The following is a 72,089-nucleotide window of genomic DNA, read 5'->3' on the forward strand; positions in this document are numbered from 1 at the left end:
AATGAACACACGAATTCATCACAAAATTGAACAATTGAAAATTGAATAAGAGTCTTGCGCAGTTCTTTTGGCATACCAAAGAGTTTGCCACAAAACACGAAGTTGCTACCGGATCCCGATAAACTCAAAGGGTGATCATATGATTGCTAAGAATGTGACAAATTTAAGACCAGATACGAATTTTAATGTTTCCTTAATCGTATGTACACCTGAAGTTAATTTCAGTGTGACGCCAGCATAACAACGTTATTAAAACTATCATAGAATTTACGTTATGCTGACTTTAAATGATTTTGTTGAAATCCCTGTAACATCAATTTATTTGTCAGTAGCTGCCGTGGTTCAAAAATTGATTGTTCTCAGGGCAAGCTCTTGAGTATCGAAAACCTTGGGAGACATAAACACCATGTGTAGGTTATGATCGAATATTACTACATAAATTAAGAAAGTTGACGATGGAAAAGGTTAATTCATTTTGTTTGTCATACAGTTTAGTTGTAAGATGGCCCATATAGTCTATAGTCAGCAAATATCCAAATATGAAAAAGATGTTGCAGACTCTGTGGGGTCTCCCATGTCGAGTTTAATGGGATATACTGATTCGACATACGATTGAAAATAACCATCGTTATTTGATTTAAGTTCGTCAATATACATCTAAATGTCGAGTTGAAGGCAACAGAGGGTGTTTTTTCTAATAATGTAGAAGTTTGTAATGTAATCAGTTTGGCTCTAAAGGAAAATAATAAGTGCCTATTGGAATACAAGCAAACTTAAAGATGATGTGTCATCTATTGCAGCATATAAAACGAGATGTCCCTAAAGTCAAATAATAATGAAGTATTTTGTAATATCTTCTTCGTATTCGCCCTAGAAAATCTTTTCATGATTCAATTTGATAGCGATTAATCCTTTAATAACAAGGAATTATTGTCGAGCAACAATTAACAAGAGAAGATTGGACATGAAAAATGTTTATTACAAATGATCGCGATACAGGTGAATGTCTTATTTGAGGGTTCAAATGAAAAAAAAATATACATATATCTTGATTTATAGATCCCACTGATTCAGTTCAGATCAAACCATCAGTCTTCAATCATTCAGAAGTGAAAAAGAATTTGAAATATTACATTATCAATACGTGTTCGTCCAAGTTGACAAATACCGTCTCTGTTTATAGGGCTCATTAATTTAATTGTAATTTTTAGAGGAACCTCGATTTAATTCTGAAAGTGGTTATCCAACTTAAAATCAAAGTTCCATTTAGAGGAAAAAATCCTCAAAATCATAAATCAGTTTTAAATATTTTTAATATTCCCTGCAATCAAATTGAATTAGAATTACCATACCTATAATGGATTCCTAAACTACATAAAAATCCTTACAGAATAAAAAAAAATATAGAGGGTTCCAGTAAATGTTCTACGAAGCCCATTTTGAGAAGTGGTGAAAATCAGATATGGATACTTAAACCTCCAAGGAACTTTAAGAAAATTTGAAATAAAAAAAATTGCAAAAATCAATCACAACAAAACGTACGTCTTTTCATCACTTTATACAACTATCTTAATATACATAAAAATCTAATCTTTTTAACATCACGGACAGCTGCTTTTTTTAACGAAAAATAAGAATATATTTGGTATTGGTCATTAGCAAAATTATTTTGCAGGGAAAAAAACATCTTAACTGTTCACGGGTACATCGTAATTGATATTAAAAAGATACATGGGTTTCTGATTGGATTGACAATTTCTATGTAAATCAAGTCTTTAAACAATTTGTCGGAATGCACTTCGGTACTATTAAAAAACTGAAAAAACAACATATTTTTGTATTCATATGCAGAATTTATTCAAAAGCCTTCTACATGAAAAGAAGAAGTCTCTTGCTGTAGTCTTCGATTCAACATTTAGATACATTGACATATTTATCAATTAACAATATTCATTTTCATTCTTATCTTGATTCGATATATTTGAAAACAAAGAAACCATAGAGTCTGAAACATCTGAGTCATATTTGGATATTTTACTAGAAAAAGAATAATGGTAACCTACCAACAAAACTTTTGACAAACGTGATGACTTCAAGTTTTCTATCGTCAACTTCCCTTATTTATGTAGAAATATACCACCTGCATATGAAGTTAATGTCATCAAGTTGGTTAGATACGCAAGAGAATGCTCTCTACACGAACAATTTTAAAGTGAGGCAAGCTATTGACAAGTAAGTTCATGAGACAAGAATATCGAAAGTCTCGTTGAAAGTCAAAATTTTACAAATATTATGGTCGATACAATGACCTTGTCAGTAAATACAATCTATCATTAAGCCGAATATTGACTGAAGTTCTAAAGTTTTTCATACAGATTGTTAGGCCACTATTTTCACACTGAATTGTCAAAGGAAAGCTCCATTTGCCCGATCATTTCAAAGAGTACACTGCGGGTATGACAGGTCGACAGGGGATGCTTACTCCTCCTTGGGACATGATCCCAACTCTGATGTTTTTTAGAGATCCACATTTGTTCTACTCGAACTTTGTATTGTTTCAATGGACATTTGGCTTGATTACTGTTCGTTATCTTCATATTATCAAGTTGTAATGGCCTCTCAAAGCAAAACAAGGAAGATTACTTAAACAAATTTATACCGAATGAGTAAAGCTCAGGATCATACATGTATAATTTCTACCCTCCTACACAAAATAAGCATTTTATACTTTTATTTCTATCCTTCCATAAAAACCGATAGAATCTTAATATCAAATGATAATTTGCTACCTATGAGTATGATCTCTATTTGAGAAAGAATATTCTACGTGCAAATGGACGTGAACCATCAAAGATTACAGTCAGCTGCACTCAGTTTGTGTTTTATTCATTAAGATAAGTGTTAATTGAAAAGGATGATTGCTAGACGAACCGACAGGTAAACAAACTCCATAGAAGTCAAAGCAGTATAATGCGGGTTTGCTGACGTCATTAAAACTGGGTACGCAATTAATATGGTTTGGGTGACTTTCTTGTGCACATTTGCTTATGACGTCACAATGAAAAAGAAATTTCAGTACATCATTATCTAACTATAACTTTTGTTGGAATTGGTATTTTATTGTTATACATGTATTATTTAAGGCACAACTTATCACAAATAATGAAGGCTTTTTTACGATTTGAACAGTTGATACAATATTTAGATATAACTTTTGTTGGAAATGGTAGTTTAGTGTAATATTATTTATAGAACAAACTGAAGTTATCAAATATAATGAAGGCTTATTGCGATTCGAATCCAACACTGGAAGTATTAGAAAGCGTTTCATTATGTGTTATAAATCGCATCCCGGAGAGCTCGGAATTTTCGGCTTGTCGGAAAGTCCGCGAAATTGCGATTGATTAGGTATCACATGGTATCGCGAAACGATATGGGCACAAGTTTCAACTGACCTCTTTTCCTTTGAACGTATTTGAATTAACAGTTTGTTAAGAAAGAAATCATTTATTTATATAAACAATCGCAAATACACCTATTACATTAAAAGTTTAACCTTTATTTTTAAAAACGACATTTTAAATATATATTTAAGGTTTATCACAAATTAAAAACTGCTAAGGTACTATGAAACATAAACTAACACATTTTTTGGGCGACACTGACCTCCTGTAAGTAAACACAGGAACTTGGGATATGGATTTCCCCTTTCCACTTTTTCTCTTTAAATCTTGGGTCGAGTCACCTTTTTCCTATTTTTGTATTCTAATACCGACAATTTACCCTTAGACCGTAAAGATGTTCTTAGATGCGCCTGATTTAATCGAAATATTTACTAATCGGGGGCACATGAAAATTAAATAGAAATATGAAACGGAAGAAGAATGTGTAAAAAAAAAAAATATTGATGTCTGCATATTTCATGTTTTCTTATGCTTTAGATAAATAATCATGCGAAGTTTAAGTTTAAGAAGTGAGTTAAACGACGAAAAAATCTCTATTTTTTCGTATCAGTCGAAACGATATATTTAAAAACAGCTTATAGAGACAAAAGGGTTACATTATCGATAGCATATAGTACATGTTAGAATACAAAAATAGGAAAAAGGTGACTCGACCCAAGATTTAAAAAGAAAAAAAAAAGGAAAGGGGGAGGGGAGGAGCGGTCAATACCCTAAGCGCCTGTGTAAGTAACGGCTAACAATGCTGTTATCTACAGATTTTATTCGCTATTTTGCTTTCCATGTCCAACCAGTCGCATAAATGTTATATACATTGAAAGTCTTTTGAAACAAAAACACCCCCCCCCCCCAAAAAAAAAATCTGCCTGTTGATTACGTCAGATGAAATTAATTCTTAGATTCTCGTTCCATTTACCCCTCTAAAAATTTATCGTTCGTTTGTTGTTTTGTTTTGTTTTTTTTATTATTCTTATGCGTATCATCATATAAATCAAGTACAGATTTTTTTAGTTATCCCCTGTCTGTATGTAAAAATAAATAAAAACATTTTATTTTAAAATATATACTGAAAATACAATGTATTTAACCGGGACGATATTTGGCGGAAATTCATTCATTAAGAAGTTATCGTTGCTATGAGCGCATTGCTGAATGTTCTAAATAAAAATATTTCATATGTATACTTGAATAAGAGAATAACCGTTTTCCGCCAACACGCTGAAAAAATACACAGCCAAATGTAGGATACTTATCTACGAAAAAGAAAAGAAAACAAAACAAAACAAAAAGGAAAGAAACGGTAAGAAAACAAACATAAAGAAAATACATTGAAAGAAAGAAACTAAAGGACTGATTGTCATTTTACGTCCCTTGAGATAATTTTCACTAATATGAGACGTACAAAGAATATTAGAAGAAAAACATGTCTAATAATCATTTCATTGCTATTGAATTATTATGATACGATTCGTGGGTCATATGAAAGCAGATAGACGTGAATTAAAAATAATTTAATTTTGTTTGTATTCTAGCCTCTGATTGGTTAATATCCAAAAAGGAACACAAATTATTTCTGTATAACCTGGTTTGGTATGGGGACACACCCCCTTGACAACCAGCTGAATCATCTGTTTCCATACAATCCTCTCATTTCCAGTCCTCGGGATTCATGGAAAATTCCAGATTTAATAAATGTACCTTTAATTTCAAACGATTATTCGATCTTACCACATGTAACCAAACAACATGGCTGTTAGGCCTATGTATCAGTTTTTACCTCCCCTCGATTCCCATCACTTCCGTTACTTCCGTTACTACGGTTGTATTATTAAGCGGCAAATTTGAACTAATAAAAAGTAACGAAATTTTACACCCATAGTTATTTAATGATTTTAAAATTAAATTATAAGGAATGACTCTAATCCTTGGCCAAATTATTCGAGTATAACCAGGTTTGGGTCAGTTTACGCTGTTTTATAATCCGCTTCGCGGATTATAAAGCGTAAACTGACCCAAACCAGGTTATACTCGAATAATTTGGCCAAGAATTAGAGTCATTCCTAAAATATTTTAATTTTTTTTCTGCTCTGTATACCGGATCGATATTCACGACGTCAAGCGTGACGTTGCGATATTTTATGACGTAGTTCTTAAAAAATGTTAAATTTTGCGATATAAAAGCAATTATCTACATTTAAATTACGAGAAAACAAACCCGAAGACATATTGATTTTTTCACATAGATTTATTTCAAATCAATTCTATTTTAAGATACCAAAAGGGGAACAATTTCGTCTGCACCATTTAAAAGTTAATGATACTTTTTGAGAAAAAAAATCTTCCCTGAAAACGAGCCGAAATCGATGTTTTTCCTATATAATTCAATACAATAACGTCAAAAATGTTGCTACAACAATGGTATCTTTGGAATTTAATTACATAAAAACGATGCAGACGAATTTTATAAAATTTTCAGAGAATGTAAAACAAAGGTAGAGGAATCATATAACTAATTTTCATGGTATGTTTTCGGACACTTTTAAAAGGCCTGCAAACCCGCGACCTACTTTAATATTATTAAATATTAGCAAAACAAAGGAACTACTGTGTTTTTTTTAATTTATTTGATCCTATTTAGCTAAGCTTGAATATTCCTGAGCCAGCCGTGTATCTGAGCAGGAAAAACATAAGGCAAACCTTTTTTTTTTTTTTTTTTTTTTTTTTTTGGATTTCTATCCAAACATTTTGACGGGAATAGATGTTTGACACATTACCAAAGGAAAACACGGAAGATATAATTTGTAATCTGGACGTTTTTCATCTTTCTGCGACAGAATTTCGTTCATGAAAATAGTGTCATCATCCAGTCTTCAATATTTTATTTATCCGAACCCGGACTTCAAAGTAAAAAATCATAGACTTTTTTGATGGTAAATATGGTTTGATATTAACCAGAAAAATATCAATATTGACCTTGGCTTCCTCTTGGTCAATATTGATGTTTTTCTCATGAATATCAAACAATATTCACCAGCAAAGAGTCCATCATTGTATAATATTATACAATTATGGACTCTTTCGGTAGTAAATATTGTTTGTTATTCACCAGAAAAATAACAATATTGACCGAGGCAAATAATAAACCATTTTCACCACTGAAATAGTCAGTAATTGTTTTATTTATTATTACCCTAACAAAATACTATAGTTAGCTATAGCTTAATATAGTTAACTATAGTTTTTTTTTCTCAGGGTACCACTGAAAGAGTCCATAATTGTATTATTATATAGTCTGGATTTGAATAAATAAGGCATCGAATGCTGCGTGACGATACCATTTTCATTAACTAACCTCTAACTAGTAGATATTGTGTTCTGTCTATACATGTACATGTGATCATGACTTAGTCCCAAGTTTGCAAGTCAAAAATGAAAATTGACTGATTAAAATTAATTTTACTTACACTCTAAACTACATTGGTTTCAATCTTCAAATCTTAAATATAAATATTCTAATTTGACGTTATATGTTGGAATAATTAATAGTTCAAAGACAGCTATTGCAAACCATTCTAAAATTTAATATTAATTTTGAATTAAATTATTGATCGCTGCTAAATATTTACAATTGTAATATATTTTTTAAATAGAATTTAATATAATATTCCTTAAAATTACATTAATAAAGGACAAAACGCATTGTTTAACACGTTTTTCTCTTCTTATTAAATAAATATTCGAGATCTCAGCTTTAATGACTTTACAATTATTTGCTCATTATAATCATTTAGAATATTATAGAACAGAAATGTCAGTGTCTGAATTGATGTTCATACATGTACATACTTTTCATTATTAACAGAAGACAATGAAATCTTTACACTTTGTTTTTCTCTGTTGTACTTTGTGAGAGAACTTCCATCTGTAAATATAATAGGGATAGTCCTTAATAACCAGACAGGTGACGGGAGAGTAGTTGTAGAGCGTTCGCTTCGTGATCGGGGGGGGAGGGGGGGGCAGGATTGGATTCTCGTTTGCCGCAGCGCGTCAAAACCTGAGACGTAAACATAGATAGTGATAGTCAAGCCCCCAGCATTAGAAATGAAAGTCACGGGTCTTTCAGATGAGAATTTAAATAAAATCCGACGTCCTTGTCACGGAAGGAGTTGGCACGATAAAAAAACTCTCACTGTTCAATGACCCTGAGTGCCGAGCATACGTCTAAATTTGAAGCCCTTCACCGGTATATGATCCAACTTTATATGAGTGAAACATTATCGAATGGGACGTAAAACATACAATCAATTAATCTATTAACCAGTCTTTCTCTGTTTATCTTACCGTCATGGTAGCTCAGTCGGTAGAGCGCTCGCTCTCTGATCGGAAGATCGTGTGTTCGAATCACGGCCGCGACTGACCTTAGTCGATAAAAAATAGGTAACAACTGTTCCTTCGCCAAGTGCTCTGCACTTTAAAGTGAAAGTTGCGGGTCCTTCGGATGAGACCTTAAAAACCAAGGCCCCGTGTCACGGTAGGCGTTGGCACGATAAAGAACCCTAACCTCACTGCTAAATGGCCCTGAGTGCCGAGTAAAGGTCTGAATTTGAAGCCCTTCACTGGTCTCTATATGAGTGAAAAATTCTCGAACGGAACGTAAAACAACATACAATCAATCAATCTGTTTATCTTTTTCTTTGTTTTTTTTTCCAAAACGCATAGAATTTATAATGAAAGTTCTGGTTCTAGGTTAAAGACTTTGTGCTTATTTGCATGAGAAAAGAAAAGTGCTTTGAAAGGATAATTAACCTATAAATTTATTTCTTTAATGCACCAAACTAATGGAAAGGAAGAGAAGATGGTTCAGATGAAATGTGAAGAAAAAAATCATCATGATCAAAAATCTAATTATGCAAGTATTAATACAATTAATTATCTAGTAAAACACGAACCCTTGAAAAAAAACTAAATGCAGGATCAGGTGTTACGGGTCATCATCTGTCCACCGGTAATATCCGCCGTGATCCCTTCCTCTTGGTCAGGTGAACATAGACAAATCTCAGTATGGAAACAGACAAATTTGTGGTAAACGTAGGTAATCAATGGACCTGTCAAAAATGAGGTTGTTATGTAATTATTTGATTAAAATTATATAATATTTCCTTTAATTAAGAGCCTTAAAAAGATTTTACTCGGCTTTGCATATCTACAAAACGGTCAAATTTGCACGTCTTGCAAGCTTTAAGTTTGCATCAAGCATAAATGATGGAGGTGTATGTATAACTGATTTCAATTATTTATTTGAATACTCTAATGATTAAAATTTACCTGTGAATGAATGTTTCATTGAATTTAGACATCTTACTTGTAAAGTGTTTACAGAACATACATGTAGTACGAAGGTAAATCGACATAGAATTTGAATATATGATAAACTCCCGAAGTTAGCATTCATGAAAAGGCTTTCGACCCATCTTCTTAAACGGTGAAACATTCAACAAGTTGTTCCATCTCACTCTGAGTATCAATCAATACTTGAGCCCTTTTCTAAATTTTCCTTTTCTCTGTGAGGTCATGTTTTTGAATAATTAAAAAAAACATGTAAGTAACAGTAAGTAAAACAGAAAGGAAACATTGAATTCTGATTATATTATAGTATTTATTTGTTGGCGGATGGTCGGAGTCAATAACAGCTAGTGCAATGAAAACTCTAAGTATACAGTGGTATCCAACTTATAAAGTACAAGGTCTTACAAGGGGCTGATTTGGCTCCTTATTTGATATAAAAATCAAAACACAGTTAACATTATGATACTTTGCGATTACGAACTTAAAACTGTTGCTTGTTTTTTGTTTTGTTTGTTTGTTTGTTTATTTAACGTCCCTCTCAAGAATTTTTCACTCATGTGGAGACGCCACTACTTGCCGGTGGAGAGCTGCAAATTTTTGACCTATTCTCGGCACTGAGGGCCTATGATTGGCATATTCTAATTTGAAAAGGGCGAATTATTCTAAGGACAAGTTGCCTTAGAGGCGAACTCTCTAGCATTCTCGCGCATGCGTAGCCTGACGTAAGCTCATGGCATCCGGTTTAACCCCACTTCTGTATTTTCTGCGTGGACCTCAGGGTCCACGCAATTAAAAAATTGGTAATCATATCCTTATGTTATTAACATTTCCTTTATCAAAACCAAAAAAAAGTATGCTTACTCATCAAGGCAGCAATTTGTGTGTGAGCATCAGTGACAATTTCTGCTATGGATAATCCATTGTCCAGTAAAAACTGCACATTCTTATATTTCATGCAATATTATCAGATGCGTCTTGTGTTTTAAAATTTCAGATAGGCAAGCTAGTGCTCTACAAATGTACGTATCCCGAAGTGAAAAATATCTCAAACTTAACGAAATTCAATCAGAATTAAAGAAATTCAGTTAAATTTCCTCCTATGGCACACTCTTGTAGCCTCCAAGTACTAGTACGCTTTGAATCAAAATTAGTACTGTTTTAAAACAAGCAACGTCGCCCGCGTGGCGCAGTGGTTAGAACGTCTGCTCTAGAGTCGCGGAGTAAGGAGTTGATCCTTACGTCGCGGGTTCGAATCCCACTTTGGGACGTGGTGACCGGTCCTTCGGATGAGACCGTATAAACCGAGGTCCCGTGTCGCAGTAGGTGCTGGTGCGAAAAAGATCCCTCATTGGTCAATGGCCCTCAGTGCCGAGAATAGGTCAAAAATTTGCAGCTCTCCACGGCAAGTAGTGGTTTTGTTTGTTTGTTTGATTGTTAAATTCTCATCTGAAAGACCCGTGACTTTCACTTCTAATGCTGGGGGCTTGAATATCACTATCTATGTTTACATCTCAGGTTTTGACGCGCTGCGGCAAACGAGAATCGATTCCTGCCCCCCCCCCTCCCCCCGATCACGAAGCGAACGCTCTACAACTACTCTCCCGTCACCTGTCTGGTTATTAAGGACTATCCCTATTATATTTACAGATGGAAGTTCTCTCACAAAGTACAACAGAGAAAAACAAAGTGTAAAGATTTCATTGTCTTCTGTTAATAATGAAAGTATGTACATGTATGAACATCAATTCAGACACTGACATTTCTGTTCTATAATATTCTAAATGATTATAATGAGCAAATAATTGTAAAGTTATTAAAGCTGAGATCTCGAATATTTATTTAATAAGAAGAGAAAAACGTGTTAAACAATGCGTTTTGTCCTTTATTAATGTAATTTTAAGGAATATTATATTAAATTCTATTTAAAAAATATATTACAATTATTGTTAATATTTGATCAGCGATCAATAATTTAATTCAAAATTAATATTAAATTTTAGAATAGTTTGCGATAGCCGTCTTTGAACTATTAATTACGTATTCCAACATATAACGTCAAAGTAGGGTATTTATATTTAAGATTTGAGGATTGAAACCAATGTAGTTTAGAGTGTAAGTAAAATTAATTTTAATCAGTCAAACAAAATAACCATTATAATACATCACGATACAATATATCAGACTTGAACATTCAAGGAGGACACTTATTGATTACAATAAAAAATTTTAAGTAAACTTAAATTTATTTAATCAGTCAATTTTCATTTTTGACTTGCAAACTTGGGACTAAGTCATGATCACATGTACATGTATAGACAGAACACAATATAAATTATTATATACATGTACAGTAGTATATAAATATTCCCTAATATATAATCTATACAAACGCACACAATTCATAATACCAAACGCACACAATTCATAATATGATCTCTGGCATAATGTTGGTAAACCTATAGAATTGTAAAATTGAGGCAGAAGTATATTTCCAATATTTAACATAATAAAGGTCTAAATGTCAATTGACCGGAACTGCACGAGTCAGATCAGATACACCAGTACCATGACCACGCATATGAGCATGTTAATACTTAAAATTACATTATATAAACACTTGAATGCATCGAATACAAAGTAATATAAGCCTAAATATCAATATTGACCAGGACTGCGCGAGTCAGATCAGATGTATAAGTACCTTGAGTCCTTGACCACGTATGCGATCATGTTAATACTTAAAATTACATTGTAATGATTGTATAACCACTTGAATGCATCGAATACAAAGTGTACATCCTATTAAACAAACGAGAAAGTTGTATAACCTGAGACTGTTTCCAACAGTCACTTTCCGTTAAATTACACCCTGTACTTATCTACAGTTGATGACAAAATTCATCCCGGAAATGTCACAATAAAGAATAGAACCAATATTGTTCTGAAACAGACAAACATTTCCCGCACTACTGTATAGCAAATCACACCACTCATTGTGCGACTGCAGTAGCCATTAATCAACTTCTCTGGAATCGCTGCTGGTCAGTAAGAACTAGCAGCCACATAAAACAGAACGCTGACATCAGTAATAAATCACCACTTTTGAAGTCGATTCACCCCGTGCCGTGTCAAATTCCAAAGTAGGCTGTAGTGCCTTTACCAAAGACAACTATGGATTGTTAATTGTTTCTTAAACAAGCAATAAAACTGATCATGGTGGTCCTAAAATAATCGAAGCAGATATAATTCACAAAGAAACGCCGTCCAAACACTCAGAATCATACTTTTAAATAAAGCATCTATAAACAATAAACCTAAATGTATTTTTTTTTTTTTTTTTTTTTTTTTTTTTTTTTTTTTAAACGAGTGATAGGCATATTTTACGATAAATCTAAGAATAAAAAACGTGAATCATTGATGGAACAAAAACATGTGCATGATATATTATAAATGTAACAAGGGGACAGCGAATACAGAACGGAATTTAATTAAGTAATCAACAAATACCGCAACAAACAAATTGGCAAACATCCATTTTCCGAACGATTTCTTCACAGAAAAAAGGATAATTAAGGAACTAAAACGAAAACCCAAGCGGGTACAAATGGCAAGTACAATGACTGCCTGAAACTTGTACTTAGGCCTTGCCTAGAGTACTGTAAAATTAAACAGTTTTAGTAATCAACTAATACCGTAACAAACAAATTGGCAGACATTTCTCCAACGATTTTCTTTCACAGAAAAAGGATAAATCCGGAACGCATTAATTAAAATACATTCCTAGATAAATCAAATAAAATCGATAGAAAAATCGCCAGGGTAAAAGCTGAAACTAAAACGAAAAAACCCAAGCGGGTACAAATGGCAAGTACAAAAGACTGCCTGAAACTTGTACTTAGGCCTTGCCTAGAGTACCGTAAAATTAAACAGTTTTAGTAATCAACTAATACCGTAACAAACAAATTGGCAGACATTTCTCCAACGATTTTCCTTCACAGAAAAAAGGATAAATCCGGAACGTATCAATTAAAATACATTCCTAGATAAATCAAACAAAATCGATGAAAAAATCGCCAGGGTAAAAGCTGAAACTAAAACGAAAAAACCCAAGCGGGTACAAAATGGCAAGTACAAAAGACTGCCTGAAACTTGTACTTAGGCTTTGCCTAGAGTACTGTAAAAATTCACAATATTTTAGTAGTCAACTAATACCGTAACAAACAAATATTGGCAGACATTTCTCCAACGATTTTCTTTCACAGAAAAAGGATAAATCCGGAACGTATTAATTAAAATACATTCCTAGACAAATCAAATAAAATCGATGGAAAAATCGCCAGGGTAAAAGTTGAAACTAAAATGAAAAAACCCAAACGGGTTTAAACTGGCAAGCACATTGAATGCCTGAAACACATACCTAGGTCATGCCTATAGTACTGTAAAAGCCACAAATTTTTTAATACTGAATTTCACACATAAAGGTTGAAATTAAAATGAAAAAGGACAATGATTGGCAAGCCAATATCTGGTAAGCAGAGTTAATTTTTTTTTTTTTTTTTTTTATTTATTCTTCTTATTATTACTATTTTTAAAATATATAATTAATTTACAAAAACTGAAAAATTTAAGCATGTTACATATACCCTATCCAAATGATTTTGAATAAAGGAAAAAGTGACAATCCTGTTCCATTTTCTAGAAACTCTATTTTCTCGCTGAAATTAACGCTCCCCTTATACTCCTATATAAATGTACATTCCCTTGTTTGTTCAGATGAACTCCGTCGCATACAAATTTCCGACTACAATCTCCTTCACTGGGAGAAACTAAATTATTCCAGTGTTCCCAAAAAACACAATAACCTAGTGATGGCAATGCACCTCTCAATATTGCATTCACTCTGTCTGCTACATCATTGTACTCAAAATTAACCTTAAATCTTGGCAATAATTTGCAAACAATTATTTTCGCAACATTATAGCGGCGATGCATCACCGATACCACAGTTTCAATTTCTGCGGCCAACAATGTAGGATCTGTACTGGGAACGATGTCGTTCTCCCCGATCATTAAAACAACTACCTCGGGACCTAAAGCAAATACACTCTCCATATCCTTAGATATTATATCGCGAACCTTCCTTCCACCCACACCCCTGTACAAAACGGAATGCGTTTTTCCCAGACCAAGATTTGCAGAATATCTAATGTCATCACCATGTTTCAAGAATTCGTGAAAACGACGCACAATTGAATGACCAAGAATGACAACCGAAGTTTTGCACATTGAAGACATGATAAAATAATTTTACTCACCAAGTACTTGATAAAATAAATAACAAACTTGAAAAAACGTCCGTCCTCCAAGGCTGTAGGTGGGAGAAGAGGCAGAGTGACGCACCGCGTGGCCGAAATGTTAAATGTTTGATTTTGATTGGTCAATCTCTGCCTCTCCTAAGACATGAAACAAAATAACCATTATAATACATCACGATACAATATATCAGACTTGAACATTCAAGGAGGACACTTATTGATTACAATAAAAAAATTTAAGTAAACTTAAATTTATTTAATCAGTCAATTTTCATTTTTGACTTGCAAACTTGGGACTAAGTCATGATCACATGTACATGTATAGACAGAACACAATATAAATTATTATATACATGTACAGTAGTATATAAATATTCCCTAATATATAATCTATACAAACGCACACAATTCATAATACCACATATTTACTGGATTTGAAGCCATATTTACCAGAGGGTCAGTGCGCGAGCAGCGGCATGGTGACTTCACAATCAAAACAATGGTTGCAACGGCCGGAGCCAGCTGTGTATCTGAACAGGAAAAATGCTAGGCTAGTCTATCGCATTTCGATGTCTTACAGAAAAAGGAAAACACAGGACTCATAAGTTGTAATCTGGACGTTTTTAAAATTTTCTACTAGTTAGAGGTTAGTTAGTGAAAATGGAATCGTCACGCAGCATTCGATGCCTTATTTATTCAAATCCTGACTATATAATAATACAGTTATGGACTCTTTCAGTGGTACCCTAACAAATATTTACTATAGTTAACTGTAGTTAATATTATTATAGTTTACTATAGTTAACTATAGTTAAAACTTTGATTCTTTGATTTACTATCAAACTTTACTCAGGAACTTTTAATCTTTTAAATTCGATAAGAGTGATGACAAATTTGGAAATAATATGTGAATATACAAATAATAGTTCCATTTAATATAAAATATATGCATGTATGAATTGAAGAACAAAAAATATAACAATCAGTAATCCATAGTAAAAATGATTTGATTTACTATAGTTAAAAAATACTTTTATGCTATGGAAAACTATAGTTAACAATAGTAAACTATAGTTAACTATAGTACACTATAGTTAACTATAGTAAACTGTAGTTAACTATATTAATCTAAAGCTAACTATAGTATTTTGTTAGGGTAATAATAAATAATAAATAAAACAATTACGGACTATTTCAGTGGTGAATATGGTTTATTATTCGCCTCGGTCAATATTGATATTTTTCTGGTGAATAACAAACAATATTTACTACCGAAAGAGTCCATAAGTGTATAATATTATACAATGATGGACTCTTTGCTGGTGAATATTGTTTGATATTCATAAGAAAAACATCAATATTGACGAAGAGGAAGCCAAGGTCAATATTGATATTTTTCTGGTTAATATCAAACCATATTTACCATAAAAAAGTCCATGACTTTTTTACTTTGAAGTCCGGGTTCGGATAAATAAAATATTGAAGACTGGATGACGACACTATTTTCATGAACGAAATTCTATCGCAGAAAGATTAAAAATGTCCAGATTACAAATTATATCTTCCGTGTTTTCCTTTGGTAATGTGTAAGACATCTATTCCCGTCAAAATGTTTGGATAGAAATCCAAAAAAGGTTTGCCTTATGTTTTTCCTGCTCAGATACACGGCTGGCTCAGGAATATTCAAGCGTAGCTAAATAGGGTCAAATAAATAAAAAAAACACAGCTCCTTTGTTTTGCTAATATTTAATAATATTAAATCAGCATAATACTGCTTTGACTTCTATGGAGTTTGTTTACCTGTCGGTTCGTCTAGCAATCATCCTTTTCAATTAACACTTATCTTAATGAATAAAACACAAAATGAGTGCAGCTGACTGTAATCTTTGATGGTTCACGTCCATTTGCACGTAGAATATTCTTTCTCAAATAGAGATCATACTCATAGGTAGCGAGTTATCATTTGATATTGAGATTCCATCGGTTTGTATGGAAGGATAGAAATAAAAGTATAGAATGCTTATTTTGTAAGGGAGGGTAGAGATTATACATGGATGATCCTGAGCTTTACTCATTTGGTATAAATTTGTTTAAGTAATCTTCCTTGTTTTGCTTTGAGAGGCCATTACAACTTGATAATATGAAGATAACGAACAGTAATCAAGCTCAAAAGTCCATTGAAACAATACATAGTTCGAGTAGAGAAAATATGAATCTCTAAAAAAAAACATCAGAGGTGGGATCATGTGCCATGGAGAAGTTAGCATCCCCTATCGATCGGTCACACCCGCCGTGTACTCTTTGACATGATAGGGCAAATGGAAAATTTCTTTGACAATTTAGTGTGAAAATAGTGGCCTAACAATCTGTATGAAAAATTTCAGAACTTCAGTCAATATTCGGCTTAATGATAGATTGTATTTAATGACAAGGTCATTGAATCGACCATAATGTTTGTAAAATTTTGACTTTCAACGAGACTTTTCATATTCTTGTCTCATGAACTTACTTGTCAATAGCTTGCCTCACTTAAAAATTGTTCGTGTAAAGAGCATGCTCTTGCGTATCGAACCAACTAGGTGACATTAACTCCATATGAAGGTGATAATGGTATATTTCTACATAAATAAGGGAAGTTGAAGATAGAAAAGTTGAAATCATCACGTTTATCAAAGGTTTTGTTGGTAGGTTATTATTATTCTTTTCTAGTAAAATATCCAAATATGACTAAGATCGTTCAGACTCTATGGTTTCTTTGTTTTGAAATATATCGAATCAAGGTTAGAATGAAAATGAATATTATTAATTGATATACATGACAATGTATCTAAATGTTGAATCGAAGACCACAACAAGAGACTTTTTCTTTTCATGTAGAAGACTCTTGAATAAATTTTGCATAGGAATACAAAAATACGTTGCCTTTTATTTTTAGTTTTTTAATAGTACCCAAGTGCATTCCGACAAATTGTTGGACGACTTGATTTACATAGAAATTGTCAATCAGAAACCCATGCATCTTTTTAATATCAATTTCGGTGTACCCGTGAACAGTCAGGATGTTTTTTTTTCTACAAAATAATTTTGCAAATGACCAATGGCAAATATATTCTTATTTTTCATTCAAAAAAGCAGCTGTCGGTGATGTCAAAAAGATTAGATTTTATGTACAGTAGGAAATGATTGTATAAAGTGTTGAAAAGACGTACGATTTGTTGTTAATGATTTTGCAAATTTTTTCCTTTCAAATTTTCTTAAAGTTCCTTGGAGGTTTAAGCATCCATATCTGACTTACACCACTTCTCGAAATTATATTTGTACAGTACTTCGAAGTTTCTCCTTCACTGCCTTTAATATTTTAATGAGGATTTAAAAAATGGGTTTTGTCGAACATTTACTGGAGCCCTCTATATTTTTGTTATTCTGTTAGGATTTTTATGTAGTTTAGGAATCCAGTATAGGTATGGCAATTCAAATTCAATTTAATTTCGGGGAATATTAAGAATACTTAAATTTGATTTATGATTTTGAAGATTTTTTTCCTTAGAAAGGGATCTATGATTTTAAGTTGGATAACCACTTGCAGAATTAAATCGGGGTTCCTCTAAAGATAACAATTAAATTAATGAGCCCCACGAACAGAGACAGTATTTGTCAGCTTGGACGAACACATATTGATAATGTTGTCTTTTAAATTCTTTTTCATTTCTGAATGATTGAAGACAGGTGGTTTGCTCTGAACTGAATCATTGGGATCTAGAAACCAAGATATATATATATATATATATATATATATATATATATATATATATATATATATATATATATATATATATATATATATATATATATATATATATATATATATATATATATATATAAAGCACTAAAAACCAACAACACTGTATATCCTAAGTGTCGGATCTACTAAGTAGATACAAGGTCATGGATTGAAATTTATACAAAGCACTAAAAATGACCAACGACACGAACAATAATAATTGTCAAATTTTCGGGACGACCTGCCCCTTCCTCAGGACAAAGAAAAAGTTAAGAAGTCATAAAAACAAAGGAAATAGAGAAACAAAAACAACTAGCACTACTACTAAACTACCAAACACTAAATATTTACAGTGTTACATGTTTAATTTCAAGTTAATAAACAGTCGTGAACAAAGAAATCCGGAGCGCTATGAATTGCGTCCAGTCTATCGGGTGAACTCTGGTAAAGTGCGATTTACATAATTGAACGAATTAATTATCGCTAATTAATTACGACAAGCAGTAAATCATACATTATCTTATTCTCTCAAAATAGCGTAACTATACATGATAGAAAGAAAGATAATATGGAAGGGCAATTTTAAAAATAAGAATTTGGATATATTATAAATTTGGAAATCGGATAAAAGAAATACACAAAAATGTAAGCTGTAAATATCTGGGTAGGTTGTTCCCGAATTGCTAATGCGAATTAACAGTAAAGTTTACACTATATAGAGAGAATGAACTTGTTTGTTACAATCCGGGATTGGGTCTAGTTCACGTTCATCCTGGTGAAGTCATTTTGTTAATACCATCAGGAAGGAATGACTTCAGCCTGTGCATCCAGAACTTTTCCTTGCCTTTTCTCTAAGCATCTGTCCATCTTGGATTATGGTCAATAACCACTACTGTCATGTCCTCCCATTTGTGACCTTCAAGGTTGAAATGTTCCCCAACGGGTTCATTGAGTTTTTTTTGTCCTAATGGTAGAACGGTGATTATTGACTCTCCTGCGGAGATCACCTGTTTCGCCAACATACTGTTTGGAGCAAACTTTGCAACTGATGAGATAAATGCAGTTGTCTGTTTGACAGGACAAGTTCCCTAGAATTTTGTAGCTGCGGCCTGTAATGGGGCTGTTAAAGCTGTCTGTGTCAGAGCTGTGCTTACAGAGAAGACATCTTCTGTCAGAGAAAGTTTTAAAGCCTCCGTTAGGTAATGGATTGTCCAATCTGGTTCTTACTACACTGTACCATGTCCTTTAGATTCCTTGGGCGTCTGTATGCAGCCAATGGGGGCTCCTTAAAGACCTCTGCCATTCGTTTATTTGAATGGAGAATTGGCAAATTCTTTTGAAGGATACCGCTGAAGTTCTTAAGGACGGGATGGTATGTGGTTACCAGAGGGACCCTGCCGCTATTGTCTTTTTCCTTGTAGCGTAATAGGTTTTGCCTGTCATGTCCCGCCATCTCATCAATAGCAATTTGTACGGTGCGGGCATTGTAGCCTCTCTTGCATAAGTGGGACTTGAGGAGACCGCTTTGTTCCTGATATAAGGCAGGGTATGAACAGATGCGCCGAATTCTGGTGGCTAGACCCTTAGGCACACCCTTAAATGTGTGTGGGGGATGACAGCTAGTTGGCATAAGATACTAATGGGAATCTGTGGGTTTCGTGTGGAGACTGAACTCGATTTCAGGGTAGATTTTCAGTCAGGGTAGATGTAGTATCTAGGAATATGTTTTTCGAATTAGATACGTCTACTGTAAATTTGATACACAGGATGAAAAGCCAGGTTTCCCAAATTTGGAAACCCGATGGAAACATATGGGAATCGTGACATCAGTAGTTTCCATATAGTTTCCATTTTATGGAAACCACATAGTGGTTTCCACGTAGATTCCCGATATGGAAACAATCAACCTGTGGTTTCCCGTAAGTTTCCCAAAATGGGAAACCGTGGAAACATGCAGTAGTGGTTTCCACGTAGATTCCTAATATGGAAACAATCATTCTGTGGTTTCCCGTAAGTTTCCCAATATGGGAAACCGCGGAAACTTGCAGTAGTGGTTTCCACGTAGATTCCCGATATGGAAGCAATCAACCTGTAGTTTCCCACATGTTTCCCAGATATGGAAAACACGTATGCCGTGGTTTACACCTATTTTCCCAATAATAGACATTTTGGAAACGTGTATCAAAAGAATAATTTTAAAAACTGTTTGTGTAATTCTGTGTAATAAAATTGAACATTCTGTGACCGTAAACCCAAATTAAATGATTTTTTAACATTTTAGTCTAGGTAAAACTCATTAAGACACGTGGTTTAGAATTAATAGAGAAGATTTAATACAACATTTATTTTTGAAAAATCAGTGTAAACTGGTCAGATAAAATTCAATCATTACGCTGACCCTTGTAATCGCGGGCACCTGTTCTCACGTGCCACAGGTGGAGACACCTGTCGCGAAGACACCTGCGACTGTATATTTCTTGTATATTCTATTTTATTTGAGAGGATTTTCTACCTAAGGGAAACAATAGGCTGTGGTCAAGCATGTACATACACATAGTCTCCGCAAACTCAGTTTAAATCTAGGTGATAATTGTTGGCCATTGATTTGATTTTAAAAAAAAATTAAATTATCAATAAGATCACAAAATATTGATAAAATCAGCTACATTAATTTTAAGATGTTCAATGAGAGAAGAAAAAAAAAATTGTATTTCAATTTTTCATTACTGATTAAAAAAGAAAATTTCCTAACCGTTTAAAAATCATATATACTTTTCTATCGGTCTAGAATAAATCTAAATTCTCGTTATGTGTTAAATCATAATTCTTTTTCAAACAAATTTGTAAGTGCATAGATAATGAAATAAAATTTCTTAATCGGTAAATAACGAATCGTCCTTGTTTAACGTTTGACATCAATGTAAACTTTGAATATTGAAAACATAGAAAGAATTATTAATTATCAACTTTATTGTGTTGCCTTTAAGACATTGATAAGATAAAACAGCAGAATAATATTCGTATAAAAAATTAATGCGTGTTAACTAAATAACTTACATTTTTTATATCTGTACACAGACCCTGATGTAGTAAATGTCTTCATTTTTCGCATGAAATTACAATAATGTTGGTCTTAAATGCATACATGCACGTATATTTAATTTAGCCATTTTGTACACAAAGACCAATGCTGGCTCTAAATAAAGAAAACTCTATGATATTTATTTAAATGATTTTCTTTTCTTTAAGAATAACGTCTTCTGAAGAACTGCATGCTAAGGCAATTCATTGAAGAAGAAAAAAAAAACAATAATTTATTAATTGTTTTACATGTAGATGCTTACCGAAAATATTCCTTTTAAATCGTGCATTGTGTTAAGCAGAAGGTTACCCCTACAAATTTAAGCCCCCCTCCCTTCTTCAAAAAATGGAGAGAAAATAGTTTCTTTCGATATATAGGTATTATATACTGATGTGGTGATTGTCAATACTACTACATGTACATGTACAAACATTTCTTTATGTACGCCGTCCATTTCTTGATTTTTATACGCCGACATGTAACATTACTTATTTAAAAAAAAAAAAAAAAAAAAAAAAAAAAAAAAAAAAAAAAAACCTGCACTTAATACTGTCTACTCAAACTACAGGCCTGTATGAAAGTAATTTCAATTTGGGGCAAAACTTTACTAGAAAGTTCTTAACTAGCAAACCTTACCAGAAATTACAGGAAAAAAGTTATATATGAAAGATACAGGACGGTACTGGCTGAACGGCTAAATTAAGCCACATATATATACATGTTTATACAGCCCTGCACATCAACGAGTATACACCGGGCATTATTTTCCAACAAATCAGATGATCAATTATTGACAAATTGTTACCAGTCACAACTAAAATTCTGAATGCAATGGACATAATTGTAGGTTACCTACAATAATTCTGGGCTTATTTTTATCATGTGTTTTAGGTCTTTAGCAACAGTTTCAAAATGGGGGGGGGGGCTTCCAAAAAAATCTGACAAGCCAAAAAAAAATCATTTAATTTCACCCCCTGCCCCCCCCCCCTCCTCGCATTCTACGGGCGGTGTTTTTCAAATTAAAATACTGCACGTTTTCCCTACCTTTGCTTAGATATTGGTTCGTTTTTTATTCACCTTTTGTTTACTCTCCTTTTTTATAAATCAATTTTCAAATTAAATGTGAAAAATTCTGATACATTAAAACGGTGTGAGAAATTTTATAACTAAAGGCAAAGATGTTTCAAGTAAAATATAGGAAATTGGAAAAAGTCCAGCAATTTGTCCACTGATTCTTATTGATAACTGAGTGAGGCTCAAAATCGAAACCAAAAAAAAGGAAGGGGTTCAATAAAGTATCTAAAGCCGAACAAGAGAAAAAAAATCAAATTTTTATTATTCTTGAACCGTCCTTGCTGGTAATTAAATTATTTTGTCTTGATTTTCTTAAGTGTATACTAGTCTAACATACCCTAATTCCTTTTACTAAACAGCAATTTTTGACGCCGAACTTTTCCATCATCACTAAAAATAAAATACTGTTCTGTATACAGTGTACATGTCATGTAGTTTATTTGCATAAAGGTTTAACATCTTCCGTTGTGACATTATACATTAATCAGAATAATGAATAATTTAATGAAAAAGTAGTGTTGGAGGGGAGAGGGCAAGCGGACATTTTCTGTTTGGATGGGCACTACATTCCAAGCCCACACCCCACCCCCAAGTCATACAATTTGAGGGGTCACACCAGACACATAAACTTTCTCTGGTCACCCTCAGATAAACGCTTCGTTTTCTATAGTATACTAATTATCAGCAAATTTATTGAGGAGCACCCCCCTTTCTATGAACAGAGAAGAACTTAAGGAAAAGAACTCATAATCACCGTCACAGGGAAATTATATTATATATAAAAACTTATTAAAGTAAATAGGTTCTGTTTCCCATAATGCATCGCTCTGCAGAGGCTTTATTCATTGGTCAATTTTCACGAGGCGCCATTTTTGGAGTTGAGCAAGACGGAGAAGAACTCGGATGTAAGGTGCAAATGTGAAAAGTTAATGATGTTTTCGCCACCCAGTGTCTTTAAAACTGTGAAAAATGCAATGATCAACAACCAAGGATTAGTGTACGTATATTTTTATATACTTTTTTTTACGGTAAATAATAGTACTAATGGGCAGAACAAATCTTTCCCATCGAAGACCACATTCGTTTTGACGCCATTTTGAAATGTTTGATATCTAAGTTTTAAATATTTTAGTTTACACATTGCAAAAACGAAAAGAGAAACTTGAATTATACAGTATTTAGTGTTTTACGATCAAAGATGCATAGATAGTAGACTTTGTATAGCTAGACCCTATGGCACCACATTTGTCTTTTTCCATGCTGTACGTTTTGCATTTTAGATTAATTTTTTTTAGTGAAAATGAATGCTTACTATAATAGTTCTCTCTCTATGTATATAAATGAAAAATGTATGATTTTTTTTTCGTTGTTAAATCGGATAATAATGTTTGTACCGAATATGGTTTCCTTGTTAATACGGACAAAACATATATCCGGTTTGAATACATGTGTTCTCAGATCGTCAACTTCATGAACTTGTTAGACTTTTGGAACTTTTTATGATGTAACGACAAGGTATAAATGAATTATTTCTGCTACTAAATTACGATTAAGTCATTAATATTTAAACAAAAGGTGTCCACAATCTCAAATTATCAGATTATTCACGAAGGACATCATCAATGGAAATTTAAAAGACAGCTGAAAGAGAGAGTTCTGACTATTGTAATCCGACACAGATAAAACGCCTTTATGTGGCAGATATAATTACAAATTGTGAAGAATCATAAGAACAATTTAAATAGATTGTCTGTAACTAGAGTACATATACATCTTAAAAAGCCATAGCACAACCCTTAGTGATATGCATAGTGATGATTTGTATAGGGAAAATGTATTGGTTTTAAAGTGCACTGTCTATAATAATATAACAACTGTTTAACAAACAAGTGATAGATTGTAAATTGAAACAGTTTACTGTTCAAAAGACAAAATTTTTCATGCGTGACCTGCTGAAAGATTTACTGAAAATGTTAAAAATAATAGTCTATATGATGTACAAATATTGATAATTTTTTATAGTATTTCAAGTAATGCAAATGAATCATCTAAATTACAATCATCAATTATTGATGGCGGTCGCAACATCGTAGAAGCATAATGATAAAAATAAGTGAATCCGCATTTGTTTGAAATTTTTGTTTTTTTATTTTTTTTCCTCCCTGGTAGTTGTTGAAGTCTAGGCCATTATTAAAAATACTTTTGTTTGATGTACTCCGACCCACATTTTGCAAAATGAGTAGGTAAGTAGGTAGATGATTTTGGCAGTATCTAACAAATTGATTTTTGTCATACAAAAACACAGAATTAGAAATTTTGATGTTTCATTATGTACACTGGACAGCTAGACAGATTTAATATTTATTTCTCCATAAAACAAGTGTCTTGGAGAAATTATAAACCTCAACTTTATAATGAAACAAAATTTATTTCAATGAAACCAAAGAAAAAAAAAATTGAAATAAAATTTCAATACTTAAAAAAATGATTGGGTAGGGGTGATTTTGATGGGTTATTCGGAGTACATCAAACAAATCATTTTTAGCATACTGAGCCAAAGGCTCAAGTGAACTTTTCTGATCGAAATTTGTCTGTCGCCGTTGTTTTCGTAATTTTTTCACATTTCAATCTTCTCAAGAACCACTGGGCCAATTTCAACCAAACTTGCTATAAAATATCCTTGGATAAAGGGGATTCAAGTTTGTTCAAATAAAGGGCCATATCTCCTTCTAAAGGGAAATAATTACAAATAAATGAAAAATTTATGGCATCATTTAAAAATCTTCTTTTCTGGAACCACATGGCAATGAAAGATTCCACTTATTTGGAAGCATCCTCAGGTAGTGTAAATTCAAATTTGTTTAAATCATGACCCCCAGTGTAGGACGGGGCCATAATGGATGATCAATTTTACATAGGAATACATAGGAAAAAATCTTTTAAATCTTCTTCACTAGAACCACTGTATCAGGAAAGATGACACTTATATTGAAACATCCTCAACTAGTATAAATTCAAGTTTGTTCAAATCATGACCTCCTGGGTAGGATGGGGCCACAATGAACGATCAAAGTACATAGGAAAAATCTTAGAAATTCTTCTTTTCAAGAACAACGAAGCCATGATTGGTCATATTTATATACACGGCTGATGAAGTAATGTAGATATTATTTAAATCATGACCCCCCCCCCCCCCCAGGAGAATAGAGGGGCCATAACAGGGGATCATAGTTATACAAAGGAATAAAAAGCTAATATGTGTCATATTAATTCAAAAGCATCCTTAGAAAGTGTACAATCCCCCCCCCCCCCCTCTCCAAACCACTTTTATATTTAAACATTTCAATACTGAACTGATTTATATTTTTTCCTACCCAAAGTGCTTAGGTGAGCAATGTGGCCCCTGGGACACTTGTTTATTGTTGGTCTCATAGGTGAAATCAGAATGCAGTAGTAACTGTACATAATAAATTCTTTCAGAGAGAAGAAAACTGACATTAAAGGAGAACCAGTAAGATGTATGATGAATCAAGATGTGATCTTGTGGTAAGTAGTAATTAATTCAATCATAAATAGGCATGTATAACAATTGCATGAAAAGAAAAGAACTTGAGTTTAATTGGAATGTTGAAATACCAATTGCAAACTACAAGAGGTTATGTAAAATTATGGCTTGGAGTCTTCTTTTTCACTCCTCTATAAAATTTTCTGTCTGGATAATATCTCGCATAATATACACCATGCAGTGAGGAATTTAGTTCACTCGAGCTAAAAACTCATGTGAACTTTTCTAATCACCTTTTGTTTTGTGTTTTGTCCATCAAACTGTCTATCCATCTGTGAGCTTTTCACATCTGTAACTTCTTCCCAAGAACCACTAATTTTAACCAAGGTTGACACAAAGTAAGGATATTCTAAATTGTACAGAGGAAGCCCCCCTCCCCCCCCCCCCCCCCCCCCGTTCACCCCAAGGGGAAATGATTAACTCTCTTAAATATTGTTGATATGATCATTGTTGAGCAACTTATAATTTTGTAACCTGTAGACTTCATCTTAAGAATAATGAATATTTGTTTAAGAGTCCTTTTGCCATGGTTCAAAGTTCAATTCAATCATTGAAAATATTTTGAGATATTTGAGGATTCAAGATATCAGGAGTAATTAAAATGCTTAAAGAATACTTTCAAATTACTTCAACATACATGTATCTATGGTATTCGAGATGTCTGTGTTCGAGATGCCAAAGTTCAACTGTATGGCTATGATAAAGTAGTAAATATTATAACTGTATAACTTACTAAAACTTTTTAACATTGAAACATGTTAAATGAAACAATACAAGAATGAAAAATAAGGACATGCACATGCATTTACTGATTTCTGGCTGGTCAGTATTTTAATGACTGTAATTTCTAAAATATTCAGGGAAACACATTGAAGCTTTAAATGTAGGTATATGTTAACTAAATATACTATAAGGTAATATTTATAAATGGGAAGTCTTGAACAAACATTACAACATGCATGTATGTAAACTGGGGCTAAAATTGGTTAATGGCTATCGCCTTAATTTTCAGTGACATAAAACAAGATTTAGAATGCAGGTAAATAATACTAGTATGTGTCTGTACATATGATATAGCATATAGAACTTGTACTGAATGTTGATTAACTAAATCTTGAATGGCTGTTATGTTGGTCGTCTTTGATGAAATTTAGATTATTTTTATGCAAACTGAGTGTACATGCAATTTGAAATTATTCATAAGGTATTAAACATGATTAAAGCATGTGTATGCAATGCAACATATGATGAATTCATATTGACTTATATGGATATAACTTTACATATATATGCATTGATTTTTTAGGGTCCTGTTCTGTGGATGCCATGAGATGATCTGTCTGTTCATCTGATATCACTTGTCCTGAGTATATTTTCTCTCCTCATAGCCCAATCTCACTCAAATTTAACTCATAGAGTGCCTGTGGATGGAGGGTAAAAAGTGACCTTGGACCAATTATCTAGGTCAAAGGTCAGTATCAAAATACACTGTATATCTTTATCTAAAGTCCTTGTCCAGAGCATAATTTTTCTCCCTTGGTATGATCTGGATTGTGTGCCATGGGATGAAGGGTGTGTAGTGATCTTTAACCAATTTTCTAGGTCTAATGTTAATTAATAAGAAAAAAAGATTTGTAATATCCTTGTCCAGAGCACATTTCTCTCCACTCAACTAAAAGCAGTGTTCTACATGCATGAGATGGTCATATTCTCAATCATACCTGTTTTAATATTAATCTGGCTTAAAACCTTACTATGTAATGTTCATTATTCGGATTTCATTAAATTTAAAGACTGAAACTAATCACTGATATTGGTACATTAAAGTACATTGAGTGATCATGTCAGATTTCTAAATAATATTCAAGCATACAATTCTTACATCAAATAATAATTTTGTATGAAAATATATTGCAGATCGCAGATGATGTGAAGAAAATAAGGAAGCTGATGTTGAAAGAAGTATAGAGTATTTAATGAAGTTTATGAATGGACTTATATAATTAGATGTGAAAGACTACTTCATTGTTTACCAAGATATATGATTTTATTTATTTTGATATCATTTTCAAATAATGTTTTTGCACATCAAATGAATTATTAAACATATGATTTGATAATGCTTTTTCCTTTTTATACATTTTCTTGATAGATTTTGAAAAGAAAACACAGTTTACCAAGGAAATTAATGATATATATTTTGATTTAAACCTGCTGTTCTCTTTTCATATTCTAGACAACAAAGATTTACCATGGAAAATACAGGGATCCTTGAGCTTCCAGTTGCTTGTCAATCATTTTTCGTAATTGAAATGCTCCACCTACCCTGTAGTTTCCATGGTATGGAAACTATTACACCGCAATTACACATTGCTTCCCGTCTCAGATAAATAAGGGAATCTTGAAGTGTTCCTGTAATTTCCTTTTATGAGACACCAGATAATTCCACCAAGTTTCCATCACACGGAAACCGCTACGCTCCGATTCCATGTAGTTTCCTGAGTCATGGAAACTTGGGGAATCACGAGGTTTCCTCTAGTTTCCGTTCATGGGAAATCTGAGGATTCCATCAAGTTTCCATTCCATGGAAACCACTACGCTCCGATTCCACATAGTTTCCTAATAATGGAAACCAGTGGAATCTTCAGGTTTCCCATTATGGGAAACTACATGGAGGCTCGGGAAACTTCAGGTTTCCTGAGGTTTCCGTGGTTCGGGATACCTAATGGAATCGGAGCGTAGTAGTTTCCGTGCCACGGAAACTTGACGGAATAACCTGGCATCCGCTGCGGAAACCACTAGGAAACATGATGTAATCTTCAGGTTTCCATGTGGTTTCCGTATAGTTTCCCATGACGGGAAACTGCTTTTTTCACCCAGTGATAGACTGATGAAAGGTGTTGGCAAACGAAATGAATGCCTCGAGGCTCTCGCGACATTCCACCCACTTCATCTCTATATCGTCAATGAAACGCAACCACCTAAGGGGCCTAAATGGTGCTTGAAGTAGCAAGTTGCGTTCCAGTCTACCCATGAAAATATTGGCATAAGATGGTGCCATTTTCGTACGCATAGCAGTGCCATTAACCTGGAGGTAATGCTCTCCATTACACATGAAGTTGTTATACTTGAGAACATGTTCAAGGAGCTTGGCAAGCACTACTAAGTCAGAAACGTACTGACATTCCCATTTTTTACTGACAAACTTAGATAATTACTGACAATGTGCTGCCTTTACTGCAAAACTTAGACAATTACTGACTTTTTTACTGCCGGTGCTGATAAACTTAGAAAAGTGCTGACAATCTTAGTCGGTGCTGATAAACTTAGACAATTACTGACCCGTTTTACTGTCCCTGCTGAAAAACTTAGACAAGTGCTGCCATTTATAATTACTGATAATTACTGTCCCTATTGTTCTCGCTCTCGGGGAGGCTGCAGTGGTATGGAATTGATTTTTTTTTTATCTTAAAGAGGTTTTTAAAAATAATTTTTATAACTATGCCCCAATGATATTTTTAAAAGCTCCTACGATCAATTTAACGAAGAATTATTTGAAAATATTTCATAAGGAAAACATATAAAACTTCAGAATCTTTCAGCAGATAAGCAATTTATAAATTATTTTTAGAGGCGTTTATAAGGAAAAAATGGCGTTTTACAGGGGTCTTTTCCTCCTGATTATATACGGGGTTGTATTGATATTCTTCGATCCTTGATATTCTTTGATTAGTTAGTTACTGTCCATTCTACATCTTTTAGCTGATTTCCGTATCTGGGATTTCTGGATCCCTACATGAGAGTATTTTTTAGGGTTAATTATTATTATAATGATTTGTAAAGCACGGCAATTCATTTGATATTAAGTGATAAAAAAAAAAAATAAATGAGCTATAAAAAACAAATTCAGCGGTTTGAGACAAAATATCGTTAGTTCGTATATTTTAACTTAATTTGGATTCAAAATGATACACATGTATTGACAATTCTTGCTTTCAAGTTAAGTAAAATACTCCTTGAATTGCTAATTTTATATTTTCAAAAGTTTATTTGTTGATGCGGCATCTTGAAATAGAGTGTTGCTAGAAATTCATATACATTCTCTTATCAAATAGAATGTTGCTAGAACTTCATACCCATTTTCCTATCAAATTTAAATGGGGGGGGGGGGGACACGTGCGATCTTTAATAAAGACGTATTATAATATAACAGTAGCCGATTTCCTAAGATAATAGCAAACATGCTTGAATGTTAAAATAATACTGTTGGGTTTTATTAGTACTTCGAGATCTGTGAAAATTTTGAGCCAGAAACAATCATAGTATGTATTTTTTTATTTTGTGCGAACGATTGATATGTCAATAAAATCGATAGCATTATTTTGATGCGTTCTCGCTTGATTGAATGGTAAGGTTTTGATGTCGCACTGTGCTGTGCACATTTTGTTAGTTTACACAAAGATGCATGGTGCATTAGATCATGCAAACATATAAATATTTATGTCTCTAATTAGATATTGTATATTAAATGACAAAACGTTGATACCAATCTCGTTTTTCTCAAACATTTCGTCAAGAGTTTTGGTGATGGCGGTGGAGAATTCTTTAGTAGGGTCAGAGTCCAGTTTCTTATAGAAACGTTCGTCTGAGAGTTGTCTATGGGCCTCCGCCATGTACGTCTCTTTATCAAGTACTACTACTGTAGAGCCTTTGTCTGCTTTCTTGATTACAATGTCATCCCGATTCTTTAATGATTGTAAGGCGGATCTCTCTTCCTTACTCAAATTGTCGGGAGCCTTATCTGGCATTGAAAGGAGTTTCTCTATGTCTGACTCAACGGCGTCAACATACGACTCAAGGGCTCCGCATTTTCCCGGTGCAGGTTCCCAGTCACTTTTGGGCCGATAGAGTTTGTGTTCCTCTAAGTCGTGCAATTGTGGCTGAGAAGAGTCATAAGAGTCAACTTCGGAGTCTTTTCTAGAAAAGTGCTCCTTCAACCGAAGTCTCCGAAAGAATGCTCGGGTTTCCTCTCTGACTTGTTTTTCGTCGACCTCATGTGGCGTGGGACAGAAATTCAGCCCCTTGGAAAGAAGTGGGGTCTCCGAATCGGAGAGAGGAACACTAGATTTATTGAGCACTGGGCAGACGTCAGGAGTTTGTGAGGGTCCGTCCCTCGCGATTGTCGTTAAGCGCTTTAAGCGTCTCGAGCGGGGTTTACGTGTTTTGTTAACTAGGACCTCTGACCGGTTGTTCTTGGTCTGCGGAACACTGTCTCGGAGAAATTTCTTTCTTTGAGTCTTGCTGAGTTCATTTGTTAGGGCCATATCATAGGTGTCAATAATATTGTGGGCTTCATCAAGATCAGCTTGGGACATGCTATCAGCGAGGGATGATTCTAAGGACGTGATATCACTCTCAAATTGTCCTAACTTGTGGATATCCCAAGAACGACAGAGTGACATCAATTGTTTAGAACACCTCTTTGTAATATCTTCCCAGCAAGACTCAAAGAAAGAAATTTCTCCGAGACAGTGTTCCGCAGTAGTAGTACTTGATAAAGAGACGTACATGGCGGAGGCCCATAGACAACTCTATAAGAAACTGGACTCTGACCCTACTAAAGAATTCTCCACCGCCATCACCAAAACTCTTGACGAAATGTTTGAGAAAAACGAGATTGGTATCAACGTCTATGAGACACTCAATCCTATTGACTGTAGACCAGGACAATTTTATCTGCTTCCTAAGATACACAAAGAAGGTATGCCAGGTCGCCCTATAGTTAGCGCAATTGGACACCCCACGGAGAAAATTTCTGAATACATTGATTTACATCTCCGTCCACACGTAGAGAATTTGCCGTCTTATCTCAAGGACACCACGGACTACATTAACAAGACGCCCTCTACTGGCCTTCCAGATCATACCCTTCTCATGACTATGGACGTCACATCTTTGTACACCAATATTCCGTACGATGAGGGTATCGAAGCCTGTAGAGAAGTCTGGGATAGTAGATCCATACAAATTCCTTCTACCGAGTCCCTTGCCAAGCTCCTTGAACATGTTCTCAAGTATAACAACTTCATGTTTAATGGAGAGCATTACCTCCAGGTTAATGGCACTGCTATGCGTACGAAAATGGCACCATCTTATGCCAATATTTTCATGGGTAGACTGGAACGCAACTTGCTACTTCAAGCACCATTTAGGCCCCTTAGCTGGTTGCGTTTCATTGACGATATAGAGATGAAGTGGGTGGAATGTCGCGAGAGCCTCGAGGCATTCATTTCGTTTGCCAACACCTTTCATCAGTCTATCAAATTTACAGTAGACGTATCTAATTCGAAAAACATATTCCTAGATACTACATCTACCCTGACTGATGGTGAAATCGAGTTCAGTCTCCACACGAAACCCACAGATTCCCATTTGTATCTTATGCCAACTAGCTGTCATCCCCCACACACATTTAAGGGTGTGCCTAAGGGTCTAGCCACCAGAATTCGGCGCATCTGTTCATCCCCTGCCTTATATCAGGAACAACGCGGTCTCCTCAATTCCCACTTATGCAAGAGAGGCTACAATGCCCGCACCGTACAAATTGCTATTGATGAGATGGCGGGACATGACAGGCAAAACCTATTACGCTACAAGGAAAAAGACAATAGCGGCAGGGTCCCTCTGGTAACCACATACCATCCCGTCCTTAAGAACCTCAGCGGTATCCTTCAAAAGAATCTGCCAATTCTCCACTCAAATAAACGAATGGCAGAGGTCTTTAAGGAGCCTCATTGGCTGCATACAGACGCCCGAGGAATCTAAAGGACATGGTAGTAAGAACCAGATTGGACAATCCATTACCTAACGGGGGCTTTAAAACTTTCTCTGACAGAAGATGTCTTCTCTGTAAGCACAGCTCTGACACAGACAGCTTTAACAGCCCCGTTACACGCCACAGCTACAAAATTCTAGGGAACTTGTCCTGTCAAACAGACAACTGCATTTATCTCATCAGTTGCAAAGTTTGCTCCAAACAGTATGTTGGCGAAACAGGTGATCTCCGCAGGAGAGTCAATAATCACCGTTCTACCATTAGGACCAAAAAACTCAATGAACCCGTTGGGGAACATTTCAACCTTGAAGGTCACAAATGGGAGGACATGACAGTAGTGGTTATTGACCACAATCCAAGATGGACAGACGCTCAGAGAAAAGGCAAGGAAAAGTTCTGGATGCACAGGCTGAAGTCATTCCGCCCTGATGGTATTAACAAACTTAATGACTTCACCAGGATGAACGTGAACTAGACCCAATCCCGGATTGTAACAAACAAGTTCATTCTCATCCTGCATACGGGGTATATATCTCTCAGTTGATTCGATACACAAGAGCATGCTCTATGTATGAACAATTTCCAAAACGAGGTAAATTATTGACAAACAAATTGATGAAACAAGAATATCAGCTGTCTCGTTTAAAGTCATCATTTCGTAAGTTCTATGGTCGATACAATGACCTTGTCAGCAAAGACAATTTATCATTGAGTCAAATGCTGACTGACGTTTTTCATACTAATTGTTAGGCCATTATTTACACACTGAATTGTCTACGGATTTTTCCGTTATTTCCCGATCATGACAAGGAGCACACGGCGGGTGTGACCGGTCGGCAGCGGATGCTCACTCCTCCATGGTACCTGATCCCACCTCTGATGTTTAGAGGTCCGTGTTTGCTCTGCTCCTATTTTGTATTGTTTAATGGACTTTTGAGCTAGAATACTGTTCGTTATCTCCATATATTTCATCTCTATATAGTGTAAACTTTACCGTTAATTCGCATTTAGCAATTCGGGAACAACCTACCCAGATATTTACAGCTTACATTTTTGTGTATTTCTTTTATCCGATTTCCAAATTTATAATATATCCAAATTCTTATTTTAAAATTGCCCTTCCATATTATCTTTCTTTAATTTCTTTTTATCATGTATAGTTACGCTATTTTGAGAGAATAAGACAATGTACGATTTACTGCTTGTCGTAATTAATTAGCGATAATTATTTCGTTCAATTATGTAAATCGCACTTCACCAGAGTTCACCCGATAGACTGGACGCAATTCATAGCGCTCCGGATTTCTTTGTTCACGACTGTTTATTAAGGAGGTTCGATCCTGAGCTTTTGAGCAGATTTTGGTCTGGACCTTTATTTATAAAATTCTGCGTCATTTTTAAGTTCAAACATTAAATCTGAATTCTACAATGCAAATTAAACTATATCCAATGAAAAAACCACGATTAAATTCCATTCAAAGAGGATTAAGCCAGGAACTATATTTTGTGGCGGAAGGTTTTTTTAGGAGAAAATGATCATTTTGTCTCCTTTTGAAATATATACAGTACTGTTAAGTTTAGATTCCTATTTTTCCACGCTGGTTGCACACAGAGCTGTTTTTTGCAATGAAATGTTTTATGCTGGTTCTGAAATATCTATTAAATTATTTCTTATGAATTCTTTCATTATGTTGTGACAAATATAGTAAATATATTCTGAAAGTCCAGGAAAAAATTTAGCCAATTTTAACATAAAATTAACACGTTTTTAGTAATATCTAAAAATTTACATAATAGACCCCCACTTTTGTTTTTATTTTCTGAATATATAAGATAACTTTGATCAATCTGCCTAAATTCAGAAAAAGTTTAAGACTTTAAAATAATTTTCTTGCTTGTTAAATTTTTAATGTCAGAAAAATCACATTTTTTTAGTGCAGAAAGGTCAAATAATTGATTATGCGAAGCAATTTGAAACTTTTTCTTATGCACAATTTTGAAGTGTCTTTTCTTAAATAGACTAAAAGTTTAATTTGTCCCATGATTTATTTGGATAAAAACATTGGAGGGAAAACGTCGAAGATGTGATTTTTGATTAAGACACAAATTTCAGTGCAAAAAGGTCATATTAAATGTACTGTAGCGCCAAAAGAAGCGTATTGACCCCCATTTTTTGTTTTGATTTTAAATTAAGCTTTGTGTGTAGAAACTAAAAATATACTTGACAAAAAAGTTTAAGACTTTAAATATCAGGATCCAACCTCGTTAACTTGAAATTAAACATGTAACACTGTAAATATTTAGTGTTCGGTAGTTTAGTAGTAGTGCTAGTTGTTTTTGTTTCTCCATTTCCTTTGTTTTTATGACTTCTTAACTTTTTCTTTGTCCTGAGGAAGGGGCAGGTCGTCCCGAAAATATGACAATTATTATTGTTCGTGTCGTTGGTCATTTTTTAGTGCTTTGTATATATATATATATATATATATATATATATATATATATATATATATATATATATATATATATATATATATATATATATATATATATATATATATATATATATATATATATATATTTCATTTGAACCCTCAAATAAGACATTAACCTGTATCGCGATCATTTGTTATAAACATTTTTCATGTCCAATCTTCTCTTGTTAATTGTTGCTCGACAATAATTTCGTGTTATTAAAAGATTAATCGCTATCAAATTGAGTCACGAAAAGGTTTTCTAGGGCGAATACGAAGAAGATATTACAAAATAATTAATTAATATTTGACTTTAAGGACATCTCGTTTTATATGCTGCAAGTCTTTAAGTTTGTTGGAATTCCAATGGGCACTTATTATGTTCCTTTAGAGCCAAACTGATTACATTCCCATGAAGCAGAATTTATTTTAAAAAAAAAACTCTACATTTTTAGCAAAAACACTCTCTGTTGCCTTCAAATCGACATTCAGATATATATTGACGAACTTATATCAATTAACAATGGTTAATTCCAATCGTTTGTCTACTCAGTATATCCCATTAAAATCGACATGGGGCACCCCACAGTCTGCTACATCTGTTTCATATTTGGATATTTTGCTGACTATAGACTACAAGTGCCATCTTACAACTAAACTGTATGACAAACGAAATGAATTAACCTTTTCCATAGTCAACTTTCTTAATTTATGTTAGTTACTTTAGAAGATGGTCCCAAAATGGCATAGCCGTACTTTCGCTGGAATCTTTCGATGATATCAAAGTGAAATCTTTTATGTTACGCGTGGATGGTCGAGGCCTGGGGCCGGGATTGTGAAGGTACACGGAGGAAGCAATAAGCAAAACTCTATCTAGAGAGCAGAAAGGGTAAAGATTGAAGAACTTATTTTATTGAAAATACCAGATGTAAAAATAGTCCTTTTTTAAAGGACAGCAACTTTTTATTAACTTTTTTAAGAAATAATTATCGAAATATACAACATTCCTTTGTCATCTGGCATGGGACAAAAAATCTTGGAAAGAAAATAATGGCAGTGCGTATGATCAACATTTCTCTTTAATTTTTTCTTAGCTCAACTGAGCTGATAGCTAAAGTGAGCTTTTCTGATCACCTGTTGTCCGTCGTTCGTCGGTCTGTCTTTCTGTCAGTCTGTAAACTTTTCACATTTTCAACTTCTTTTCAAGAGCCACTGGGCCAATTTTAACCAAAGTTGGTACAAAGCATCCTTGGGTGAAGAGGAGTTTAAATTATTAAAATGAAGGGCCATGCCCCCTTGCAAGAGGTGATAATCAAGAAAGGCAAAAATAGGGCGAGGTCATTAAAAAATCTTTTCAACAACCACTGAGCCAGAAAAGCTGAAATTTATGTGGAAGCATCCTGGGGTAGTGTAGACTATAAATTTTTCAAATCATGTCCCCCAGGAGTAGGGTGGGGCCACATTAGGTATTACAACAGGGAAAATCTAATGAAGAACAGCAGCAGGGCCAAATTTACTCAGGTGAGCGTTGTGGCCCATGGCCCTGTTAATATTATAAGCCATTTGTCAATTTTCAGTCACTTTGGTGAATCAAATTGAGATCTTATAAATGCACAATTGTCTATCAACTCAGCTGATATTGGGCTTAATATTTTGAAGATAGGACATGAGTCTGACAAGAAGGATCTTATGGCTTGGGCAAAGGATATTATGAACCATTTCTGGTACACTGCAAGCATCAGTGATATGTACATGTATGAGGACTTTGTTGTAAGTTAAATTTGGAGAAGCTATTTTTGTCCTTTGCTTTCACTGAAAGTGGAAGATTTTAATTTGGGTCTGTGTGTTCGTCATTCTGTCTCTGTAACACTTTCGTTATCGATATCTCGAAAGCCTTTGAGGTTTTGCAATGAAGTTTTATATCATAATTTTGTATGGCAGACCCCTTTTGATTTTTAGGAAATGGTCAAGGTCATAAATTTACATATTCTATCTTTCTGTAACATTTTGTTCCCAGGCAATATCTTTAAAGAAAAAACTGTCATATATATTTATTTATATATTGCATACATAGTTAAAGTTCTCCGTAACCATTTGCAATGAATTTCAATAATCTGAAAAGATCCACATTAAGGCCTAACTTTAAGGCCAAAAGTTGAAAGGTCAAGACTGATTTTTTAAAATTTATTTCTTCATCTGCATATATTTTTTTTATTTTTTCCACCCTCTTCTTTTTAGGTCACCTGAGTCATTCAGGTGACTTATTGTTATCTCTTCTTCCGTCGTCATGCGTCGTCCGTCGTTCGTAAACTTTTGAACATTTTCAGCTTCTTCTCTAGAACCACTGAACCAATTTCAACCAATTTTGGCATATAGCATCTATGGGTTAACGGGAGCAAAAATTGTGAAATTCGGGGCCCCTGTCCCCCTGGGACCTGAGGGGTGGGGCCAAAACCATCAAAATTAATTCAATCTTTAAAAATCTTCTTCTTTACTCCTGAACATCAAGCAGTCAAACTGTTGGCATGATTGTAATAAGCATTAAGCCCTCTACTTAAATTGTGAAATTCATTGCCCCAGGGTCAGGGGTTCTGGTGCTAGGGCGGGGCTCTGTTGATTGTATAGTGAAAATGAATTATTACTGAAAAAATCTCTTCTGCTCCTGGGTATTCAGGAAACAAAGTAAATGCATAGTTATGATGAGCAAGTGTGTCTCTTCCAAAATTGTGAATTTCATGACTCCTGGATCGGGGTTCTGTAGTTAGAGTGGGGCTCTGTTGATTATACAGTGAAAATGCATTAATTCTTTGAAAATCTTCTTCTCTGCACTTGGGTATTAAACAAACTAGCTGAGTACATAGTTATGATGAGCAAGGATGCCTCTTCCAAAATTATGAAGTTCATGACCCATGGGTCAGGGGTTCTGGTGTTAGGGCGGGGCTCTATTGATTATATAGTGAAAATGCATTAATACTTTGAAAATCTCTGCCCCTGGAGATTATTTTAACAAACTAAGTAAATGATTATGATAGGCAAGGACGCCTCTTCCAAAATTGTGAAATATATTGCCCCAGGGTCAGGGGTTCTGGTGGAAAGGGAGAGAGGGGCCTGTATTGATTATATAGTGAAAAAGCATAATATCTTTGAAAATGTTCTTTTCTGCTTCTGGTTATAAAGCAAAGAAACTAAGTGTATAGCTATGATGAGCAAGAGTGCTTCATTCAGAATTTTGAGTTTCATTGCCCCTGTGTCAGATGTTCTGGTGTAAGGGTGGGGCTCTATTGATAATAAAATGAAAATGCATAAATTCTATTACATGTAATTAATCCTGTCTGCTCCTTAGTGTTGAGCAGATAAACAAATTGCATAGTTATGATGAATGAGGGTGCTTCTAACAGAAATTTTAAAACTTGTGGTCCCATCCCAGGGTCAGGGGTTCTGGCATTACCGGGAGGGGGAGGGGGCTATTGATGATATAGTGGAAATGTGTTAATTCTTTGAAGTGCAAAGTTATGATGCTGAGGGTAACTCTTCCAAATTTGTAAATTTCTTGGCCCTGGATCATGGGTTCTGGTGTTAGAGTAGGGCTGTGTTGAATCTTTAGTGAAAATACATTATACATGTGAAATTCCTCTCTGCTTCTGGGCATATCAGAGGCAAACTGAGTAAAAGTTTTAATAAGCAAGGGTATTTTTACCAGATTTTGATTTGGTCAAGCAATCAGGTCCTGGGCAGGGCTCTATTAATTTTTATACTACTGAGAGAAGTTATTCCCCTTTTCCATTCACCTTTGATAATTAATCACTGTAAATAGTGTATTTGAAAGGTTAATAGAATAAGAGAATTATGCTAGAATTTTTATTTTATAATACAAAAAGTACTTTCTTAGTTTTAATGATCAGGTAGACCTGTAAATAATAGATAAATAAAAATGAGACAAAAATACTCATTAAATGTTCTTCAAAGACCAAGACAGGTCAATGTGAGAGGTTATATTATGGCGTTAAAGATAGTACAGAAGCACTGATAGTTTGTTAATAGTCTACATGGTGATAGTGATGAGAGGGGGACAGATTAGAACTTAATTTATGAGTTGTTACTGAATATTAGACCAATTATTTTGTTGACCCTGATTTTCCTACTTCTCTTGCTTTTGGGCAACAAAGCTTCATCTATCAGTTGATTTTATACTCTATGATCCTCTCAATTGTTGTATTATACTCAGGTGGCCGTTAAGGCCCTTGGGCCTTTTGTTTTCCTTAGTGAAGGACACCAAATCTCTGAGTTAGCTTAATTGTTTTAAAGTGTCCTTTCTTTATCAAGTTGTACATTAAAACAGAGTGATTTCTTAATGCTTTAATTTAAGGGTGTTTGGTTTGGAATTCTCCACCATGTTAGTGATGAACACCATTGGATCCTTCCATACAGTGAAAATGCTACAAATTGCTGCAAACATGGTCCACTCACAGAAGAGAGGACCAAGGGATGGCTCAAGAAAGGCTCGCCAGCTCACAAGGCATTGAGATATGTTGTAATGGGCAAACGGAGATTGAATCAAGTTCACTACTATTTAAACTGCAGGTTATTAAATTTTATGGATTTCATTAGTAAAACAATACATTTTAAAGCTATGCTCCTTTACCTGAATTTTGGTCTCAAAAAGTTCTTAGATTTTTCAGAAGCAAAATTAATTTTGATTGTTTTAGGCTTTTAAATATAATTATGTTGTTTTCCCCTACAGAAGCACAGCTGAGTTAGAGAATTTTCCAAATCTTATCTTGGTGTATGCTTCAAAGAGGATTTCATACAATCCGCCTACCTACCGCTCTAGAAACCATCTTGCTGCTCTGGACCACAACGGTCATAGACAGGGAAACAAAAATAAACAAAGATGGAAGTATAAGGTGTACACCCCCAAAGAACAAAAGCTATATGTTGAAATTTTATATTATTTAAATGCTTATATTAGGGTTGTCCCAAAATTCCATAGACAGACATTGTTTTAATTTGTAGTAACCCATGTCATAAATTAATGAATTTTTACATTAAACCAAGAAAAAAAGGAAATAACTAATGTTCAAATTACAAAGTGTGACCCAAGAATCAGAGGTATGAAATCCAAATTATTTAAAATACTGGTCATTAGTTTTAAAAGATGAAAATTGCAAACAAATCTTTCAACCAAAACCAATGAATGCATATGCTAAACATAAAAGTATTGGTTATTTGCTTACAAAAGCTTTTTTGCCACAATAGAAATTACGGTTTGGATCCCTGATGAAGGCGGGACTATGATTTAGAAATTTAATACACTAATACGATAGCTAACCTCCGAAACACATTGCTGTTGTAACAAAACAATCAATTATTAATTACTCAAAAACGATGTCAATATTAAAAAGAAATAAGAAAAATCGCACCACTGTGTCGGGTCCTCTAAATTTAGATTTGTGTGACTGATGGGTGTTGCCTATATGCACACACAAATTTTGGGACAACCCTCGTATATTAAAAAAAGTGTATATTTTGTACTCCTTTTTACTTGATATCAAAGATCTTGTACTCCTTTTTGCTAGGTATCAAAGATCTTTCAACAAGAAGAGCGGTATATGGTCTGTTCATGAAGTTAAAATGGAAAAGTCATTTCCATACATTCCAGCCTGCCTTGATAGAAAAAATTATAGAGAGCATACTGAATGATGATGAGAGGATGACGGGGAATGTTGTTTTGGATCTTGAGGACCCTAGGAGAATTTCAAGAACTCTTGCTCCTATTCCACCACCTCCAACTCAACAACTTGTCCTAGAGAGAAAATCAAGATTTCAAGATCGAGACAAGACTTTGGATTATATATGGGACAATTGATTACTTTTTCATATTTTTGACATTGCGTCCGTATTTTTGCACAACCTTTTAGCTTTAGTGGCTAGTTCATACAGTATGTATTTTCCGGATCAAAGGTTGCCTGTCATCTGTCTGTCTGTCAAGTTGACTTGTCACTACTATGCCAATTTGAACAATACTTGCAACAAAGCACTCTTGGATAGAAGAAATTCAATTTGTTCAGATGAAGAAACCATATTACTTTCAAGGGGAAATAATTTTTTTAAAAATAGGGAAATATACTGGTGTCTTTTTAAAATTAAATTCCTGAGTACCACTGGGACAGAAAAGACAAAATCAAGGGTGGGACCACAATAGAGGGGATAATTTTGATGAAATTTCATCTGATGAAGAAGATCGGGGCCACAGTTTGTCATTTACATGTAATTCTTGAAGCCTACAAATCATTGCCCTTGGGGCCTCATTAGGGGATAATGGGTTTTGCATTGGAATAAGTAGCATGATTAAGGTGACTTAAATGAACATTGCAACCCATTAGCCTCTGGTTATTAAATCCCCCCTCCCCGCCGCAAAAGAAGTTTGATTGGGTGGGGATATATAAGAATCACCTCATCAGTTTATGCAATTTTGTCAGGGCGATAACTTTTTAATGGAGATTCACTGGAAGCTCATACTTGGTCCAGGGATTGTATATGACTCAAGGGTCTGTCTGGACTTTGACCTAGGGTCATTCAAGCAAGTTCAAGGTCACTGGCAGGAAAAGAATAAAATTCTTGTCTGGTCTAAAACTTTGTAATGAAGAATCACTGACAGCTCATACTTGATACAAAGATTTGCTTATGATCTAAGGGTGTAACATAACTTTGACCCAAGGTCATTCCGGCAAGTTAAAGGTCACTGATATAAAATGTGTAAAATTCAAAACATTTATAATTTTATAATGGAGAAAGATTACAAATCCATGTTTCATTGAAAGATTACTAATGACCAGAGGATATATCATTTTTCTTTCACCAAAAGCTTTTTGGACGATCCTAGGTTACATTTACTAAAATTGAACGGACACACTCTTATAAAATGTGGCAGGGGTGGTATTATTTTATGAACTTGCTCACAGTACCTCTAGTTTTTTTCTTTTTATTTTATTTGAAAATAAAACTGAAATGGAAAGTTGTTTATTTATGCCAATCTACCATGTACAAATCCACGGTATTGTCCAAAAGGATCTGGAAACTTGTCCCTGATCCGCCACACACAGCAGCTGGGAATGATGCGGCAATTACCAGCCCCAACTTTCCATGCTGCCACAGTATGAACTGCCTGTAAGCAGCATGGCGATTTGTTCGGCACCAGTCCGCATCATTTGGAAAAGCCAAGACATCTTGTCTGTAAGTTCTTGCCACATGTAGTATTAATTCGTCCAGAACAACCAGATCGAAATCCTGGAATAGGTAAACAATTTGTGAACTCGCAATCTGTAAGCATAAAAAAGTGTTGCCTCAAATACTAGTACATTGTTAACAAGCTGTAAAACTGCATTTACTTACTCTAATTCTTGAAAAACAATTCTCTGGAACTTGACCGCAGCATAAACGTTCATCTGCTGTAGGCATCTCTCTACAATTTGAGCATACACACCATTCAGGAGACCCATTTTCTGGATGAGGGTGAAATCTACCCTGCCGAGCCCTGCTTCCTGCGTCGAGGATATCGAAGACTTTCCACAAGTGTATGAAGTAATCTCCGCACATCCTCTTCCGGGAGATTATCTATGCGTTCCTGTTTAAAAAGATTAGTGGACCTTTTTACAAAATACCCAATTCCAAGACAAAACTTTTTTCAGTGCTTCAAAATGTTTATAAATTAAATATAGGTCACAGAAAATTCTTAAATTTATATTACATTAGAAGATATTGTGAAAAAAATCCTCTGGAAATAATTAACACCTTAAGTTTATAAAGCAAGGAAATTACAGGATTGTAAATTTTTCATTTTGGTCATAGCATTTTTGTAAAGGTTTGAAGGTGGACAGGTTTTACAGTTTTCCTTATAATTATCATATACACAGTATATTCATAAAAATCCTTTATATTCCTTGTCTGTATAGATTAGTTGTTCCTTCCACTCTTGCTGTTGCGGCATTATCGGCTCTGTTCCGTTGTCTCTGTCCACCTCTGCCCCTTGTTGGTCTCCTTCTAAATTGTCTACTGGCTCTGATACCTCGGACTCTTCTGCCACTCCGACCCCGTCTTGCATAACAGTTAGACGCTGCACTTTGGTGCATCTCTTCTTCGGAAGTCTAAAAATATATGATAATATAATTGAATAAAAATATTCGTTATTGCTAATTATTGAGAGAAACATTTGGTGAAAGTGATCTTGTGAAATATTACGTAGGCCTTATATAACAACTGTCAGTCATTTCTTTTATTAAATCTACAAACATTTTACTAAGAATCACTCCTTCACCCTCCGTCACCCGCGAGAGTGTACTTCACCAAAGAACAAAGATCCTATTAGTCCTTACTGTTCTGTATATATGTGTGTATATACAACTTTTTTCCCCTTCGGGGGCCTCGTAGCAGAAGGATGGAGAGCACGTTTAGTGTTACACTTGTTCTTTGATTTTTTGGCATAAACGCGAAAAGGTACCAGCTATTATATATAAAAGAGGATATTTTCATATGTTTCAGTCAAATTTTAATTGAAATAATGATAAATCTTACCTCTGTTGCATCGGTATCCATAATTTACCGTGTTGTCATAAAGATCGGCATTCTCCGTCATCAGCAGCGGAAAATATCGCCAATGCATAATGAGGTTAATTAATTAGTTTATACGTCGGTTTTTAGAGTATAAATAAACGACCCTGGTCAAGTAAGCTCTACAAATGAGCGTTTAAGTATTTATTTTTTTATAAAGTGAGATTCAAATAATTTGAGTTTGTGATAACATAAGACACAGTAATTTGAGCTTTACTATGCCTTTAAGAAGTATGTGCTACGTGTTTGCTGAAACAAAATGTGCTGTAAAAATTAATGAAAATGACTTGAAAATGAAAAAAAAAAAATCGGAATTTGTTATATAAATTGTGACCTTTGTGTATTCCATTATTTAAAATCAATGATGATTTTGTAACAAGGATGTTAATAGGCTTGAAAGTTGAAATCAGTGTTAAATATTATGAAAATCACTTTCTGAAAATCCAATCCAAAAATGATATTTTTTCAAAGTTTATCTAGAATCTTTGTCATTTTGTTTCAACGTAATCGAGTCGTATAACTTCTTAAACTTATGCAATTCGGTTACCGATTTTCCAACTCAAGTTTCTTAATGTTTTTTAATGGTAAATAGACACGAGGCCTGCCAAGTGTCTACGGAAAATAACGAAGTTAAGCAACAAAGAGTTGGAAAAAGTCCGGTGATTAACTAGCAGATGTCAAACATACTTTTTTTTCTCCTTTACCCTTTTAAATTCTTTAAAATAATATCTTAATACATTAATACTGTATGCAATATTCCGTACAACAATGTTTGTTTGTTTGTTTAACGTCCCTCTCGAGAATTTTTCACTCATGTGGAGACGCCACCACTTACCGGTGGAGAGCTGCAAATTTTGACCTATGCTCGGCACTTAGGGCAATTGAGCAGTGAGGGATCTTTTTCGTGCCAGCACCTACTGCGACACAGGACCTCGGTTTATACGGTCTCATCCGAAGGACCGGTCTCCACGTCTCACAGTGGGATTCGAACCCGCGACGTAAGGATCAACTCCTTACTCCTTACTCCGCGACACTAGAGCACTTTGAATACCACTGCGCCACGCGGGAGATTTGTACAACAATGTAACTCAGAATAAATGTTTAAACCCCTGTCACACCGGGACTGCGTCCTCACGGCGATCGCACGGCGTCCATAAAAAATGCAAAACGCCGAGGTGAGCGCAGTAGAGTCTCCTACAGCGCCGTGACAACGCGGCGAGATCTTCACTGAACGCGGTAGGGTCGCGTAGGGTCTCCTAGAACGCCAGGGGACGGCGCGCACTTTTGGCATGCACAAAGTACGCGCCGTGTGATCGCCGTCTAATAAAAACGCAGTAGAAACGTAGTATGATCGCCGTAGCAGCGCGGTGAGATCTCCAACAACGCAGTGGGAGCTCCGTACGCACGCCATGAAGACGCACATGATCGCAGCATGAACGCAGTGATAGTAGACTGCGCTTCCACGGAGACCTCGAGGAGTCCTTGGAGATGTCACGGCGTTTCTATCACGCTTTTACGGCGCTTCTAATGAGATTAATTGTCTCGTGATTTTTTTGACTGCGATTACACAGCGACAACAAGGAGTTGTCACTGCGATCATTGCGCTCCCTTGGCGTTTCTACCGCGTACGTTGGCGATCACAATGCGCTTTCACGGCATTGTTAGAGCGTTGTCAGCCAGCTCACAAAACAAGAGCAATGGCCTCATATTTGATAAGCAATAATTCTAATGTATTTGTTGCACTCCTGGCCAGGAGCATGGGAGTAGAATTGGGAAGTAAAAATTACACCAGAACCTGTTCTGTTGTTTTAGTGGAGTTGCGATGGAAATTACTTAAATTTTATAACAACTTTTCAGTGTGTTTATTTTTTTTACATTCATAATAAAATCAAAGAAAAAACACATCTGAATTGATATAATTGAAAAAAAGAAGTGTTTTAATTATAAAACTAACAGAAATTTAGTATAAATTATTCAAATATATCATTTTTGAAGTCTTTTCGTTATGTGACTCGAGTCTTTAAAAAAAATCTGATGAATATACGAGGGGTTATCAAAAAGTTCGTGGACTAGCGCCATAAAATTAAAACCGCTTTAGGTACATCAATGAATTTTAACACATTTAGTTGACATCATCTTTTCTTTATATAGAATAAACCTTAAATCATGAGTTTTATTTTTTAATAATTTGTTAATGTTTTTGTAAGCAATGGTATGTCTAGGCGGCGCAACCTCAAATGTGACGTATTTTCTACCTGAGTGTAACTGAAAAAAAAACTATTGTGATATGAGCATTTGTCATTAAAAAAATCCCATAAATTCGGGCATTTGGTACAACACGATTTTTCCATAAAATTTGCAATTTTACCCCCATTCTGTAAATACTATTAAATTTTATCGTAAATTTTATATAGAGTGTCCAAACAATTAACGGCTTGAAAATGACGTTAGAAAGGGGTAGGCGTTTCTTTTTCCAACATTCTATAAAGTTTCGAACCTGGAAAAACTGGTATAGACCTAGGGAATGTTTGAATGGGCTACAGAAAAATAAAATGCATCCAGAATACTCGTTTTAAATACCCGAAAAAGATTCAGAGAGTTGAAAGATGCATAGTTAATGTCGCTTTGTAGTCAGGGTGTCAAAAGCCAGTTACGTCGAAATGTGAGGTAGAAATTGAACTCCAACAAGCTAAGTATTCTGGCATAATCAAGTGAGGATCTTTCCCTGTGTATAGATCCATTTACAATATTATATGCATTGAAAGCAGCTGTTCATGACATTGAAAAGTCATATAAACGAGACGGATTTAAGTCCTTACATAACTCCAGGTAATCTCATCAAGATAAGTGTATGAGGTAGAGAAAGTGGACATTGAGAAACAATGACGTCGTCGGACGTCATGAAACTAAACGGCGGCAGCGCCGGGAGATCATATAATTTCTTTTTTATTTTAGAATAATTTGGCAAATAATCAACATATCAAGCTGAAATTTTCAATATTTCTTAAACTTTTGTTGATTTATGTTCCGTATAAATTTTGTAAGCATAGACTACATAGTATTAATTTTATCCATGATAGTGAAGAACGCATCGTGAACGTATTGTGAACGCAGCAAGCGCAGTGAGAACGCCGTGAACGCGAGGTGACAACTCCTAACACGCAGTAAAAGCTCCGCGGAAGCGCAGTCAATCGCGAAGAGATCTCCGTTGGGAACGCAGTAGCACGCCGCGAGAACGCCGTAGAAACGCGTGGGTCGTCGTAGGGACGCCGTGACATCTTCACATCGTAAAAATTTTACAGAAATTTGTGCGATTTCCCTGCGATTCCACTGCGATTTTAACATTTTCACAACGCCGTAATGACTCCGTGTGGACGCAGCTTGGTGTGACAGGGCCCTTACTTACATGTTAAAGAAAAAAATCACTACGTAGTGAAGAAATGTAAAATGGTAATGGAGAATATGGTTTTCTATACTAAAGATATTCTTGAGTTCATTATTCTACCCTCCGCTTGAAAAGCAAGGGAGGTATAGTAATTGCAGTATCCGTAGCAAAACTTGGATACCGTCGAAATGCGCATCTGGTGCATCAAAATTGGTACCGTATATGATTTACATTTTGACTCCTGGGTCGAGGCCTCTGCTGGTGGACTGTTAGTCCCCGAGGGTCTCTACAGCCCAGTAACCTAGTACTTCGGTACTAGCTTGAAAATACGTATATATATTTAATCTCTGTGGTAATATTTAGAAATTTATTTCAAAATTAAGGATTATCTCCCTCATGCATAGCTCTGATCCTTCGACGTATTTGGCTCCAGTCTTTGGCACTTTTTTCAGCTCTTCCAATTCTTTTTATTTAAATTTTGGATTCCCAACCTTTCGGCTTGAGCATCACTGAAGAGACATAATTTGTCGAAATGCGCATCTGGTGCATCAAAATTGGTACCGTATATGATTTACAATGGATACCGCCATTTTTTATTTAATTAGGGTACCCATCTCTTATCTGCAACTCCTCCAATACCACTGAATAAAATTTAATGAGACTTTTGAGACCGTGTTAAAAAGATGGACATCACAGTTGTTTGAGAGGTTCAATTATTTATTGGATCACATTCCACCGGGTAAATAATCAAACCATCAATCCAACAAACAAATAGACCTATAAGAAATGAAACACAATATATAAATGGCATCAAACATTATATTCCATTATACATATGCAGTCCTCATAGATCGACACGAATTTTGCTAAAGATAGATTTAATAAATTTGAAATATTTTAGGAATGACTCTAATTCTTGTCCAAATTAGTCGAGTATAACCTGGTTTGGGTCAGTTTAAGCTTTATAATCCGCGAAGCGGATTATAAAACAGCGTAAACTGACCCAAACCAGGTTATACTCGAATAATTTGGACAAGAATTAGAGTCATTCCTTATAATTTAATTTTAAAATCATTAAAAAACTAAGGGTGTAAAATTTCTTTGCTTTTTATTAGTTCAAATTTGCCGCTCAATAATACAACCGTAGTAACGGAAGTGATGGGAAGAGAGGGGAGGTAAAAACTGATGCATAGGCCTAGCGGCAGCCTTGTTGTTTGTTTACATGTGGTAAGATCGAATTATTGTTAAGTTAAAGGTACATTTATTAAATCTGGAATTTTCCATGAATCCCGAGGACTGGAAATGAGAGGATTGTATGGATACAGATGATTCAGCTGGTTGTCTGGGGTGTGTCTCCCCATACCAAACCAGGTTATACAGAAATAATTTGTGTTCCTTTTTGGATATTACAGTGTAACCAATCAGAGGCTAGAATACAAACAAAATTAAATTATTCAGAATTCATGAATGCGTAAAAAGGAAAATAACTCTTAAAAATTAAAGAATTATCAAAATCAGATAAAAATTTCAGTGAATATGAATCATTCATCAGAGTATACTAAAAAGGTATAAAGAAGTAGTAATTGCTATAGTGTACCAGTGTATGGAATTAGGCAGACTATGCAGGTATTCTACAGGTTGACATATTTACAAATCTGAACCTATATAAAAACAATAATCACAGTTTCAGCCGTGATTAATTTCAGACAATGGCTGATCGTAAAAATACTAAAATTAATAAAGTATACTTTCAAATTACAACATCTAAATCTAGCGTTGCATACAATCAGCATGTTCCCTGAAATCAATACAACTGTACTGTACTTTGCAAGATACAAGGAACTTTATTTCAAAACTTAACTCGTTCTCTCTTTCAATCAAAGAAATTATATTAGAAGAAGATAGAAAGATAGAAGTACATGTAGAAGACAGGTAAAACTTACTGGATGTAGTCTGTGTATTTATCATTGGAATTTTATCTTTTTAAAATACATAACTTCATGATAACCAATTGCAATCAAGACAAAACCGTCTACCAGCTGAAACTTTGGCTGTCCGTGCAAGAAGCAAGTACCCCTTCGCACTTCCCTAAATAATATAGGAAATTCACCGCTTTAACCACATGCATCTTGAAACTCAAAATACAGGTTTCAAGAAGAAAATCTTTAAAGTTTTATAACACAGTAGATATAATCCGAAGTGGCACAGGTGATGTTTGATATAGATTTTTATTCGTGTATCTGTGAAGTACCTGTTCAAAATGAATAGCTGAGGTCGGGATATTGTAAAAAAATTTATTCAAACTAAACTTTCTTAAATATAATTTTATATCACTCCTCAGGTCCTTATGTTATGTTTTTAAATATTGATAATGATAACGTAATATTGTAAAAAAAAATAAATGTAGCTAATGACGATTACATCTCATACAAAGACATTTATATTTAAACTCTACATGTTTCTCAATTCAACACAAGTTGATCAACTCATAATAGAAACAGCAATACCAACAAACGACATGGCGATAGTTTTACCAGGAAACTTCGGTATTTCACAACCGGAATTCTGTCGAACAAAATCTTCATTAAGCTTGCCGAGTCAGACGGCCGAAACTTTAGAAAATGGAAGGAGTAATAGAAACAGAAAGAAGTATCCCGTTTTTTTTTGCCGGATGGAAATGTATTTTTCAGACCCACGTATACTGCCGCAGATGAAAGTGATTTCAAAATTTGGTTTCGAAAAAGATAAAGTACTATACAAGCTAATCTTTTCACTTTCTACTCGGACAGTTACATGTATAATTGGAAAAATAAACTGAAAAACCGTAAGATTTTTACATGTATCGTTGTTTTTGATATCCATAATTGACAAATATTGGAATTCTTGATTGCTTATACATAAACTCACATACATTTTTTTTCAAAAGGACATTAAACGCAAATATTCATTATAGTTTGTCCATTTTTTTTTTTAAATAATAATAATAATAAAAAAAAAATCAAATGAGATTTGATAATTAATGAACATTTACCATTACAGTAAAACTCGTTTAGTACGAACACGGATATTGCGAATTGACGAATATAGCGAAGTTTTCTTGGATCCCCAGCTATATAAATTTTACGAATTCCTAAATTCTACGGATATAACGAATTACGGATATAGCGAAGTAATTTCACAGTTTCTTGATTGCTTATACATGAACTCACATACATTTTTTTTCAAAAGGACATTAAACGCAAATAATCATTATAGATTGTCCTTCTTGTTTTTAGATAATAATAATAATAATAATAAAAAATCAAATGGGATTTGATAATTGATGAACATTTACCATTACAGTAAAACTCGTTTAGTACAAACACGGATATTGCGAATTGACGGATATAGCGAAGTTTTCTTGGATCCCCAGCTATATAAATTTTACGAATTCCTTCTACGGATATAACGAATTGCGGATATAGCGAAGTAATTTCACATTTCCCAGTGGCTTCGTTATACGTGTAACCAAGTTTTACTTTACGATGAAGTAATAACAATAATAAGACTTAAGGATAATAAAAGAGAACCAATTTGGAATTTTGAATTGAAATTGAATAATATGGGAGAAGTGGATATTCAGATACTTCAGGTGAGATTTGGGAACCGGTTCCTTGAAATGTCGTAAACTTTGGACTTAGTTTAATGTCCCCAGAGCTAAGCTATTCCAATCAATAGCGAACCAGAAAGGCGGCGTATTGCTGGACATAATACCGAGAATGTACGATCTGTCCGCAGGGACATATTCTATTCACCATCTTTTTCTTTTACGGTGTATTTGCTTTAATGTTAATTTGGCTACAGAAAGCTCCGTAAGCCTGATCAATAAATAAGGCTCACGGTAAGTGTGACCAGTCGACAGTGGATGGGCACAGGAGCTACAGTTTGGGTTTCCATGGGTCCAAGTTTCTGTCCTGTTCACATCTTTTATTTTTATTATTTTACTAGATTTATGAGATATATCAATGCTCATTATTTCACATTTTTGCAATAGGATACTGATACTGTGATTCATACTCAAATTACCTATACCTCAACAAAGGTGAAAGAGTTTATATCATACCCTTGGTATCGGCTTGATGTCCGTTTCGGCGTTTGAATCCTTTGGTAAAGGTTTTGGAGCAGATTTTTTTCACAAATATACGGTAACCGGTCACGATAGGTTAGTGATAGGGTTTTTCGCTTCGTGAGTGGGGGCCAAGATGTGATTATCATTCGCCGCATCGCGTCAAACATAAAACTTAAATGTAGGCAGTGACTTATTTTTGCCAAGCCCCCAATGCTAAAATTGATCGAATTCTGATGCGACCCTAAAAACGGAGGTTCTGTGTCACGGTACGCGTTTCCACGACAAAGAATCCTCAATGCTCAATGGCCCTGACTGCCGAGTATAAGTCCTTCACTACTCGCGTATAATTAGGAATCTACAGTATATAAGGTGACGTCTCTATATATGCGAAAAAAACCTTGAATTGAACGTGAAACAACATGCAATCAATCAATCTTTTCATAAAGTTTTATGCCCTATATTTATTCGAGATGCCTCGGTGATGCATATTGTAGTTTTACTGTACGGGTCAGGTTTCACATGCAGCATTTTCTCCAAAAAGAATGACCAGGATGTTTCTGAAATAGGTTCAAGATTTTGCAACAGTCTAAATATTTTGCAGTATGCCTCACTTCCAAGTAACTATAGCTTTTTGTTGACCAGACTCGCATGGGTGATATATATAGGAATATACCCTACTAGACTTTGTTTGAATGCTGGATCTGACCTACAAATTTCAGTTGAATGACCAAGTTTAAGTGTCTGGAGTTGCAATAAGCCCTATGGTTACCAAACTTGCTTGGATGAAACACAACCTCTAGGGAAGCATATTACCAAACTTGCTCAAAATACTTGATCTGACCTAGATTTTATCGGAATGTGAAGAGCCTAGATGCTGGAATTGGGCTTCATTTGCGGGTAAAGAAAATATTAAATATTTTGGAGCAGAAACTATAATATAAACAAAGTAAGTATGAAACTAAAACAAAGAATGACAATGCAGCTGTTTCAGTTCGCATTTCCTCGTATAAAAAAAAACCCATTTGATTACATGTACATTATGAAATTAAAGATGCCTTAAAGCTGAACACGACTCGTAAATAGGCATACGCCATTTTTATATTACTATCTACGATATCAGCACCAGGGTATACTCCTCGAATTCGTTACACCTGACTGCTTTATTGTCACGGGTATAGGCGTGGCATGGCGACCCGCGTGTTCGTGCTGGTCATCTTGCATAACCTTTGTTTACATTTTATTGCAGTTACGTGTATTTGTGTTTGTATACTGCACTGACCTGTGCAACTATTGTAAGTTTCTTTGATATCTTACTTCCCTGCATAAGAAGAAGTATACAGTTATTTTTTTTTGTCGCTACCGAGTGCTGTATAGTATACGTCCGTCTACACAGGCGACGACTGATTACACTGAACAGTGACTAAGTCGGCCGCTTTATATAGGGGTCCTCATGCAGATATAGCGAGAATCCGATCAAAAATGGCGGACACATTCCTTTTACGAATCGTGTTTAGCTTTAAGATTAGGCTTGTATTAGAAAGATAGCAAGATGTTTATACTTATTTAAATTTATTTGGCGATATAGGCCACGGCTGCTTTATACAATAAGGGAGCCAGGCATCAATTATTGCCTTCATTTGGCATCCCCAAAAATAAACAAGCATAAATGGTGGGCCCTGGGCACAGATGCTCACCTGCTTGAACAATAATTGGAAAAATCATTCAATTAGGCACCAAGTCATATAGTTAAAAATAAAGATTTGGCACTACTGGTGAGCCAAATATCCGCCTGGCAATATGCCTATCCTGGTAGGATGTGACTTCAGCCGTGACGTTTTGGACAGGTCCTAGGTGCGGAGATGGATTACAGCTTATCTGAAAAAGAAAACAGAACAAAACACGAGAAAGCAGAAGCCACTTTTTAATAGTAAACATAATATGACTTTTTCCATGGGATTTGGTTGAGGGGGGGGGGGGTTGAAATTTTGCAGAAACTTGAATTTTTGCGCTTCACGTCACGGGTTTTGGTGCTGAGGTTTGACTAATAACCCCAAAACCCCAAGGTTAGGATAATGTTAATACCTAATACCAGGGCTGGACCCAAAGAATAACCACGAACGACAAAATATTGAAAAAAACAAGCTTAGTGACACTTTGATAAATAGATTTAACTTTGAGTGGTTAAATCACATTATTATTCAGGCACATGAATAATTGATTTTATAATTACATTTTACAGTACCAACTAGACCAAACCTGCCAGAAAGCAGCCCCAGAGCAGTCCCATAGCGGTCGTGAACAGTCCCAGCGGTCCCAGACAGATTTGTTTTTACACTGGTGTTTTCCTTGCAAGGAATCTCTGGACTTTTATAGGGGTGTAATTAGTAATTACATAGTTGCCAACCAACACCGAGGCTCTTCACAGAGGTAGGTGTTGAGTGAACCGTATTTATCCTCAGATTTTGTAGAAACCTTCCTTAATCGATAGTCAAAAATCAAATCAAAACCTTACGTCAGACATTTCTTCTGAGTCATCAAAACTGTTGAATTTAAATGCATTTTTACTTCAAAAGATGATGACAATAATCGAAGAGGCAAACTTGGTAACTGATGAGGTTGAAAAGCATTTTGAAATTTCTAAGAAAGGAATGCACACATTTGAAACAAAAATATAATAAAATACTTCAGGTTTCCAATGATGGGGAACCCTGTCTATATATAACTTTAATCCCCTGCTGTGGCCTCAAGCTATCCCATGATGTCATAATCATGATTTGAACAAACTTCAATCTACACTACCTGAGGATGCTTCTATATTAGTATGACTAATAATAGCCTTGCTGTTCTGATGATGATTTTTTAAAGATTTTTGCTATATGCTTCAGCAGACGTATTCATTTTATACATGTAGCCCAGTGATTCCTGAAAGGAAGAATTTTTAAAGATGCCACCAAATTTTAAAGAATTCATAATTATCTCCACTTGAAAGAAAGCGTTGCACTTTCTGTGCACAAATTTAAATTTCTTTCACCCAAGGATTCTTTGTGGTAAGTTTGGTTGAAATTGGCCCAGTGGTTATTAAGAAGAAGTCGAAAATGTGAAAAAATTTACAGGCGATATACGACGCAAGACAGATGACAGACGGACGTCGGACACTCTTTGATCAGAAAAACGCACTTGATCATTTTAGCTCAGGTGATCTAAAATGAAAAACAAGATAAAATACATGTACTTATACATAATATCTGATAAATGATGACGCATAAAAGCAATTAGCATATCTCGTGCATTATTCTGACGTAATTACTTTGCAATATATCTTCTGATCTACATATTAATATAATTCTACTTGTCATTTGATGATTGCATATATTATGGAAAGTTAAATCTAGAAAAAAACACGTGACTCCTGGATCACGCGATTAATCTCCCATCGATATCTTTCACAATAGTGTGTGATATTTCCGTGTTATAAAACACCTGTAATTACAACTTGATGCGCCTAACTGCTAATATTTTGAAGTAAAAGACTGTATAGTGAGAAATCATAGGGACACAGAGAGGAAATTTTTCATATATAATTTTCAAGGAAAAAGACGTCAATTTTAACGAAAACCATGCTTTTTAATGTCAAAAGTCTGTTTTCTAAATATTTGTTTATTTTACAAATATTAAACTTTCCAATTTGCAATGAGCTACAAACAAAATAAAACAAGATATACTTTTTTTAAAATGATGTATTTACCGAAAATCTTTATTAACATACAATATACTTTATTGTTAATATTTTACATATTGATAACACCCCGTTCTTTCTAATGATACATACAGTTTTTTTATGGATAACCTTCCATTTATTTAATAAACTTCTTGTCGTCAGCTGATGTTCAAAATCACTGCTTTTTATAGTGTTCCTTTTGGGCCACTCGCGCCTTCGTACTCTCGCCTTCATGGCTAAGAGGTGACCGTGCGAAGGCGAAAGTGCGAAGATGCGACGACAAAGCGTTTAGAGGCGAGAGTGCGAAAGTACCAAGGCGAAGGAGCGATACTAATATCGCATTTTCGCCTTCACAACTTTACACTTTCGCCTTCGCATTTTACTTCCGTGGAGCTCTTTATCGTTATGAGTAAATTTTAGTGGGCTAAATTCAGTGAATTTTTAGAGTTACTGTGTATATATTCATTAATTTACCACACCCTCGCCTTCGCAAATTTCGCCTTCGCCTTTTTTGCACAAGTATATTTTTCTCCCAGATGTTATTGGTACGCATACGCTGCAGATGCCATTTTTATGACTAAAATTATTTTCAAATGGTATAGTGCTCCACAAAAAAGGCAAAGGCAATAGTGCGAAGGCGACAATGCGAAGTTGCAAAGGCGAAGGAACGATACTAGTACCTCGCATCTCCGTGCCTGGCCGTCGCATCTTTGCACTTTCGCTCCTTCGCCTTCGCAACTTCGCACTTTCGCTCTTGCGAAGTCGCACTCTCGCATCTTCGCCCTAGAGGCGAAAGTGCGAAGGTGTGATTGGCCCCAACGGAACACAACGCTATTGAAAAAGGAAAGCCTACATAAGTTATGGATAAGTAAAGGATTGTTAGATCTGGAGATATTTCTGAGACACCCAGTATTGCAAAGTCTACTTTGAATCATGTAGTACAAAATGTTAAGAAAAAGAAGAGGAATTCAGTTACGGAGAAGAGAGGCCTAGTGAACTAATATTAACAGATCAAAGAAGGTTTGGATATTTTCTCTGTAAGAACAATACTTACTGTAGAAAAATGGGGTTTCATTCCTAGCCCTATCAGCTCTTTCTCTTTGCCGAATTAATTTCCATTTTTCAATATTTTGTCACATGTGAATCAAAAGTAGACAATGGAATACCCAGTTTATCAGATGTATCTCTAGTTATGCAATTCTTTGACAATAAACACCTACAAGAGGCTCTCTTTTTTTCAAAAGCACTCATTTTGAACTTTACCAATCGACCGGAAGTATAAAAAATAAACGATACGATATTCGTGAAACCTTCATATAGCATTGTCAGTTGATAAACAACAGATTTCAAACTATAAATAAATTATCTTTAAATATTTTGAAAAGAAAAAAACATTTCACGAAAAATTTCTCAATAATTTCTTTTAACATTATATCAGAAGCATTGGAGCAAAAACATACAAATAAATCAATAACTCATAAGAAGAATTAAAAAGTACGTACAAACCGTTATCTAAGCATACCACAAATTATATATCTTCTATACTAAGTCACTTGTAGAATTTGAACCGTGTGTTTAGCCTCATCGAAAAATATACCAATAGCTCTCAAACACATTCTCGCAGATCAAGTGGGTCAATACAGGGAGTGTCAATACAACAACGTTTAAACATTCTAAGGCTTAAAGATTTATCTGACAAATTACTGAAAATATACTTGAATTTCACTGCATTATTATAGAAATAGAAAACAGATATTTAAGTGATCAAACAGATCATATTACTGTTTACAGGGTTATTTTTGCTCCACCTGAAAACAATTTTGCGCCGTTTTGAATTTGCCTTTAACTTTTTAATCGTCAACTTCCTTTACTTATGCAGCAATATACCCTTATCACCAGTGGCGTGTTAATCTCTCAGTTGATTTGATACGCAAGAGCAGGCTCTACGTATGAACAATTTCTAAAACGAGGTAAGTTATCGACAAACAAGTTGATGAAACAAGAATATCAACATTCTCGTTTAAAGTCATCAGTTCTTAAGTTCTATGGTCGATACAATGACCTTGCCAGCAAATACAATCTATCATTAAGTCATATGATGACTGACGTTTATCATTCTACTTGTTAGGCCATTAAAAGTAGAATTCCTGAAAATACTGAACCAGAAATATGTCTTGTACAAAAAATTGTTATCAACATATAATGTTAAATTTTTGTATCATATCATGAAAGAAATGGAGTTTATAGCCCAAACTTCAAAAAAAAGATAAGTGGGAAATTTTACTAGATAAGTCAATCTCACAAAAAGACTGGAAATTCTATTTTGTAAATGCATCATTATGCACAAAAGAGACAAAAATAATTTATTTTCAATATCGATGAATATCAATATACTGATGATTTGTATTGTTACTTACTCCTTTCTTCATAAAGTTAAGCTGTCAGAAAATAGTTTATTACATTCTGTAATGATGAAACAGGGACAATAATTCACTTATTTTATGATTGTATATTTGTGATTGAATTTTGGAATGAATTAGTACAATGGTTTAATGTCATTGAATATGATTATATAAAATATCCAAAAGAATTGTTTTTCTTTGTAATATAGAGGGAAGTTATTTAGGAAAAAATTTTTCTGTTAGTTGCAAAAAAAAATTCATTTATTATTCAAGATCACAAGGTTTTAAGCCAATATGTATTGATGAAGTAAGGTTATTTAAATATTTAAGAAACATAGAAAATTATTGTGAAAAAATATTTCAATGTAAGGACAAAATAATTAGTAAATGGGCCCAATATGATGATGTGTACAACAACTGATGAGTTGTTTTGTTTTGTTTTTGTTTTGTTTTGTTTTGTTTTTGTTTTTTGTTTGTTTGTTTGTTTGTTTGTTTGTTTGTTTTTGTTTGTTTGTTGTTGTTGTTTTTTTGCTGTTGTTGTTTTTGTTTTTTTTGTTTGTTTATTTTTTTATATCCTCCCCTTTTGGTATATCCTTTTTTGTTTTTGGATGAAGTGCATGATTAACTGTCATATGTCTACATTTGTGTACATTATTTTATTTTAGGAAGTGCACTGTGCGAGTGTGTGTTAGTGTTTCGGTGAGTGGGTGTTAGTTGTTTGGTATGTGTTCGTATATATAGCTATGAAAAAAGGCTTCAAAATAAAGCATTATAAAAAATTGTTAGTCCACTATTTACACACTGAATTGCCGACGGATTTTTCCGTTTTTTACCGACATGACAAGGCGCACACGGCGGGTGTGTCCGGTCGGCAGGGGTGCTCACTTCTCAATGGCACCTGTTCCCACCTCTAATCTTTTGAAGGTCCGTGTTTGCTCTGCATGCTCCCGATTTGTATTGTTTTAATGGACTTTGAGCTTGAATACTGTTCGTTATATCCATGATTCACATTATGACCCGGGTGGAGGCTTCTGCCGGTGAACTGTTAGTCCCCGCGAATTTCTACAGCCCAGTAGCTAAGTACTTCGGAACTACTTCAAAATACGGATAAATATTGAATTGCTTTGGTAAAATTTAGTAATTTGTTTCAAAATTAAGGATTATCTCCCTCATGTATAGTTCTGATCCTTCAACGTATTTGGTTCAAGTCTTTGGCACCCCTCCCCCCTTTTCAATTCTTCAAAGTGTTTTATTTAAATAATTTGGATTTCCAACATTTCGGCATGAGCATCACTTAAGAGACATAATTTGTCGAAATGCTCGTTCATCAAAATTGGTACCGTATATGTCTTACTGGAGTTTCTCATTGACAACATCTATGAAGTCTTGTGTGAGCTACTGACAAATAAGCTGATGTTACAAGAATTTCCAAAGCATCGTTTAATGTCAGCTTTTAGCTAATTCTACAGTCGAAATAATGATACTGTATGTAAATACAACATAACGTTGGGTCGTATTCTGTCTGATATGCTTCATACTATTTGTTGGGTCATTGATTTTCTATTAAATTTGTACTCCGTTTAACTGATCAAATCATAGGGATAACAGCGGGTGTGATCAGTCGACCGGAGATTCTTCCAAGGCAACTGATTGCACCTCTGGTGTTGACGTTTTCAATGGTCTGTGTTTCTACACATTTCACTATTCATTTTTTTCTACTTTCCACTGTTCGTTATCTTCAATTTTTACATTCAGCAAATTAAAGCTCCAGATTCGTCACCCAAAAGATATTTCACTCTGATTTAAGTGTTTACTGCAATTTTGCTTCATTTCAAGTGCGATCCAATTGTCAGTGTTTTTGGATTCAACTTACCGAATGTATCTAAATTTCAGTTTTTGTGGTAAACATGAAATTTATATTGAAGATAACAAAGCCATGCCTTTTAAAAGCCATAAGACATAGGTCGAATTGACTGGAATAATTTTCGAAAAGTAGTTTAAATGTCAAGGTCAAGTGGACTGTAACGCTGAATTTTTCAAAATTTCTTATGACAAGCAGTGTACACGCTTAATAGCACTGGCTTACCTCTAAAAGGTCAACATTAGAAAAAGCATCGTCAATGTGAACCATTTTGTTAAGTATGACATATGTGAAGTTAAAGTGGTCAGTAGCTCTCTGTAATTTACAAAAGCATTGTACCAAGCTATATATGAGCAAACTGTCAAATCTCTAGTTTAACAGCTCTCAAGATAAGTTGTGGCAAGTGGTCAGATAGTTTATTCACTACTAGGGTTGACCGGCAAAATCGTTGGCAAAACTTTTTAATAAATAACAATTCGCACAATGAGCTGAAATTTTTAACAAATGTATAAATGTCGTATAATTATAATATGATTTTGTTGACACAATGTAGATAAGAATAATGTATTTATAATACTGGAATGAATGCAGGGCACAGTCCCTCATAAGGCAAAAAATCAAGTTTTCATCATAGGAGACGCGAGATTTATTTCGAAATTAAAATCATAAAATACATCAAGTTGCAGTAAAAATTATTATTTTTTCATTCAACTATCTACTTTGTTGTGAAGTTCAAAATATTACCATATTTTTTGACATATCCTGAGCTGTTAATATGAAAATGTGGAAAGCACAAAAGACAAAAAATGACGTTTGATGACTTTACGGCACATCAGTATGTAGATTTAGAAACGACGCTTCAACAGACATTTTAACAATAACAGAAGCTAGAAAATATAACTTGATCTTTAGTATTAAATGGCATAGGCGACTTTTTAAACAGAAGTTTTGGGAGTCCTATGAGAGAATAAACGGCTACTGACAGTAATGGTTGATTGTTTGATTTTATTTATTTTACATCCAGCTGAATAATTTTTAGCTCAGTAAGAGATGTCACCATATACCGGTGAAAGGCTTCATATTTAAACCTTTACTCGACTCAGGGTCATTGAGTAGTGAGGGAACTTAATCTTGCCAAAGCCTGCCGTGACACGGAACCTTGCTTTTTAAGGTCTCATCAGAAAGATCCTATTTTTTATCGACTAAGGTCAGTCGCCGCCGGGGTTTGAATCCATGACATTCCAATCACGGAGGGGCGCTGTACCGTCTGAGCTACTGCAACGGTCCTGAGAGTAATGAAAGACGCTATAAACGCCACCGTCAGAAAACCGAGACTGCCTGTCTAACTAGTCTCTAGGTGAAAGTTCTAATATAGCATTTTATTGGCAAAATTTGGAAAGTCCAATGTATGTGATAAATTAGTCCCTCGTCTTCCTTATGAATGAAATCCTGTATTGATGCAGACAGATCCTAAAACAAGATTCATCTGTTTTAGCAGATTATCATAACAATTCAAACTTAACGTTGCAAAAGATATTTTAACGTTATCATTCTTGCTTAAAGGGGCCTAGACACAGTTCCATTGTTAATATTTTATTTTTATTTATTTATTTATTTTTTTTTATTTATTAATATTATTTTTTTTTTTTTTTGTTATTCAAAAAATAAAACCAGTTTAATGAATTGAACTTACATGAATATTCTTAAAATTCAAAGACAATGACATTCTTCTAAGATTTTACCGGACAACCCTCGAACAAAGTTCAAAGCCATTGGTTATCAAGTGTGAATATGAGGTCAAGTTAGAATATGTGTTATGTAATTCGGACTTGTTTTGCAACTTCACAGCCAAATTTCTAAATAATATAGCTAATATCTCATTTTGAGAGTACATGTATTTCGATTATACCTCCATTTACATTGTTGTCACATTGTAATGAACAGATCATCTCTTAGTATTAGTGTTTTAAACTATTAAAGGAAATACATGTACTCGTTAAATTGATTTGGAATCCAATTTCATAATTTCACCGCACGAACCTTAATTAGTATGGCTGTATACTTATCTATACCAACATTTGTTTAACCCTGTGCTTTTAAAATTGTTATAATAGGGTTAAGATTATAATTGTTGTAAAAGGGTAAAGATTATGGTTCGATAATTAAAATGATTTTCATGTATATATGCAGACATGTATATTTCATTAACAATCTCTGTTATTAATACAACTGATTGAAAGTCAAATATTTTTAGTAGAAATGAGAGAGATTATTTCATTAATTTGAATACATATTTTAATTACAAAGTGATAATGTAGTTTTCTCCCTCGCAACTGCAAAACGAAATGAAAAATATCTTAGGCGACACATATGCATAGAAATGATCATAATAGATATTATTTTTCTATTCTTTCTGGCTTAAACTTAACAACGGTGTGAACAATCACAACTATACCTATTAATAAAATTAAAAGAGTAAAGCTGTGTGAATTTACATATTGGAAAACATACTAACATTAGAAAACTTTTCGCAGGGATAATCAAAAGTTATTTGAGGTGGTAAAATTTCAAATTGACTGCTCTGAACATGACGAAAGTATAAATATATCTTAAGTATTTAAAAACTACAAAAAGAAGAAGAATGATATACTCGGGGAGGGATAAGAATTATAGATTATTACACAGACATTAGACGTATGTCTCTTATTAATTACAATATTTTCTTTAATCATAGAACTAGCAATTATCGATGCGCATCATATATATGATTCAAGTGTATTGATCTAACAATCGTGTTTATTTAATTCCTCTAACGTGATATCCTTTTTACTTTGCCCTTTAAGAGAACATTGCACTATCCAAACTTTATGTTCTGTGTACTTTCCACACTTTCCAGATGTAAATTGGGTAAAAAAAATAAACTAGTTTTGGACATAGCCGTAGAAAAAGGAATTAAGCACAGTTCATTGAGTTTTAGTGGCTGTAGGTCCAAGATGACATTGTTCACATCCATCACGTCAATAGCAATATCTAACGTGTCAAATTTGAACCCTTGCAATGTTCAAACAAAGGAATGGTTGACCTTAATCTTGTTAATCTTAAAATATCCCATGTATCATTATAATTAAATGTTGAATTATCTTTGATAACTTTGATATTCAATGCATTGATATTTTTCTACGTAGGTTATAATTATAATACCAAGTAAGCTATTCTGATTAAAGTATCTTTTTCTGCCGTCTTCTGTCTGTCTGTCAAGTATCGGCTTTGTTTTCACGACCACCTTGGATAATATGATTTTAAAAGTTTTCCCTCAGTGAAGAAACATGACTCAATTAGATTGGAGATAAAAATAAATGGTAAAACTTCTCTGGGGTTTTGTACCGGAGGATCAACATATATTTTTAAAGAACTAAAGGGTAAGAGACAATTAAGAACGAAAACTCCGTTATTTTGCATAAATTAAACTTTATTCAAATTTTAGACCCAACATAAGTGTTAGATTAGAGTGGGATATCAAAGAAATAAATTGCGATAAACAGCAGGAAATAGAAACTTAATTGTGCTGTAACAAATATTAAAGTCCAAGAGACAGACAGATAAAAATGTTGTAGAGATATGTAGGACAGAGAAAAAGATTTGGACCCTAAAACCTTTTGTTATTTCTGCACGTTTTTATGCAGAATCACTTCCTTTTCAGATATAACATTTTCATTTTTGAAGCTATATATATTATATGTCTGACCTTAAATTATTTACAAAGATTTTTTTTTTCGAATTTCAACTAATATGCTACAGTTTAGGTTTTACGTTTCTAAATTTGGCGAAATTGTTTTAGTTTTAGAAATAGAGATTAAAAAAATTTATTTCTCATACATATACAGTTTTCATGCATAATTAAGGGTAAAAATCATATGTAAACCAACCTTCAAGTAAAAACATTGATCACGAATAATAGTAATGGTTTATCTCATTTTAAATAAATACATTCAATATTTACATATGAAGTTTCACAGAATGACAACATTTATATAGTCTTTGGAGACCAGTTCTTCCAACAAACTATTGTTCTCCATTTTTATCCTACGTCTTCTTATATCACCTTTCACGGTAGCTCAGTTGGTAGAGCGCTCGCTCCGTGATCGGGAGGTCGTGAGCTCGAATGGGACGTAAAACAATATACAATCAATCAATCAATCTTCTTATATCCCTATGAAGCAGAATTTATTTAAAACTTCTACATGAGAAGAAAAGAAACACTTGTCGTGGCTTTCCACTCCACTCAGATATATATTATATATTTATTCAGATATATTGATGACGTTTTATCAATTACATATATTTACATTTGCCGATGTCTTTCCTTATATGACAATACTAATTAAATTGACTTTCAATTTTCAATGACATGCAGTTGGTCACATGATCAGACTTTCTTGTATATGGAAAGCAAACTGCAAGCCATTTGGAAAGTTCCGACTGTGACGTCACATGACATCGTAGGTACATTATGTTGCATTTCCATAACAAAGTCTAAATAGTGCCTATTTTTCCTTGTAACACGAATAAAAGTAAAATATAAATATAAGAAATAAAATATCATTTTTTAGAGTTTCAGTGGGATATGACATGAAGTCGGTACGTGATCAAATCTACTATAACGCCCTTCGGGCGTTAAAAAATTTGATCACATAACCGACTTCATGTCATATCCCAATGAAACTCTAAAAATGATATCTTATTTCTTAAGTAACAATAGCTACCTCCATTCATATTGAGTTGATTCTATACGCAAAGAACGTACAAATGTACGAACACTTTCTTAGACGAGGCAGGCTATTGCAAAATAAGTTGATGATACATGGATATCAACTTTTTCGTTTAAAGTCACCATTTGGCAAATTCTTTGGTCGAAACAATGACCTTGAATGGAAATACAATCTGTGTTTAAGTCAAATGCTGGCTGACGTCTTTCATACAAACTGTTAGGCCATTGTTCTGACAATGAATTGCCTACAGATTTTCGTATTTACCTGATCATGACAAGAGACATGCGGCGAGTTTGATCGGTCGACAGGGGGATGCTTACTCCTCCGCGACACCGGATCACACCTCCACAGGTCCCTGTTAGCTCTGTTCACAATTGAAACCTCTGACGAGACTAAAGCTCTACTGGTTGGTGCTTATAATAAAGAAATGTGTATCTTGGTATAGTTTATTTGTATCAAGTTAATTGCAAACTGACCAAAACTGAAGGAGGATTAATGTTTTCAAAGGATTTATAAATTTGTATTCATCGTAACATGGCAACATCGCCTGTTAAAAACAAAACATCTTATTTAGAATTATTCATCTAACACTGGGTGAAATAAGCAGTTTCCCGTCATGGGAAACTATATGGAAACCACATGGAAACCTCATGTTTACATCATGTTTCCTAGTGGTTTCCACAGCGGATGCCAGGTTATTCCGTCAAGTTTCCGTACCACGGAAACTACTACGCTCCGATTCCATAAGGTATCCCGAACCACGGAAACCTCAGGAAACCTGAAGTTTCCTGAGCCTCCATGTAGTTTCCCGTAATGGGAAACCTGAAGATTCCACTGGTTTCCATAATTAGGAAACTATGTGGAATCGGAGCGTAGTGGTTTCCATGGAATGGAAACTCGATGGAATCCTCAGATTTCCCATGAACGGAAACTAGAGGAAACCTCGTGATTCCCCAAGTTTCCATGACTCAGGAAACTATATGGAATTGGAGCGTAGCGGTTTCCGTGTCATGGAAACTTGGTGGAATTATCTTGTGTCTCATAAAAAGGAAATTACGGGGAAACTTCAAGATTCCCTTATTTTTCTGAGACAGGAAGCAATGTGTAATTGTGGTGTAATAGTTTCCATACCATGGAAACTACAGGGTAGGTTGAGCATTTCAATTTCGAAAAATGATTGACAAGCAACTGGAACCTCAAGGATCCCTGTATTTTCCATGGTTAATCTTTCTTGTCTAGAATGTGAAAACAGAACAGCAGGTTTAAATCAAAATTTATATTATTAATTTCCTTGGTAAACTGTGTTTTCTTTTCAAAATCTATCAAGAAAATGTATAAAAAGGAAAAAGCATTATCAAATCATATGTTTAATAATTCATTTGATGTGCAAAAACATTATTTGAAAATGATATCAAAATAAATAAAAGCATCTTGGTACACAATGAAGTAGTCTTTCACATCTAAGTCCATTCATAAAAACTTCTTTAAATACTCTATACTTCTTTCAACATCAGCTTCCTTTGTATTTTCTTCACATCATCTGCAATCTGCGATCTGCAATATATTTTCATATAAAATTATTATTTGATGTAAGAATTGTATGCTTGAATATTATTTAGAAATCTTACAAGATCACTCAATGTCCTTTAATGTACCAATATCAGTGATTATAATTAGTTTCAGTCTTTAAATTTAATGACATGAAATCCGAATAATGAACATTACATAGTAAGATTTTAAGCCAGATTAATATTAAAGTGGGTAAGATTGAGAATATGACCATCTCGTACATGTAGAACACTGCTTTTAGTTGAGTGAATTGGAGAGAAATGTGCTCTGGACAGGGATATTAAGAATCTTTTTTTTTTCTTATTGACATTTGACCTAGAAATTTTGTTAAAGATCACTAAAAACCCTTCATCCCATGGCACACAAGCAAGATCATACCAAGGGAGAAAAATTATGCTCTGGACAAGGACTTTAAATAAAGATATATAGTGTGTTTTGATACTGACCTTTGACCTTGATAATTGGTCCAAGGTCACTTTTTACCCTCCATCCACAGGCACTCTATGAGTTAAATTTGAGTGAGATTGGGCTAAGAGGAGAAAAAATATACTCAGGACAAGTGATATCAGATGGACAGACAGATCATCTCATGGCATCTGCAGAACAGGACCCTAAAAAAAACCAATGCACATACATGTTAAGCTACATCCATGCAAGTCAATATGAATTCATCATATGTTGCATTGCATACACATGTTTTAATCATGTTTAATACCTTATGAATAATTTCATATTGCATGTACACTCAGTTTACATACAAATAATCTAAATTTCATCAAAAACGACCAACATATCAGCCATTCAAGATTTAGCTAATCAACTTTCAGTACAAGTTCTATATGCTATATCATATGTACAGACACATACTAGTATTATTTACCTGCATTCTAAATCTTGTTTTATGTCATTGAAAATTAAGGCGATAGCCATTACCGATAACCAGTTTTTACCCCCAATTTACATACATGAATGCTGTAATGTTTGTTCAAAACTTCTCATTTATAAATATTATCTTATAGTATATTTAGTTAACATATACCTACAGTTAAAGCTTCAAAGTGTTTCATTGAATATTTTAGAAATTACAGTCATCAAAATACTGACCAGCCAAAAATCAGTAAATTTTTATTTTTCATTTTTGTCTTGTTTCATTTAACATATTTCAATGTTAGAAAGTTTTAGTAAGTTATAATATTTACTACTTTAGCATAGCCATACAGTTGAACTTTGGCATCTTGAATACCATAGATATGTTGAAGTAATTTGGAAGTATTCTTTAAATATTTTACTCCTGATATCTCGAATCCTCAAATACATGTATCACAAAATAATTTTAATTGAACTTTGAACCTTGAGAAAAGGACTCTTAAACAAATATTCATTATTCTTAAAATAAAGTCTACAGGTTACAAAATTATAAGTTGCTCAACAATGATCATATCAATAATATCTGAAAGAGTTGATCATTTCCCCTTGGGGTGAAGGGGGGGGGGGGGGCTTCCTCTGTACAATTTAAAATATCCTTACTTTGTGTCAACCTTGTTTAAAATTAGTGGTTCTTGAGAAGAAGTTGAAAATGTGAAAAGCTCACTGATGGATCGACAGTTTGATGGACAAAAGACAAAACAAAAGGTATCAGAAAAGTTCACTCGAGTTTTTAGCTCGGGTGAACTAAAATCCTCACTGCATGGTGTATATTGTGCTAGACATCATCCAGACAGAAAATTTTATAGAGAAGTGAAAAAGACTCCAAGCCATACAATTTCATAAGGCCAAACAAAAAAAATATGTTTGTTTACTGTTACATGCTGAAATAAAATAGGGTTTGTACGTAGATTAAGATGCATGTAAAAGTTAAACTGACGAATGAGTGACTTATGGATTTTTACAACGAAAAAAAATTTGGGTTGGCTATTAGATATTGGGTCGGGGGGGGGGGGGGGGGGGGAGTAACTGTAAACAAACATTTTTTATTATTATGCCTAACCTGTTGTAGTTTGCAGCTGATAGTTCAATATTCCAATTAAAATTGGAATCAAGTTCTTTTCTTTTAATGCAATTGTCATACATGCCTATTTATGATTGAATTAATTACCACTTACCACATGATCACATCTTGATTCATCATACATCTTTAGTTACTGGTTCTCCTTTAATGTCAATTTTCTTCTCTCTGAAAGAATATATTATGTACAGTTACTACACTGTATTGCATTCTGATTTCACTTATAAGACTAACAATAAACAAGAGTCCTAGGGGCCACATTGCTCACCTGAGCACTTTGGGTAGGAAAAAGCATAAATCAGTTCTGTATTTAAAAGTTTAAATATAAAAGTGGTTCAGAGGGAGGGGGGAGGGGGTTATGAATTCTATACTTTCGAAGGATGCTTTTGAATTAATATGATACATATTAGCATTGCTGTTCTTAATAAGAAAATTTTTATTGATATATTCCTTTTCTTCCTTTTTACAGTAAAACTCGGTTATAATGAAGTCACTGGGACCTGTGAAATTACTTCGCTATATCCTTAATTTGTTATATCCATATAAGGAATTAGTAAAATTTATTTAGCTGGGGATCCAAGAAAACTTCGCTATATCCGTGAATTCACAATATCCGTGTTCGTACTAAATGAGTTTTACTGTAACTATGATCCCCTGTTATGGCCCCTTTATTTTCCTGGGGAGTGAGGGGGGAGTGTCATGATTTGAATAAATTGAATCTACATTACTTCAGGATGCTTTTATATTATTATGACCAATTTTGACTATATTGGTCTTGAAAAGAATTTTAAAGATCTTTCCTATGTATCAGTATTGTTAGTAAAATGTTGGTCACTGATTGTGGCCCCATCCTACCCATGGGGGTCATGATTTGAACAAACTTGCATCTACACTGCCTGAAGATGCTTCCATAGAAATATGACAAATCATGGCTTTGCTGTTCTTGAATAGAAGAAATTTCTAAAATTTTTCTTATGTACTTTGATCCTTCATTGTAGCCCCGTCCTACCCCGGGGGTCATGATTTGAACTGTTTAAATTTCCATCGATGATGATGTCCTTCGTGAATAATCTGATAAGTTGAGATTGCGGACACTTTTTGTTTTAATATTGATGACTTAATCGTAATTTAGTAGGAGAAATAATTCATTTTTACCTTGTCGTTACATCATAAAAAGTCCAAAAGTACAACAAGTTGCATTCCGAGAACACATGTATTCAAACCGGATATATGTTTGTCTGTATTAACAGAGAAACCATATTCGGTACAAACATTATTATCCGATTTAACAACGAAAAAAATTTCATTCACTTTTCATTTATTTACAGAGAGAGAGAACTATTATAGTAAGCATTCATTTTCATTAAAAAAATCTACAAAGGTGAAACGTTAACATCAAGGGCGGATACAGGATTTGTGTTTAGGGGGGGCGTGGATAACTTCGTTCAGGCAGGGGGTCTTGGGGCCGCCTTAAGGCCCCCAGTGGGTCCAGGGCGAAGCCCTAGTGGGGGCCCAGGGGGCGAAGCCCCCGGAAGCTCCTGGGTTTTCGTGTATTTTAAGAGTAAAACCAGGCACAATAATAGTGGTATTGGTTAGTTTATATGTACCAAAGTTTGGCATTATTAATACTAATCATATCATACTTTGAATAGAGGGGGCCCAGGGGGCGAAGCCCCCGGAAGCTCCTGGGTTTTTGTGTATTTTAAGAGTAAAACCAGGCACAATAATAGTGGTATTGGTAAGTTTATATGTACCAAAGTTTGGCATTATTAATACTAATCATATCATACTTTGAATAGAGGGGGCCCAGGGGGCGAAGCCCCCGGAAGCTCCTGGGTTTTCGTGTATTTTAAGAGTAAAACCTGGCACAAAAATAGTGGTATTGGTTAGTTATATACTTAATATGGCATTATTAATATTAGTCGATCATATCATAGTTTGAAAATTTTAGGGGGGGGGGGCGTGCGCCCCCCACGCCCCCCCTTAAATCCGCCAGTGAACATACAACATACAGCATGGAAAAAGACAAATGTGGTGCCATAGGGCCTAACTATACAAAGTCTACTATCTATACATCTATGATTGAACGTAAAACACTAAGTATTGTATAATTCAAGTTTCTCTTTCCGTTTTTTCAATGTGTAAACTAACATATTTAAAACTTTGATATCAAACTTTTCAAAATGGCGTCAAAACGTATGTGGTCTTCGATGGGAAAGATTTGTTCTGCCCAATATTAGTATTATTTACCGTAAAAAGTATATAAAAATATACGTACACTAATCCTTGGTTGTTGATCATTGTATTTTTCATAGTTTTAAAGACACTGGGTGGCGAAAACTTTTCACATTTGCACCTTACACCCGAGTCCATCTCCGTCTTGCTCAACTCCAAAAATGGCGCCTCGTGAAAATTGACCAATGAAATTAAATCCTCTGCAGAGCGATGCATTATGGGAAATGGAACCTGTTTACGTTAATTATGTTAGAGGGTAATAAAAGTTTTTATATACAATATAATTTTCCTATTACGGTGATTATGAGTTCATATCCTTAGTGAAGTTCTTCACTAATCATAGAAAGGGGGTGTTCTTCAATAAATTTGCTGATAATTAGTATACTATAGAAAACAAAGAGGTTTTCTGAGGGTGACCAGAGACATTTTATGTTTCTGGTGTGACTTCTCAAATTATTTGACTTGGGGGGGGGGGGGGGGGCTTGCTACGTAGTGCCCATCCAAACAGAAAATGTCCGGTTACCCCCCCCCCCCCAACTACTTTTTCATTAAATTATTCATTATTCTGATTAATGTATAATGTCACAACGAAAGATGTTAAACCTTTATACATGTATACATGTTTTAAAATTTGAAGCGTCAGAAAATGAATATTAGTTAAGGACCGTAGAAAATAAGGGGGGGGGGGGGGCATAGTGGACATGCCATACGTCTCTAAACATATTTTTTGCAGTATAGAAAACAAAGCTTATTTCCTGTTGCGCCCCTCAAAATCAACGTTTGATGACTCTTTCTCAGCTGTTTATTATTTTGTGACAAGAATGTTGTCCTTTGAAGTCTGCCGTAAATTTCGATCTGCATTTGGCATGCAAATGAACTACATGACATGTATACAGAACAGTATTTTATTTTTAATGATGATGGAAAAGTTCGGTGTCAAAAATTGCTAGTTACTAGAAGGAATCAGGGTATGTTAGACTAGTATACACTTGTGAAAATCAAGACAAAATAATTTAATTACCAGCAAGGACGGTTCAAGAATAATAAAGATTTGATGATTTTTTTTTCTCTTGTTCGGCTTTAGATACTATTTTGAAACCCTCCTTTTTTGGTTTCGATTTTAGCCTGATATCAATAATAATCAGTGGACGAAATTGCTGGACTTTTTTCTATTTGCTATATTTTACTTCAAATATCTTTGCCTTTAGTTAAGATAATTCTCACCGTTATAATGTATCAGAATTTTTCACATTAAGTTTGAAAATTGATTTATAAAAAAAGAGAGTAAACACAAGGTGAAAAAACGAACCAATATCTAAGCAAAGGTAGGGAAAACAGTATTTTAATTTGGAAAACACCGGCCCGTAGAATGCGGGGGGGGGGGGGGGGGCAGGGGGTAAAAGTAAATGGTTATGCTCTTCTTCTTCTTTTTTTTGGCTTGTCAGATTTTTAGGGAAGCCCCCCCCCCCACCCCCCCCCACTTTTGAAACTGTTGCTACTGACCTGAAACACATAATCAAAATAAGCTCAGAATTATTGTAGGTAACCTACAATCATGTCCATTGTGTTCAGAATTTTAGTCGTGACTGGTAACAATTTGTCAATATTTGATCATCTGATTTGTTGAAAAATAATGCCCGGTGTATACTCGTTGATGTGCAGGGCTGTATAATATATACGTGGCTTTAGCCGTTCAGCCAGTACCGCCCTGTATCTTTCATATATAACTTTTTAGTGGTAATTTCTGGTAAGGTTTGCTAGTTAAGAACTTTCTGGTAAAGTTTGTGCCCCATACTGAAATTATACAGGCCTGTGGTTTGAGTAGACAGTTTTAAGTACAGTTTAAAAAAAAAAAAAGTAATGTTACATGTAGGGGTATAAAAATCAAGAAATGGACGGCATGTATAAAGAAATGTTTGTACATGTAGAAGTATTGACAATCACCACATCAGTACATTATACCTAAATATCGAAAGAAACTATTTTCTCTCCATTTTTGGAGGAGGGGAGGGGGCTTAAATTTGAAAGGGGTAACCTTCCGTTTAACATAATACACGATTTAAAAATATTGAGTTTTCGCTAAGCATCTACGTGTAAAACAATAACTTTTTTTCTTCAGTGAATTGCCTTAGCATGCAGTTCTTCAGAAGACGTTGTTCTTAAGGAAAAGAAAATCATGTTATATAAATATCATAGACTTTTCTTTATTTAGAGCCAGCATTGGTCTTTGTGTACAAAATGGCTAAATTAAATATACGTGCATGTATGCATTTAAGACCAACATTATTGTAATTCCCTGCGAAAAATGAAGACATTCACTATATCAGGGTCTGTGTACAGATATATATAAAAATAAGTTATTTAGTTAACACTCATTAATTTTGTATATGAATATTATTCTGCTGTGTTATCTTATCAATGTCTTTGTAGAGGACTATATACGAATTTCACACAAAACATTAGTAATTTAGTTCTTATGTTGTATAATAGATCCACCTGC

At 34.4% G+C, this 72,089-nt stretch overlaps 2 long non-coding RNA genes and 2 pseudogenes across 2 annotated transcripts; 2 read left to right on the forward strand and 2 right to left on the reverse strand.

Annotated features, from left to right (window-relative positions):
• Positions 1 to 23,517: 23,517 nt before the first annotated feature.
• Positions 23,518 to 27,744, forward strand: LOC133201328 (uncharacterized). The gene is made up of 4 exons (XR_009723075.1): positions 23,518 to 23,574; positions 25,540 to 25,605; positions 26,931 to 27,095; positions 27,542 to 27,744. It is a non-coding gene; the product is annotated as an uncharacterized LOC133201328 (long non-coding RNA).
• Positions 27,745 to 35,936: 8,192 nt separating this feature from the next.
• On the forward strand, positions 35,937 to 40,807 carry LOC133201292 (uncharacterized; annotated as a pseudogene).
• Positions 40,808 to 41,954: 1,147 nt separating this feature from the next.
• LOC133201293 (uncharacterized) lies at positions 41,955 to 43,618 on the reverse strand (annotated as a pseudogene).
• Positions 43,619 to 65,217: 21,599 nt separating this feature from the next.
• LOC133201352 (uncharacterized) lies at positions 65,218 to 67,524 on the reverse strand. Its single transcript, XR_009723079.1, has 3 exons — positions 67,452 to 67,524; positions 65,796 to 65,960; positions 65,218 to 65,334 (listed from the first exon to the last, which is right to left on the reverse strand). It is a non-coding gene; the product is annotated as an uncharacterized LOC133201352 (long non-coding RNA).
• Positions 67,525 to 72,089: the final 4,565 nt, after the last annotated feature.

The sequence above is a fragment of the Saccostrea echinata genome, unplaced genomic scaffold (assembly GCF_033153115.1).
Source record: "Saccostrea echinata isolate AGI-Se365-2 ecotype Australia unplaced genomic scaffold, CSIRO_AGI_Sech_v1 ptg000043l, whole genome shotgun sequence".
Lineage (NCBI taxonomy): Eukaryota > Metazoa > Mollusca > Bivalvia > Ostreida > Ostreidae > Saccostrea > Saccostrea echinata.